The following is a 53,428-nucleotide window of genomic DNA, read 5'->3' as shown; positions in this document are numbered from 1 at the left end:
TAAAGCAGGTTGCCCACAATTTCAGAAGGACTGCATTAAGCAATATAGTTTCCCTTTATATAAAAATATGATTTAATATCATTAAAATGTGCTTTTAATTACTTTCTTGCAGGATAAATATTTTATTTACAGGGTGAAAAACTAAAATTCTAAATACTTATGATCTTTGACGGAATTCTCAAACTATGTGAGCTCCATCTAGTGGTACACCAAAGAATCACTTCACTAAATATTCCAACACAGTGTTACTCTTCGAACTGTGTGTAATGTTACAGTGGCCGAAATTTGAAATATACTTGTTCAATAAAATGTTTTTTAATGAATATTTAGACCTACAACACGACTGTATTTTAATGTTGGTCATTATGGTGGTGCTTGGAGAGTTTTCTGAGGTGCTACTTGGTGGGAAAAGTTGGAGAACCACTGGTTTATAAGGTAATCAAATACTTTCTGAAGGAAACAAAGCAGATCTAAAATGAAATGCTCAACAATCAAAAGGGTAAATAAAAAAGTGACGTGCAGAAAGAAGCGGGAAATAAGAACCAATGGTATGACGGGCAAAAGTTGCACTTACCTTGAAAAACGGTCTACCTCTGCCAAGCGAACAAATGATGCTGTGGATGGCGGATTACCGGTTTTTCTCTCCGTTAATAAAGGTGGCAACTCCCCCAAATAAGGTGATGGATGTGAGAGAAATTTGCATATGAGAAAAAAGCCCCCCCTCCAAATGGGGGTAGTCTCCTGGGGGTATTTGTTGCTCACACCTTGTGGAACAATAGAAGGGAGACTACTCTAGGAAGGACGGACTTTTATCGGCAAATGCACACTTTTTATATCTGTTGCGCATACCCGTATATTTATACTGTATTGTGTGAATATTGACATTTAATTCATGATAAAAAAAAATAATAAAACATTTTTCTAAAATAAAGAGATTCTGGACTTTTTTTTTTTTTTATTCTATTTGAATTGAAGTATTGTGGGCTTGTGGGCAAGCAGATTGGTGGCAGCCCAGACACTTTGGGTCAACAATAGCCCAGACACCTTGGGTCAACAATAGCCTGTCCAGCGATAGGGTGTCAAATACGTGTCAAATACGTGTCAAATACATTTCAAGGGAGAGAATAAAGAGTTGCAGCTGTCGTCTACCGAGAGACAAGACAAGGCCGAGGTCACAGCTGTGACTTCTCTTTATTATCACTCAGCGCTCTTTACGCTGACGGTGTAGATCCATACCCTCAGTCCTTCTAACAATGTTCCATTACGCTGACGGTGTAGATCCATACCCTCAGTCCTTCTAACAATGTTCCATTACGCTGACGGTGTAGATCCATACCCGCAGTCCTTCTAACAATGTTCCATTACGCTGACGGTGTAGATCCATACCCTCAGTCCTTCTAACAATGTTCCATTACGGTGACGATGTAGATCCATACCCTCAGTCCTTCTAACAATGTTCCATTACGCTGACGGTGTAGATCCATACCCTCAGTCCTTCTAACAATGTTCCATTACGCTGACGGTGTAGATCCATACCCGCAGTCCTTCTAACAATGTTCCATTACGGTGACGGTGTAGATCCATACCCTCAGTCCTTCTAACAATGTTCCATTACGCTGACGGTGTAGATCCATACCCTCAGTCCTTCTAACAATGTTCCATTACGCTGACGGTGTAGATCCATACCCGCAGTCCTTCTAACAATGTTCCATTACGCTGACGGTGTAGATCCATACCCGCAGTCCTTCTAACAATGTTCCATTACGCTGACGGTGTAGATCCATACCCTCAGTCCTTCTAACAATGTTCCATTACGGTGACGGTGTAGATCCATACCCTCAGTCCTTCTAACAATGTTCCATTACGGTGACGGTGTAGATCCATACCCTCAGTCCTTCTAACAATGTTCCATTACGCTGACGGTGTAGATCCATACCCTCAGTCCTTCTAACAATGTTCCATTACGCTGACGGTGTAGATCCATACCCGCAGTCCTTCTAACAATGTTCCATTACGGTGACGGTGTAGATCCATACCCTCAGTCCTTCTAACAATGTTCCATTACGCTGACGGTGTAGATCCATACCCTCAGTCCTTCTAACAATGTTCCATTACGCTGACGGTGTAGATCCATACCCGCAGTCCTTCTAACAATGTTCCATTACGCTGACGGTGTAGATCCATACCCGCAGTCCTTCTAACAATGTTCCATTACGCTGACGGTGTAGATCCATACCCGCAGTCCTTCTAACAATGTTGCATTACGGTGACGGTGTAGATCCATACCCGCAGTCCTTCTAACAATGTTCCATTACGCTGACGGTGTAGATCCATACCCGCAGTCCTTCTAACAATGTTCCATTACGGTGACGGTGTAGATCCATACCCTCAGTCCTTCTAACAATGTTCCATTACGCTGACGGTGTAGATCCATACCCTCAGTCCTTCTAACAATGTTCCATTACGCTGACGGTGTAGATCCATACCCGCAGTCCTTCTAACAATGTTCCATTACGCTGACGGTGTAGATCCATACCCGCAGTCCTTCTAACAATGTTCCATTACGCTGACGGTGTAGATCCATACCCTCAGTCCTTCTAACAATGTTCCATTACGGTGACGGTGTAGATCCATACCCTCAGTCCTTCTAACAATGTTCCATTACGGTGACGGTGTAGATCCATACCCTCAGTCCTTCTAACAATGTTCCATTACGCTGACGGTGTAGATCCATACCCTCAGTCCTTCTAACAATGTTCCATTACGCTGACGGTGTAGATCCATACCCGCAGTCCTTCTAACAATGTTCCATTACGGTGACGGTGTAGATCCATACCCTCAGTCCTTCTAACAATGTTCCATTACGCTGACGGTGTAGATCCATACCCTCAGTCCTTCTAACAATGTTCCATTACGCTGACGGTGTAGATCCATACCCGCAGTCCTTCTAACAATGTTCCATTACGCTGACGGTGTAGATCCATACCCGCAGTCCTTCTAACAATGTTCCATTACGCTGACGGTGTAGATCCATACCCGCAGTCCTTCTAACAATGTTGCATTACGGTGACGGTGTAGATCCATACCCGCAGTCCTTCTAACAATGTTCCATTACGCTGACGGTGTAGATCCATACCCTCAGTCCTTCTAACAATGTTCCATTACGCTGACGGTGTATATCCATACCCTCAGTCCTTCTAACAATGTTCCATTACGCTGACGGTGTAGATCCATACCCTCAGTCCTTCTAACAATGTTCCATTACGCTGACGGTGTAGATCCATACCCTCAGTCCTTCTAACAATGTTCCATTACGCCGACGGTGTAGATCCATACCCGCAGTCCTTCTAACAATGTTCCATTACGCTGACGGTGTAGATCCATACCCGCAGTCCTTCTAACAATGTTCCATTACGCTGACGGTGTAGATCCATACCCGCAGTCCTTCTAACAATGTTCCATTACGCTGACGGTGTAGATCCATACCCGCAGTCCTTCTAACAATGTTGCATTACGGTGACGGTGTAGATCCATACCCGCAGTCCTTCTAACAATGTTCCATTACGCTGACGGTGTAGATCCATACCCTCAGTCCTTCTAACAATGTTCCATTACGCTGACGGTGTAGATCCATACCCTCAGTCCTTCTAACAATGTTCCATTACGCTGACGGTGTAGATCCATACCCGCAGTCCTTCTAACAATGTTCCATTACGCTGACGGTGTAGATCCATACCCTCAGTCCTTCTAACAATGTTCCATTACGGTGACGATGTAGATCCATACCCTCAGTCCTTCTAACAATGTTCCATTACGCTGACGGTGTAGATCCATACCCTCAGTCCTTCTAACAATGTTCCATTACGCTGACGGTGTAGATCCATACCCGCAGTCCTTCTAACAATGTTCCATTACGGTGACGGTGTAGATCCATACCCTCAGTCCTTCTAACAATGTTCCATTACGCTGACGGTGTAGATCCATACCCTCAGTCCTTCTAACAATGTTCCATTACGCTGACGGTGTAGATCCATACCCGCAGTCCTTCTAACAATGTTCCATTACGCTGACGGTGTAGATCCATACCCGCAGTCCTTCTAACAATGTTCCATTACGCTGACGGTGTAGATCCATACCCTCAGTCCTTCTAACAATGTTCCATTACGGTGACGGTGTAGATCCATACCCTCAGTCCTTCTAACAATGTTCCATTACGGTGACGGTGTAGATCCATACCCTCAGTCCTTCTAACAATGTTCCATTACGCTGACGGTGTAGATCCATACCCTCAGTCCTTCTAACAATGTTCCATTACGCTGACGGTGTAGATCCATACCCGCAGTCCTTCTAACAATGTTCCATTACGGTGACGGTGTAGATCCATACCCTCAGTCCTTCTAACAATGTTCCATTACGCTGACGGTGTAGATCCATACCCTCAGTCCTTCTAACAATGTTCCATTACGCTGACGGTGTAGATCCATACCCGCAGTCCTTCTAACAATGTTCCATTACGCTGACGGTGTAGATCCATACCCGCAGTCCTTCTAACAATGTTCCATTACGCTGACGGTGTAGATCCATACCCGCAGTCCTTCTAACAATGTTGCATTACGGTGACGGTGTAGATCCATACCCGCAGTCCTTCTAACAATGTTCCATTACGCTGACGGTGTAGATCCATACCCGCAGTCCTTCTAACAATGTTCCATTACGGTGACGGTGTAGATCCATACCCTCAGTCCTTCTAACAATGTTCCATTACGCTGACGGTGTAGATCCATACCCTCAGTCCTTCTAACAATGTTCCATTACGCTGACGGTGTAGATCCATACCCGCAGTCCTTCTAACAATGTTCCATTACGCTGACGGTGTAGATCCATACCCGCAGTCCTTCTAACAATGTTCCATTACGCTGACGGTGTAGATCCATACCCTCAGTCCTTCTAACAATGTTCCATTACGGTGACGGTGTAGATCCATACCCTCAGTCCTTCTAACAATGTTCCATTACGGTGACGGTGTAGATCCATACCCTCAGTCCTTCTAACAATGTTCCATTACGCTGACGGTGTAGATCCATACCCTCAGTCCTTCTAACAATGTTCCATTACGCTGACGGTGTAGATCCATACCCGCAGTCCTTCTAACAATGTTCCATTACGGTGACGGTGTAGATCCATACCCTCAGTCCTTCTAACAATGTTCCATTACGCTGACGGTGTAGATCCATACCCTCAGTCCTTCTAACAATGTTCCATTACGCTGACGGTGTAGATCCATACCCGCAGTCCTTCTAACAATGTTCCATTACGCTGACGGTGTAGATCCATACCCGCAGTCCTTCTAACAATGTTCCATTACGCTGACGGTGTAGATCCATACCCGCAGTCCTTCTAACAATGTTGCATTACGGTGACGGTGTAGATCCATACCCGCAGTCCTTCTAACAATGTTCCATTACGCTGACGGTGTAGATCCATACCCTCAGTCCTTCTAACAATGTTCCATTACGCTGACGGTGTATATCCATACCCTCAGTCCTTCTAACAATGTTCCATTACGCTGACGGTGTAGATCCATACCCTCAGTCCTTCTAACAATGTTCCATTACGCTGACGGTGTAGATCCATACCCTCAGTCCTTCTAACAATGTTCCATTACGCCGACGGTGTAGATCCATACCCGCAGTCCTTCTAACAATGTTCCATTACGCTGACGGTGTAGATCCATACCCGCAGTCCTTCTAACAATGTTCCATTACGCTGACGGTGTAGATCCATACCCGCAGTCCTTCTAACAATGTTCCATTACGCTGACGGTGTAGATCCATACCCGCAGTCCTTCTAACAATGTTGCATTACGGTGACGGTGTAGATCCATACCCGCAGTCCTTCTAACAATGTTCCATTACGCTGACGGTGTAGATCCATACCCTCAGTCCTTCTAACAATGTTCCATTACGCTGACGGTGTATATCCATACCCTCAGTCCTTCTAACAATGTTCCATTACGCTGACGGTGTAGATCCATACCCTCAGTCCTTCTAACAATGTTCCATTACGCTGACGGTGTAGATCCATACCCTCAGTCCTTCTAACAATGTTCCATTACGCTGACGGTGTAGATCCATACCCTCAGTCCTTCTAACAATGTTCCATTACGCTGACGGTGTAGATCCATACCCGCAGTCCTTCTAACAATGTTCCATTACGCTGACGGTGTAGATCCATACCCTCAGTCCTTCTAACAATGTTCCATTACGCTGACGGTGTAGATCCATACCCGCAGTCCTTCTAACAATGTTCCATTACGCTGACGGTGTAGATCCATACCCTCAGTCCTTCTAACAATGTTCCATTACGCTGACGGTGTAGATCCATACCCTCAGTCCTTCTAACAATGTTCCATTACGCTGACGGTGTAGATCCATACCCGCAGTCCTTCTAACAATGTTGCATTACGGTGACGGTGTAGATCCATACCCGCAGTCCTTCTAACAATGTTCCATTACGGTGACGGTGTAGATCCATACCCTCAGTCCTTCTAACAATGTTCCATTACGGTGACGGTGTAGATCCATACCCTCAGTCCTTCTAACAATGTTCCATTACGCTGACGGTGTAGATCCATACCCGCAGTCCTTCTAACAATGTTCCATTACGGTGACGGTGTAGATCCATACCCGCAGTCCTTCTAACAATGTTCCATTACGCTGACGGTGTAGATCCATACCCGCAGTCCTTCTAACAATGTTCCATTACGCTGACGGTGTAGATCCATACCCGCAGTCCTTCTAACAATGTTCCATTACGCTGACGGTGTAGATCCATACCCTCAGTCCTTCTAACAATGTTCCATTACGGTGACGGTGTAGATCCATACCCGCAGTCCTTCTAACAATGTTCCATTACGGTGACGGTGTAGATCCATACCCACAGTCCTTCTAACAATGTTCCATTACGCTGATGGTGTAGATCCATACCCTCAGTCCTTCTAACAATGTTCCATTACGCTGACGGTGTAGATCCATACCCTCAGTCCTTCTAACAATGTTCCATTACGGTGACGGTGTAGATCCATACCCTCAGTCCTTCTAACAATGTTCCATTACGGTGACGGTGTAGATCCATACCCGCAGTCCTTCTAACAATGTTCCATTACGGTGACGGTGTAGATCCATACCCGCAGTCCTTCTAACAATGTTCCATTACGCTGACGGTGTAGATCCATACCCTCAGTCCTTCTAACAATGTTCCATTACGCTGACGGTGTAGATCCATACCCGCAGTCCTTCTAACAATGTTCCATTACGCTGACGGTGTAGATCCATACCCTCAGTCCTTCTAAGAATGTTCCATTACGCTGACGGTGTAGATCCATACCCTCAGTCCTTCTAACAATGTTCCATTACGCTGACGGTGTAGATCCATACCCTCAGTCCTTCTAACAATGTTCCATTACGGTGACGGTGTAGATCCATACCCGCAGTCCTTCTAACAATGTTCCATTACGCTGACGGTGTAGATCCATACCCACAGTCCTTCTAACAATGTTCCATTACGCTGACGGTGTAGATCCATACCTTCAGTCCTTCTAAGAATGTTCCACTTTATTTTCCAACTGGAGCTTATATGAACTTTTTCAACTCAAAGCTCACCTTGCAAAAACACAAATACCTGTAATATATATATATATTTCTTTTTTACAGAAAGTTATTACATTATTGCATATATTCCATGAATGCCTTAGGTTTTTTCTTCATTGTGATTTGATTAGATTTTGTATGCATTCTATATTATTTCTTTGTATTATCCTGAGTGGTGTAATAGACATCCAGTGCCACAAAAATTCAATCATTTACTGTTATTATTGTTTCATATGTCAAATGTATCCAGCAGGCACAAAACATGGATCAAACATTGATGATACATACAGTATATGCTTTTAAAACTGACCTTGAAACAACGTTGTTGTTTGGGAAAAGATCAAATTTCAATGGTCAATCTGACATTGATTAAACGTGGTAGTTTCAACGTTATGTTTGAGTTGCTCAACGTCATTCAACAAGTTGTCAACGTAGTTTCAATGTCTTGTGCCTGCTGGGCTACATGTGTCAATCATTCAAGCCTTTCTAACAAATTGCCTGGCGGGAGTTAGTTGGATTATTATGATTACTTGAATCTGAACTTCAAATGCCTTCTGCAACTTCTTAAAAGCATTAGAATTGAAAATGATGCATGAAAACTCAACAATGATCGTACTTTCCGGGCTCTAGAGGGCAGCATTTTTCACACCACATCCACCAGATTCGAGAAGAAATAAATATGTTTACAAATATTAGCTGCACTGTTAACATATACCGGTATGAAGGAGTTAGTGAATTTGTTGAAGTTTATTTACATACTTTAATTGTTTTTGAACGGTGTCTGTAACACGGCAGTAAAACGGCTGATCAAACAAAACAGAAGTCAGAAGTCTCCAATCAGCTAAACAGACTCAATAACTCCACGCTGACGTTTTGGTGAATTTACGGAGGAATTTGTGAAAGTGAAACAACACAAAAAGAATGTAAGTTAATAATACTAACACAGACACGCGCAAACATGTTAGCATATTAGCTAATGCTAATGACACTAGCTTCATTACATTACGATAGCACGTACAAATATGCATGAAAACACTCCTACAGACATCACACATGTGACGCTTTAGTAAGTAAGAATAGTTTTAGTTATATTGTAAAACTTACAAACGTTGCTTGGAGTGATGAATGAAAAATCCTTTCGAGCAGAAACGCTATGACGGTTATACTTCCGGTTCAAGGCAGGAAGTAACATTTTGTGAATCAGGATTGATTTAAAAGTGTGATTAATCATGATTAATCCCAATAAAAAGTGTGATTAATTATGATTAATTCAAATTCAAAAGGGTGATTCATCTGATTAGAAAATGTGATCATTTGACAGCACTAATAATATATATAGCATTGATTAGTGATTGGAATCCAAGCCACCATTACAAGGGAGAGAATGATGTCTTCATACATACTTGAGTTGAAAGATCCATCCATCCATTTTCTACCGCTTATTCCCTTCGGGGTCACGGGGGGTGCTGGAGCCTATCTCAGCTACAATCGGGCGGAAGGCGGGGTACACCCTGGACAAGTCGCCACCTCATCACAGGGCCAACACAGATAGACAGACAACATTCACACTCACATTCACACACTAGGGACCATTTAGTGTTGCCAATCAACCTATCCCCAGGTGGTGGGAGGGGCCTATCCCCAGGTGCATGTCTTTGGAGGTGGGAGGGGCCTATCCCCAGGTGGTGGGAGGGGCCTATCCCCAGGTGCATGTCTTTGGAGGTGGGAGGGGCCTATCCCCAGGTGCATGTCTTTGGAGGTGGGAGGGGCCTATCCCCAGGTGCATGTCTTTGGAGGTGGGAGGGGCCTATCCCCAGGTGCATGTCTTTGGAGGTGGGAGGGGCCTATCCCCAGGTGCATGTCTTTGGAGGTGGGAGGGGCCTATCCCCAGGTGCATGTCTTTGGAGGTGGGAGGAGCCTATCCCCAGGTGCATGTCTTTGGAGGTGGGAGGGGCCTATCCCCAGGTGCATGTCTTTGGAGGTGGGAGGAAGCCGGAGTAGAAGCCACGCAGTCACGGTGAGAACATGCAAACTCCATACAGAAAGATCCCCAGCCTGGAATTGAACCCAGGACTACTCAGGACCTTCGTATTGTGAGGCACATGCACTAACCCCTGTGCCACCGTGCTGCCCGTAAACACATACAACATTGAAATTCAAATATATACCATTTTGGTCTGTCTTGTTTTGTGCTCTTTTTTCCTGTCAACATTTCATCCCTAAAACGTGTAGAGTGGTCAAATGTGCTCCTCGGCCTCAGCCCACATCCGCTCTGGTGAGCTCACTCTGCCCTCCACCAAAAGGTCTCATTCCCAGCTGTCTGCAGCACTTGTGAGTGAGCACACAAAGGAAGGTGTGCGCCACCTGGCCTCACTTGAGTGTGAAACAGGAGCCCGCCCAACTATTAATAGTATTTGTTCTTTACAATTGTGCAAGGACATTTTCAAGGGGGAGTTGAATTTAGAGTTGATTGTTGGCTTGTCTTGTCTTCTCCTCACTCCGTCTACGGACGTTTGTGGTGACTCCAGAAGTGTCCAGGAGAAGCAAACACGGCAAAGGGAACTCACTTTCTACCAAGAGCTGATATGATACTTGTGGCTGTCACAACTGCTGTGTTTGATTGACCACTTTGGAAAGTCAACTTGCTTTCTGCATGACAAGTATTCCACTACGGATCTAAAGGTCAGTAACCCCAGATCTATACAGGGTTATTCGGACAGAAGACCCGAGACATTCCTTCTTCAATTGTTGAGAGATAAATCCAATGAAGAAACTGAAACATTCTTTTTCAGCTATTTTCTTATCCACAATCAATGATTTCCTATGACAGGATCCTGGAGCGCCCTCTGCTGATTGGCTTTTGCAACATCAACATCACGTTCAGAAGATTGAAAGGTCAGTGACTGCAGAGGTGAGAGTGGAAGTAGTTTAACTTGGACTTTTTGGAGTTTGTTGTGTTATGATGATGTTGCTGCCAGTGAGAGGATAAATACTGTATCCTGGCAACAAGTATTCTTTATGGGTAAATACTGCATTGATCTGCCAGGAAGTAGAAGGTGTAGAAATCAGGGATGAATACTTTATCCTGGCAACAAGTATTCTTTATGGGTAAATACTGCATTGATCTGCCAGGAAGTAGAAGGTGTAGAAATCAGGGATGAATACTTTATCCTGGCAACAAGTATTCTTTATGGGTAAATACTGCATTGATCTGCCAGGAAGTAGAAATCAGAATCAATCAATAAAACCACTGAACACAATCATAACTTTTTTTACGTTTGATAGAAGGTATATCATATTATATTTAAAATTAATTGCTCTTAATTTGTTACTTATAAAGAATGGTATTTGTAATCTTACTTGGTGTTCCTTACCTTAGGGTTGACAATGTATTTTATCTTGGGTTTGAACCCATACGGTACCAATTGCCGGTACCTGGAATCGTTACCAATTGTCAAGGGTACCGATGTTTGCTGCTTGTTTGTGTGTTAATACATTTTCCTTGTTTAATGATGTGTATTTTTGATGTATAATTCATGTTTATATGATAACTGTGATGTCAAATCTTCTTTATTACTTTTGGGTCTCATTTGCAAGCAGTTTTACATCCAAAACATTAGATAGCATTACTAGGCTAACTAGGACCTAGCGTTTTCCAGGATGTTGGACGTGTTATGTCGCGCCCTACAAAGTGTTCATACTGTACTTAGTTTCATTGTAACATTCATCTAAGGCCCCATTTACACCAAATCTGATTTGTTTTGCCTTCAAGTGACACGGATCAGATATTGTTTTCCAGTCTAAACGCTCCAAAGTGTTTCAAATCTGATCTTTTGCCATCAGATCCAGGTAGTCTGGAAACCGATTGGAATCTGACCTTTTCAAATGTGACTTCAGTTTAAGTGCAATGCGACCTGAATGCGACTTTTTCATCACAACGCCAGGTTTTGGTGAGCAAAGTCTATTTTCGAGGGCCAAATTTTCGGTGCATCACTTGTCAATAGTGTGCAAATAATAGTCAGCTTTGTCCCTGACAGTTTGGTTATGTTTTGGTTTTTCCTCTGTGTTTGTCTTTGTTTCCTGTCAGCACTTTTATTTTGCTTGTTTCCTGCTTGTCTCCCCTCCGCTGTGGCTGATTGGCACCTGGCCACATCTGGTGTCAATCAGCCAGCTGCTATGTAAACCTGCCTTGCCATCCAGTCTGTGCTGGAGCAGGAAGTGGGGCCGAAGCCGACAGCGCCCCCGCTGGAGGAGAGGTAGGCAGCAACCTCAGTGGAAGGAGGTCTGCTTGCCCCGCTGACCAGCAAGGCAGGTTTAAATAGCAGCTGGCTGATTGACAGCAGGTGTGGCCAGGTGCCAATCAGCCACAGCTGAGGGAAAACAGCGCTCAGGGAGACAAGCAGGAAACGAGCAAAATAAAAGCGCTGACAGGAAACAAAGACAAACACAGAGGAAAAACCAAAACATAACCAAACTGTCAGGGACAAAGCTGACACTATATGGAATATATCAATATGTACTTTGACTCCCAAGAAATAGCGATTGTGACGTTGTGTATTTGCTTACATGGGAGTTGAAAAATAAAGCTAACCATATCTATGGTGGAGATATTTATTTTATTTTGGAGTAGTAGGAGCAACATCTTTGTTCACTTACGGAATACGGTCAACTTCCTTTGTTTTCACTTTATCCAACTGCACATGCAAGTGACGTCAAGGCCACATTTGGAGGTGGGAGGGGCCTATCCCCAGGTGCATGTCTTTGGAGGTGGGAGGGGCCTATCCCCAGGTGCATGTCTTTGGAGGTGGGAGGGGCCTATCCCCAGGTGCATGTCTTTGGAGGTGGGAGGGGCCTATCCCCAGGTGCATGTCTTTGGAGGTGGGAGGGGCCTATCCCCAGGTGCATGTCTTTGGAGGTGGGAGGGGCCTATCCCCAGGTGCATGTCTTTGGAGGTGGGAGGGGCCTATCCCCAGGTGCATGTCTTTGGAGGTGGGAGGAGCCTATCCCCAGGTGCATGTCTTTGGAGGTGGGAGGAAGCTGAAGTAGAAGCCACGCAGTCACGGGGAGAACATGCAAACTCCACACAGAAAGATCCTGAGCCTAGGATCGAACCCAGGACCTTCTTATTGTGAGGCACACGCACTAACCCCTCTTACACCGTGCTGCCCTACATTGTATATATTATATAATAATATATCAGTATATATTATATAAAAATATAATACAATATAATATATCAGTATATATTATATAATAATATAATACAATATAATATATCAGTATATATTATATAATAATATAATACAATATAATATATATTATATACCGCTAGCCTGTCCATCAGATGGGGACATCTCTACGCTGCTGACCCGTCTCCACTCGGGATGGTTCCTGCTGGCCCCACCATGGACTGGACTTTCGCTGATGTGTTGGACTTTCACAATGTTATGTCAGACCCACTCCACATCCATTGCTTTCGGTCTCCCCTAGAGGGGGGGGGGGGGGTTACCCACATATGCGGTCCTCTCCAAGGTTTCTCATAGTCATTCACATTGACGTCCCACTGGGGTGAGTTTTTCCTTGCCTGTATGTGGGCTCTGTACCGAGGATGTCGTTGTGGCTTGTACAGCCCTTTGAGACACTTGTGATTTAGAGCTATATAAATAAACATTGATTGATTGATTGATTGATAGGTTATATTTGATATTGCTACTATGGTACATTTTTAGTCTACTTGATACCATTTGTTTTCGCCCCCTTTTTGTGCATTATTCTTTCCATCCTTATCCTTTCCATCCTTTGTAACTGAGCTACTGTGTAGAACAATTTCCCTTGTGGATCATTAAAGTTTGTCTAAATACATAACACAAGTCTACTGTATATCCTTCACTTTTCCAATATTGACTTTGAGCACCTGTGCTACTAATTGCAATGGAATCCCCCACAGCTGCACAGCTGGGATCTTCTTCCACAGCTGCACAGCTGGGATCTTCTTCCACAGCTGCACAGCTGGGATCTTCTTCCACAGCTGCACAGGTGGGATCTTCTTCCACAGCTGCACAGCTGCACAGGTGGGATCTTCTTCCACAGCTGCACAGCTGGGATCTTCTTCCACAGCTGCACAGCTGGGATCTTCTTCCACAGCTGCACAGGTGGGATCTTCTTCCACAGCTGCACAGGTGGGATCTTCTTCCACAGCTGCACAGCTGCACAGGTGGGATCTTCTTCCACAGCTGCACAGGTGGGATCTTCTTCCACAGCTGCACAGCTGCACAGGTGGGATCTTCTTCCACAGCTGCACAGGTGGGATCTTCTTCCACAGCTGCACAGCTGCACAGGTGGGATCTTCTTCCACAGCTGCACAGGTGGGATCTTCTTCCACAGCTGCACAGCTGGGATCTTCTTCCACAGCTGCACAGGTGGGATCTTCTTCCACAGCTGCACAGCTGCACAGCTGGGATCTTCTTCCACAGCTGCACAGCTGGGATCTTCTTCCACAGCTGCACAGGTGGGATCTTCTTCCACAGCTGCACAGCTGGGATCTTCTTCCACTCCTCCATGGAGAACAGTAGTGGTAAATGTCAGACAAGCACTCCATCTTTCAGTGGGAGGATTCCCCACAGGTGCTTAATTGGATTGAGGTGTGAAGAATGACTTGGCCACTTTGTCTTCAGCAGGACATTTGTCATGATGGAGGCGGGTTTGGGAATGTTTCATCTTCAAAAAGTGTTTTAGTAATGTCCCATATTGCTCCAGTATTTTAATAATCCTCTAATGTACAGCATAACTCATTTTACAGCCGGTAAAGTCAGGCCTTCAAAATAAAAGCAAAGTAACACAGCTGCACCACATTAGGCCATTTTCTGGGTACTCTACCTGCCTTTTGGTACTGCTGGTAGTTGGATACTATCCGTTTATCTCAGTCTTGTCAGTAGTGGTGTGATAGTTACCTTTGAATTCGTCACACTTTTGAATTTTGATTCATCGCGATTAATACAAAAGCACTGCTAAAGTTATCTCTAGTAAATTTCAAAGACTTAAGGAACTTTAATGTCATACCAGCACACATGAGGTGGCACAAAATGTTGTACCCGAGGTCCAATAATTAGCCCAGTGAGTACAAGAACAATAGTATGGACATAATGTCAAAATGAGTATAGTATTATATAAATAGTGTATGTTGTACATAGCACAAGTTAGATAGAGAGATAGGTGTGTATATATATATATATATACCATGTGTGTATATATACCATGTGTGTATATATACCATGTGTGTATATATACCATGTGTGTATATATACCATGTGTGTATATATACCATGTGTATATATACCATGTGTGTATATATATACCATGTGTGTATATATACCATGTGTGTATATATACCATGTGTGTATATATACCATGTGTGTATATATACCATGTGTGTATATATATACACCGTATTTTCCGCACTAAGGCGCACCGGATTATAAGGCGCACGTATGCATCCATTAGATGGAACGTCAACAAAACAGTCAGACAGGTCAGTCAAACTTTATTAATAGATTACAAAGCAGCGTTCTGACAACTCCCAAAATGAATAAACAGCCGTTTTATTATTTTCCCCCGAGGTAAAGTCAGTGACGTGGTGTTTTGTTTATCTTTTAACAACAGCAAGGTAGAACATGTAGTGCAACATTTATATCACATAGTGGAGGGGAACTTTTCCCTCATTCAATAAACAGGTAAAAAAAAACAGTCTGATACTGTTACGGTAAATCAAATCACAATATAGTAACACTCCAAATAGTGCAGAGCAATAACAATATATCAATAACTCAACGTTGCTCAAACATAAATGTCACACAACACAACACAGGAAATAAACATGTAAAGCTCACTTTATGAACTCATTCCTCATCCACGAATCCCTCCAATTCTTCTTCTTCAGTGTCCCAATGAAGCAGTTGGGCGAATACAGCATCCAACATGCCCGCCTCCGTCTTGTGGAAGTGGAAGTGGACGTGGTCATTAATGGAGTCAGTGTCGCTGCTGCTCTATTCCCGTGTTCTACCGCGTGACCGATCATCTTCACTTTCAACTCTGCGTCGGAAGCATGTTTCTTAATAGCAGACATTTTGGGCTCTTTACATAAACTAATGGAAATGAAACGGCACGCCTCGCACAGTCATATATCCCAGCATGCACCGCACGCTTCTTCTTCTACGGGGGCGGCTGCTTACCATAGAAGAAGAACTTCTTCTTCTACGGGGGCGGCTGCTTACCATAGAAGAAGAACTTCTTCTTCTACGGGGGCGGCTGCTTACCATAGAACTTCTTCTACGGGGGCGGCTGCTTACCATAGAAGAAGAACTTCTACGGGGATAAATGAAGACAGGGGAAAATGAAGATGGCGGCTGCTTACCGTAGTTGCGAGACCTAAACTTTATGAAAATTAAGTTTAGGTTTGTTGTGGCTCAATATTGGTCCATATATAAGGCGCACCGAATTATAAGGCGCACTGTCAGCTTTTGACAAAATTGGAGGTTTTTAGGTGTGCCTTATAGTGCGGAAAATACGGTATATATATATATATATATATATATATATATATATATATATATATATATATATATATATATATATATATATATATATATATATATATATATATATATATATATAAATAAATAAGCTGTGAATTTTAAATTTCCGTGAAATTTTAATTTATACGGAAAATACTTACAATAACTTTTTTCTTTTGCTTTACATATTTTAGGCACGGGTTTTGATGACAATAAAAACACAATGAAAAGAAAAGAGCTGCTTCAGATGCACACTCAGTTTATTCTACTGCACAAAAGAAGCTTAGGGAGACAACATTTCTATGTTAGGTCAGGAAAAAACACAACACATACAGTATAAGTTACTTTATATGCAATCGACTTTCGAGCCCTCAGTCAAAAAGTTTGGACACCCCTGATTTAAAGCATACACAGAAATGTTGCGTGCTCAGATATATTTCATGAATGTCAAGTTATGTTTTGTTTGTTTGTTTGTTTGTTTGTTTGCTCCCCTATCTTGAAAAGGGTTTTGACTTTTTGACCATGTTTACACTTGGACTTCACTCTTTGTTTTTATCCAATGATGAGACAAATCTGTGTTTCTCCTTTTATTTTCGACTTGATTGTCTCTTTTTTTCATTAAATACTTGTAAGGTGAAAAACCTTTGGAAAAGGTGGACAAATATAAACGCAATTAGGGACCAATATAAACAAATGACAATAAACCATTTTTTAAAGTAAAAGTCTTTCCAAAAGTACATATAGTGACCCTTAACAGCTTGGATTTGGCATTTAAACATTTAACAACCACTTGGCAATTAAAATAAATTCAACATATCAAATCAAACATGAAAATAATATAAGTCACCTGACCATCAACAGTTGTCACTCCTGCATTTGGCAAATCAAACATCAAAATAATATAAGTCACCTCACCATCAACAGTTGTCACTCCTGCATTTGGCAAATCAAACATGAAAATAATATAAGTCACCTGACCATCAACAGTTGTCACTCCTGCATTTGGCAAATCAAACATGAAAATAATATAAGTCATCTGACCATCAACAGTTGTCACTCCTGCATTTGGCAAATCAAACATCAAAATAATATAAGTCACCTGACCATCAACAGTTGTCACTCCTGCATTTGGCAAATCAAACATCAAAATAATATAAGTCACCTGACCATCAACAGTTGTCACTCCTGCATTTGGCAAATCAAACATCAAAATAATATAAGTCACCTGACCATCAACAGTTGTCACTCCTGCATTTGGCAAATCAAACATCCAAATAATATAAGTCACCTGACCATCAACAGTTGTCACTCCTGCATTTGGCAAATCAAACATCAAAATAATATAAGTCACCTGACCATCAACAGTTGTCACTCCTGCATTTGGCAAATCAAACATGAAAATAATATAAGTCACCTGACCATCAACAGTTGTCACTCCTGCATTTGGCAAATCAAACATCAAAATAATATAAGTCACCTGACCATCAACAGTTGTCACTCCTGCATTTGGCAAATTGTCCTCCAGCAGTGTTTGTTGACCTGAAGTGTGAGCTGGACTGCAGACTTCAAAGGAGTGGATTTGATTGCTTCAGGTGAGAGACTTCCTGATTACTGATGTCTTTAGCTGTTGGGAAATGTTGTCTGTAATTCCAGTTCTGCCCTCTGGGGGGAAATGGGAGCCAAACTGACAATTGGACATGAGGCCCTTCTGTTTGGGTGAAGGCTTTGGACTTATGTGGAGTTTGCCAAAACAATGAAAGAAACTTTCTTTTCAATGGCTGCATCTTTCTTGCCGGCACTTGGAAGTGCAGCAATGCTGGCAAAGTACTGAATAACTATCTTGGTGTAGATAGTCTTTCCAGCACCACATTCTCCGCTGAGTACAACAGAGGTTGAGACAATCGTTAACACTCAAGAAGTCCTTTTTTTTTCTTCGTGTTTTACGTGATAAGAATTGACTGCTTTTCTCGATCTGCAAGTAAAAAAAAGTTGCTATAAATAAAACTTTTGAATTACAAGTATTGAAATAGGAGAGTGAGAATGTTTGTTAGGCGTTGAAGATGTGAGGAGGAGCTTCACTCCTCTTCTTTCCTCTGTAGGTAACAACCACCTCCTGGTTGTAGACTGGCAGCCACTTGTAGAGGTTGATGGTGACACAGAACAGGCCAGAGTACGTCTGCCAAAGACAAAATGTTTGAGACATCACCATGAATTCTCAGAGCATTCAATCGATCGCAAGCGGACTGTTCAGTCTGTCTAAGAAGATGTTTGGCCTCTCATCCAAGTAGGCTTCATCAGTTCATGCTCATAGAATTAGATTGGTCAGACCTAGTCTTAGACGTAGATTGGTCAGATCTAATCTGATGTACTCTCAGATTTACTGTAGATTGGTCAGATTAATCGATCGCAATTGGACTGTTCGATTTGTCTGAGAAGACGTTTTTCCCTTTTATCCAAGTAAGCTTCATCAGTTCATGCTCATAGACTTAGATTGGTCAAATCTAGTCTTGTGGTTGGTGCCAATACCTCAGTAGGCTTCATCAGTTCATGCTCATAGACTTAGATTGGTCAAATCTAGTCTTGTGGTTGGTGCCAATACCTCAGTAGGCTTCATCAGTTCATGCTCATAGACTTAGATTGGTCAGATTTGGTCAGAGTAGATCTGACCATCTAAGTCAAAGAAACATCTTCTAAGACAACCCGAACAGTACAATTGTGATCGATTGACTACCCTGAGACTTCAAAGACCCGGATGAAGGAGAACATCCACAGCCATCATCATGAGTTAAATCAGGTAGATCATCCATGCTGCATAACGCTCTTTGAGGTTGAACAGCACCGCGGGCTCATGGAGGAAGGTGAACATGTCTTCAATTTGATCCAACTTTGGCGGGTTCTGAGGGTGCACGTCACACTCCTTCACCGTCACCGTCTGTGGAACCAAAATGACAGATGAAATAGAGTAAATCCACTGAAGAAAACCAAGACCTGTGCAACTGTTAAAAAGTACCTTTCCAAATTCAGTTTCAGCCGTGACCTTGTCACCATCTCTACTGGTTATAGACGTAACATTCTTTCTTCATGTGGAATATACCAGTTTGAGCCTCCAAGCGCTCCTTATCTGACTTCCTCAAAAAAGGAGCAGCCGGCCCAAACTCTTTCATGGCAGCGTCACCCGTTTTTTAGTCTGTTTAGGATTCATAAATCCAAAGATATTAGAGTTTGCATACAAAACATTTAGCTTCCATATGGATGTGACGGAGTAAAAGGCAAAGGGTCAGTATCTTGTTATGTTAGTGAGTTGTGCTAATGGTCTTATTCTAAACCAGGTTTGTCCAAAACTACAGCCTGTGGGCCAAGTGCTGGCCACTGGCCTATTCAGTTTAATAAGAAATATGGCCTGCTGGGTGCCCACAACCTCATTTTAAATATCTGACAAAACAAATTTACCGCCAGCTTGCAGACAACCAGATTAATTGAGATTGATGACCATGGACCGCACTTTGAAGTGTGCACAGCACAGTAATTCTAGCCAACCTTTCCCACTCATGCTGCAAATAAACTAACACAAAAAGTCAACACACATTGTCACACATAACACAACCTGCTCACTGAGCTTTGTGGGTATTATAAAAAATAAAATGTTCACGCGCAACACATAATTCAAAATTAAACCCATTTAAATCCACTGCAATGCATGATGGGAAAAATGACAAACACTCTCCACACATGTTTAGCGCATTTTAGCTGCTGTATATATGTATGTGTGCGCATATATATATATATATATATATATATATATATATATATATATATATATATATATATATATATATATATATATATATATATATATATATACTAGCGTTCAAAAGTTTGGGTCACATGTAAATGTCCTTATTTTTGAAGGAAAAGCACTGTACTTTTCAATGAAGATAACTTTAAACTAGTCTTAACTTTACAGAAATACACTCTATACATTGCTAATGTGCTAAATGACTATTCTAGCTGCAAATGTCTGCTTTTTGGTGCAATATCTACATAGGTGTATAGAGGCCCATTTCCAGCAACTATCACTCCAGTGTTCTAATGGTACAATGTGTTTGCTCATTGGCTCAGAAGGCTAATTGATGATTAGAAAACCCTTGTGCAATCATGTTCACACATCTGAAAACACTTTAGCTCGTTACAGAAGCTACAAAACTGACCTTCCTTTGAGCAGATTGACTTTCTGGAGCATCACATTTGTGGGCTCAATTAAACGCTCAAAATGGCCAGAAAAAGAGAACTTTCATCTGAAACTCCACAGTCTATTCTTCTTCTTAGAAATGAAGGCTCAAACACTAAATTGTTTGGGTGACCCCAAACTTTTGAACGGTAGTGTATATATTTATCTTACTTCCGCTTTCGGACTGTATGCTTCAAACACAGACACGCCCCCTCCCCACACACACACACACACACACACCCACACACACACACACACACACACACACACACACACACACACACACACACACACACACACACACACACACACACACACACATACACACACACAGAGCGCACCTCTTCCTTGTTGCCTCTTCCGCAGCTCTCCAATAAAACACACTCAGATCCTCTCAGTTTCTAGCTGATACTACATAAAAAATAAGGTAAAATAACGCAGTAACGCATCATGTAGTAACGGTAACTGAGTTACTGAATATAAAAAATAATGCGTTAGACTACTAGTTACAGTAACGCGTTACTCCCAACACTGGTTATGAGTCATGAGTTAGTACATCCAGAGTCACAGATTAGTTCCAGATTTGAATGTTATCCCACTAACTTTAAACTCAAACCAAAACAATGTCTGCAATGGTTGTCCATGTATACATTTTTGGATGGATTGCACAGTTACAGTATCCTGCTTTGAAACAGTCACCATCAAAAAGGGAAATGGCCGCAGGGAATATTTGCAGAGCTCCTTTGAGACTGTTGTTGAGTGAGGGCTGAGGTCATGAGTGAGGGCTGAGGTCATGAGTGAGGGCTGAGGTCATGAGTGAGGGCTGAGGTCATGAGTGAGGGCTGAGGTCATGAGTGAGGGCTGAGGTCATGAGTGAGGGCTGAGGTCATGAGTGAGGGCTGAGGTCATGAGTGAGGGCTGAGGTCATGAGTGAGGGCTGAGGTCATGAGTGAGGGCTGAGGTCATGAGTGAGGGCTGAGGTCATGAGTGAGGGCTGAGGTCATGAGTGAGGGCTGAGGTCACGGCTCGCACAACTGTTGGTCCACTCGTGGTGTCGTCATGGCATTGTTTCCTTTCTTTTGGCCTTGATGACAAAGATAATCCTGTGACATTCTTGTCTGGATTGTTTCTTTGTTTTCAGCCCTCATGATGGATGAGGGACAGCAGGTGCGTTGCATTAAAACAAGAAAATGAATATACCTCATCAATTATGACCACCAGTGACTTATTTCCTCAATTTAATGCGTGTGATTGCTACCTCTGATTTTATTTTCTTAAATCTGTTGAAGTATTATGAAGCATCAACTATTTTAAAAAACATTACATTAAATCTGTGTCTATTAGGAATGGGTAACGAATCCAGTACTTTTTTTCCACCGACCGAACCCTGCTGGTCTAACCGGCCACCAATTCACGTACAATTATGCCCGCTTGCCGACTCAGCTACAATTAAGTTAAGTAAGGCTCCACTTTTCCAAAGTGCGCTAGCTTGATGCTAATAAACATTGGCTTTGCTATCGACATGCTACTTAATAGCACAACAATTTTACATGGGGATTTCAACACTAAGATGCTCGTTACAATACAATATAGTACATACAGTTTTAACACTTTTTAGAACGCAACAAAAGACCAAAAAGTAAAGACTGAACTCTGCACTACTGCCGCCTAATGTCTCGGATTTGAAACTGTAAATGAGACTCAGAAATATCGTAATAAAACAAGATACAACAACTGCAGAGGAGTTACCATAATCAGCTCATTTTTAAATGTTGCAATAAAAAACTTCAACAAACAAGTAAAAATGTTTTACATACACAAAAATAACCGAAAATTAGTACCGTTGAACACTGGGAATTGGTACCATATTGGTTCAAATGTGAATGGTACCCATCCCTATTGTCTATTCATTTCAGGTCGACGTATTCTCAGAGCATTAATCAATCGCAGTTAGACTGTTCAGTTTGTCTGAGAAGACGTTTCCACTCTCATCCAAGTAGTCTCCATGGAGGAACTGATGAACTTTACTTAGATGTGTAAAACAAACAAACTTCTAAAACAAACTCAACTGCGATTAATTACTGCCCTGACAATTAGATTAGATGGATCAACTAACCAGTCTGTGGACCAACTAACCAGTCTGTGGACCAACTAACCAGTGTATGGATCAACTAACCAGTCTGTAGACAAACTAACCAGTCTATGAACCAACTAACCAGTGTATGGACAAACTAACCAGTATATGGATCAACTAACCAGTCTATAGACCAACTAACAAGTCTGTGGATTAACTAACCAGTCTATGGGCGTCTCTTTGGTAAATGGAACCCTCCTTCTCCTCTGTAAACTAGTGTTATCAAACATGCAACCATAGTGGCCCAGGACTGAAGTTAGATTTGACATTGCTGAACTCCTTTTTACTCCCAGCTGTCTTATCTGTCTTCGTCTATGAGATCACACATTCCTGGCATGGATTCCCACCACAGTTGTTGTTATATTGTCCTTTCTCCAGCTCGTATTAATCTACTTGTTGAATTCATGTTCATATCTGCTTACTTTCTGCTGCTGAAGCCTCGTCCGCCACTCTTCCAGCGATAATAAACCTGAAGAAGTGCAGTTTCTTTGTGAAATGGAGGATCATTGACTTAGAGGAGATGGTGTATGAAGAGGGACAACTCTGAGGCAGCTCATTCTTCCTGTCGGCAGACTGAGCATTGAAAATAGGAGTCCACATCAGCTTGCTAACTAAACGTAGGCTGAATACTCTCTTGTTCAGGTCAGAATTACGATTCATTCAAAAATCTATTTTGATTGGCCCGAAGGCCTGATTTGGCCTTCGGGCCGCTAGTTCCCTGATGTCGATACTAAAATTAAATGCTGTAATTCAATCTTTACAATTGGTCTGTCCAATCAAAAAAGACCACACAGACATTTAATATTGAAAGACAACGCTTGACAGTTTTGTGTTGTAAGTGACTAAGCGTTTTGGGATTATAATTATTAATATTCATTAGCATTAACATTTTAGGATTTCTCATTTCTGTACATTAGATATTTTTACTCGTTTTTCTTACCTTTTTACTGACCAACAAAACTTGAGCTGTGGGCCGCAATTGGCCCCCGCGCCATACTTTGGACTCCTCTGGAATATAGCGCCAAATGTTTTTGGAAAAATGGGGTTTTAATTGGAGATCCTTGGATTATGGTTGATTATGAATTGAAAAAGCATATTTCACATGCTTTTGAATCCAAACTCTGGCTGGTGTCGTTCGTCACATTCAGGTGGAGCATGTATTTGTTGAAAACAAAAGAAAAATACACGTACATATTATTGCACTTCTGCTTTATTCTACAGGCACTCTGAAGACGGTTGGGAGAAACTCCAGACCATCCCAAAGTTCTTGCGTGGCTGTCTGTGAGTTTCACTCTTCATCCAACCCTTTCTGTAACGGAAAGTATCAGGACAGAAGACAAAGTGAGATGATTTAGTGACAGTTTATCTCTAAATTACTTTTGATTTTGTTACTTCCAAGATTAGTCTTGTCTTCAACAGTCTCCTTACAAAAACGTGGACAGTCCATAATTGTTGTGGTAGGTTTATTTTGACAATGAACCAGATAAAAACTAGGGTTAGGGTTTTTATGTATTTAATCTATATATGTATTATTATTATTTATTAATATTATTGTATTTATTTATAATATTATTTATTTATTATTTAAATATTGAATTGCTGTTCCATGAACAAGAATCATGGTGCGAAAGAGACCACTTTTGGCACAATAAACGTCCATAGTGAGTAGGGGACCAAATATCTATAGCTGCTCTATCGATCATCTCTGGGCATTCAATCGATCGCAACCGGACTGTTTGGTTGGTCTTAGAAGACGTTTGAGCTCTCATCCGAGGAGGCTTCATGGCTTCATGCTCATAGGTTTAGATTGGTCAGATCTACTCTGATCAATCTAAGTCTAAGAGTAGATCTGACCAATCTAAGTCTATGAGCATGAACTGATGAGCGCTCTTCTAAGACAAATTGATTGAATGCCCTGAGATGACACTCACCTGATGAATGACAACATTCACAGACAAAAGTCAAAAGGTGTTGAAGTATTGGTGTGTTCTTCAAAACTGTGCAACTATGTGACGCATGTGTTGTTCTGTCAATGTGTTACGTTATTCCTGGACACATGTTGGAGCGCTCTTTACCTTGGAGCCAACGTCGCGGCTTTTGGCGCGCATCTTGTTGACCTGAGATTCAGCAATGTCAGCTCTCTCTTCAGCCTCATCCAGCTCATGCTGGAGCTTACGGGTCTTGCTCAGGTGGGTGTTGGCTTGTTCCTCCTACAAGAGTCAACACAACCATACGTCAAAATGTTGCATTCAGTTCAGTGTGCATCCGCGGCGGCTGCTAGTCTTTCAAGTAGGGAGCGCTCATTGTTCAGCTACTCTCTTAACACGAGTACAGTCTCCAATGACACATGAACTTTATAAAGATGCTAGATTGTACAAAGAAAACGTCACTCAGAGGATTGTGCATTTTTTCATATCAACTCAAAGAACGGAATGAAACTTGCAAATTGCTCTGGCTCATTTTTGTGTCAAAGAGAGATTTAGCCTCAGACAGATCATTTAATCATCATGCGAAAGCTAAGCCTCCAGGTCAGCCGAGGCCACGCCCACTTTCCATACACTTCCAGAGACACTGAGCATCAAAGCTGAGCTTTTCATCCAATGACTGTCTAGCATAGCCGCAGTGGAGAAGAAACAGTAGCAGTTTTCAAAGAGTGGGACGTTGCACTTCAAAGGAAGCGCAGCTGCATGACAACAATACACACAAACTATATTTACACTTGCTAATTAACATAAACATCCTATACTTGCCCATAGTCTTGTATGACATAAGGGTTGATTCCTGGCCAGTGATGCATCAGGAATGGCATCTGGCGCAAAATCAAAGCCAAAACTACTCATACAATTGACTCGTTGTGGCGACCTCTTATGGAGAAAATACAGAAGTACACACACTAGTGGGGAACGTGAGCTGGGCTTACACCGTCATGAGACAGGTTAGTCTCTGACGAGGTGTTGTTGCAGTAGTAATCAATATATATATATATATATATATATATATATATATATATATATATATATATATATATATATATATATATATATATACACACACAGCTGTAATATTAAAGACAGGCATCAACAGGTATCTTATTCTCAACCTAGTACAATGATGGCCTCAAAAACATGAAATACTCAACAGCAGGGTGTGTCCAAAGTGTCTAAGTCTAGGGGGTGCCAATTGTGGACCTTGGCTTGTGTTTATAGATTTGTGGCACATTGTCAACAAAATCAAAGAGCAATAACTTAAAATGAGAACAATCTGAGATACAATGGACTGGGAAAAAGCTGAAATGTTGATCATATTAAGCACAATTATTAGTCTTTAAATGTACATAGCAATGCTCCATGGCTCATTATGCAAATTAGACAACAACGTCTTCTGCTGAGAACATTTGTGGCCCGTGGACAGATGTAATGGAGTACTACTCCTGTCCTAGACTTACAGCCTCTTCAGCAGATCTCTTGTATGCTTTGACTTTCAGCTGCAGCTTGTCAACCAGATCCTGGAGACGCACCACGTTCTTGCGGTCCTCCTCAGTCTGGAATTTCAAATAGTAGGTAAGACAAAAAAATCTCCTTTCTTGTAAAGAATATCATACAAACCAATGACTTAAGATCAGAACACGCATTACATTGATATTTGTCCAGTGTGTGGACACACCTGATATGTGAGCTCCTTGATGCGCCGCTCGTATTTACGCATTCCTTTAATTGCTTCACTGCTCTTCTTCTGCTCAGACTCCACCTCATTTTCAAGCTCTCTCACCTGAAAGTAAAGCGAGACTTGTAGTACGTGTTACGATAAACTCTTGAGACAGACCGACTGTGAAACTGGACAGAATGGTCCAATGATCGTCAGAGTCATAGTTAAGTTGGTTTCAAACATGCTTTACCAAGTCCCAGTAATTACAACTCATATGTTGCATTTTTTTTAAAAGGAAGGAAAAAATAGACAAAGAACATTTAACTAGAAAAGCACTAAGAGAGCAGAGACCCCCTTTAAAAAAAATCCTAAATCCAGACAGTGATCCGAATCACCCCCAAAATCTAATCAGCTGTTCCTTATTACGTTTTGGACTTTTCCTGAAAGTTGAATCAAAATAGCTTTATACATTTTTGAGCTAAGTTGTAAACTGACAAAAAGATAGACAAAAAAAATCTGGCAAGTACATAATAATAAGTCATAACTTATGTATGGAGGAATGCATGCTAACAGAACACCATTCTGCTTCCCATGTTTCTGAAAGCGTCTCATTGGGAGTCATTTTACACAAATGTACTCCACATATTCATACGTTTAGGTAGGGATGGCCAATAGGGACCAAAACTGATAGGGCGGTATTTTTAGTCCGAATGGTGGTATACGATATATACTGGTATTTAAAAAGTAAATAAAAAAACGTACAAAGTAATTAAGGTTGCCCAAGTGTTTTGCGACTAGATAACTAGTGTTGAGAGATTATTTGTGTTTTAAGTAGTAACGTAAGCCGTTACTATGTCAAAGTAATTTTGGTTCATTTTGTTCATTAACGTTAGGCTTTTAGCCTCGCGCTTGTGCGCGGGAATTGATGGAGCTTCAACTCGCTCACTGCGGTGAAAGCCACTGACGGTTCAGTTTAAAACTACTTTTCAGTCAGCCGCTACATTACAGTACCTTAGTCCGCACAGGCTATGGGGAGAGGCCCTTTTAAACCGAGGAGTAGCTAAACATTTGACACGCAGGAGCTATCGTTAGCTGCTGTGCTAAGTCGCTAACAGATGTTGACGTAAACAGATGAGATTCGTGACAAAGTCGCTACAAGGAGAGATATAGGTTCTCAAGCCAATTAGTGTATGTGTAAATAAAGCTGTAGTCACTCACCAATCACCAAATAAAACATTGCATCACTCAGGAGTCGAGAAGTAGGCACCGGCCCATACTTAAATAAAAAAAAGTTTGATGCGCTGCGTCATAATGCATCAGAGAAGCCTCCGTAAACACGCAATGGGCGGAGTTGAGCCAAAGACGATGTTATGTGCTTCGCCCATCAGGCGCAGAAAAGAGCAAACGGCCATAACATAAAGGCACAACAAAAGATACCGGAATGGGGGTATTGTTTCAAATATATACGGCTTTCTAGAATTTACCGATATTAACTGTAATATCTGTATACTGCCCGACTCTAGTTTTAAGGTTTTTAGTGTTGTGTGGAAGCCGAGCAGCTTTTCTCTTGTTCTATGGTATCAGGTAGCAGGTTGTATTTGAAAAGGTAGCGTGTCTCTGTTGCAGTATTTCCAATTCTAACATAAGAGGGTTAGTGTTAACCTAATTGCCTTCCTTCGCTGTGGAGAGTGCTTGGGGTGTGCTTTTATAGTTATTACCCATGTCCCCATACAATAATGTAGATATGGATCGGTAACACCAGTCTATTACTATTTGCGTTTGAGTCTTTTTTTTCTGCTGTTAAATAACAAATGTTAATACCACAGAAGACCATCCACCCATTTGTCGCTCTTGCTAGCAAATATTTTACTGGGTTCAAGAATTAACAAGCTCCAATGTATATCATTTGTGAGCGGGTGTTTTGTCCCCCGTATTTCACTCTCCTTCCACAATTCAAAAACATGCATGTTAGGTCAATTGGACTCTAGATTGGTGAATGGGTTTTGCGCTTCCTTTTTATATCAAAGTGTCTTAAAAATGTCACTCTGTTCAACCTTAATTGGTTGCGTACTTAGTGGTAACTTGGGTTCAGTATCTTGCAAAAGCTTTCACGTGGAAGCCGGTGATGGAACCTACAACCACTGTGTTCTTCTGCCCCTATATTGAACGTTTTACAATGTTGGGGATGTAGTTTTGATAATATTAAAAACTCTTACCCTGGCCTCGAGCTTCTGCACCTGCTTCTTGCCTCCCTTCATGGCAATTTGCTCGGCTTCATCCAGACGGTGCTGCAGGTCTTTGATGGTTTGCTCCATGTTCTTCTTCATACGCTCCAGGTGAGAACTGGTGTCCTGTTCCTTCTTCAGCTCCTCTGCCATCATGGCAGCATCAGTGATGGCCTTCTTGGCCTTCTCTTCAGCATTCCTGCACTCCTGGACTGCTTCTTCCACTTCAGTCTGAAGCTGAGAGGCATCATTCTCAAGCTTCTTCTTTTGGTTTATCAGACCGGTGTTCTAGATGTTTTTGAGACAAGAGAAAACTATTAAAGATGTGTTGGGGAAGAAAGTCACCTGATGTGTACGGAGCAGTGTCACCTGTGAGTGCAGTAGCTGCACCCTCTCGCTAACATCCAGCAACTCTTGCTCAGCAAGTTTGCGACTTCTCTCAGTTTGCTCAAGAGCAGCCCTCAGTTCTTCCAGCTCGGCCTGAATGAGGTTGTTACGTCTCTCCACAATGGCGATGTTCTCTTTGAGATCATCGTTGGCTCGAAGAGACTCATCCAGCTGAATTTGGCAATCCTTCACAGGATGACATCAACCGTAATATTGTTGTAATGCTTTAAAATGGTAAGAAAGTGTGATCTAACTTGCTTACCTTCAGGTGCGCATGAACAGATTTCAGTTGTTTCTGAGCTTCCGCTGCCTGTCTGTTGGCCTGACTTAGTTGAATCTCCATCTCATTGAGGTCTCCCTCCATCTTCTTCTTTAAACGAAGGGCCTCGTTCCTGCTTCGACACTCAGCTTCAAGGGAGCTCTGCAGGGTGTCAATAGTCCTCTGCAGGTTCCTCTTGCACTGCTCCATCTCCTCATCCTTCTCTGCTAGTTTCCGTTCAATTTCAGATTTAATCTGGTTGAACTCAAGCTGGGCTCTGAGAATCTTTCCCTCCTCGTGCTCCAAGGTAGCCTGGTAGGCACAAGGATATACTGTGATGGGTTGCACTTGACATTCTGCTGAAAGCAAAAAAAAAGCCCCTCACCTCAGCTTCCTCAAGAGCAGCCTGGATCTCACTCTTCTCCTGATCCAGTTGTTTTCTTAATTTCTCCAGCTCATGAATATTTTTTCCACTCTCGCCAAGTTGCTCAGTGAGGTCAGAAATTTCCTCTGCAGAACAAGATTCGCAAGTTAGCACAATTATCCCGGGAGAGTCAGCAACAGATCATACCTTGCAAGTTTTTGTTCTCTCTTTTCATGGTTTCCAAATGATCCAGACATTCTTCATAGGAGTTCTTCAACTTAAAGAGTTCGGTGCTCAGAGCTCTAGCTTCCTTCTGGGAGCCCTCCAACTCACATTGAGACTCCTCATATTTTTGTTTCCACTCAGACAAGACCTAGCGTTGATTAAAAGGCACAACAAGTGCACATGTGACGGATGATTAGAAACTAAGATTTGGTGATAATATCTTGCATCATTCAAAAGTATTTATATATTTCATCCACTTAATTTTCTCCGACTTTGTGTCTCGTCCGCATTTTGAATGAGGTATCCATGCCAATATGTTTTCCCTCTCAAGTGCTTGGCAGCCAACTATTAAGATACTTTTGATGTTCACACCTTGTCAAAGTTTCTTTGCTTCTTGTCCAGGGCAGCAGCAGCAGCATTTGACCTCTCCACATCCACCATGAGGTCTTCAATCTCATTCTGCAGTCTGTGTTTGGTCTTCTCCAGAGAGGAACATTTAGCATTCACTGCTTCCACGGCCTCCTCGGCATCCTGCAGACGCTGAGCCAGCTTCTTCCTTTAGAAAGCAACCATTCAAACCATCACTGTTCTTGTAATTAAGCTTTTGCAAAAACTTCAAATGTATTTAACTTTCCGCTGAGCCATCCAACAAACAAATTTTTTGTTGGTCTTACATTTTAGCTGCAACATAATACAAACAAAAAGCTTATTTGCCAAACTAGTGAATTGTCTCGGTTAGTCAAGGTGAATTGTCAAACTCTTACTTAGCCTCCTCCAGTTCTTCTGTCCTCTGGATGGCATCAGTTTCATACTTAGTTCTCCACTGAGCCACCTCAGAGTTGGCCTTGGACATGCCACGCTGCAGTTCAGCCTTGGCCTCCTGCTCCTCCTCATACTGCTCTCTGAGGAGGTCACAGTCGTGGCGAGAAGATTGCACAGCATGGGCCAGAGCACTCTTGGCCTGTCAAGAAAATGTATATGCTTTTCATATAATTGCAAGTACTGTTGTCACAATACGGTGTATTACTTTGGTCTCTTCCTCCAGTTGTCGTTTAAGGTCCTCAATTTGTTGAGTATAAGACATTTTTCCTCTAGTGAGTTGAGAAACTAGGGACTCTTTCTCCTCGAGTTGTCTTGAAAACTCACCTGGCAATTTGGCAGAATGTGACATGTGGTATTAATGTCACAACACAGAGTCAAATTGTTTTGTTTTTATTGAAGCCGCACGATACATACCATTTTCAGTTTGGAGCTTTGCTTTCTGCATGTTGAAGTCATTGATGCAGCGTTGAGCTTCTTCAAACTTGCTCTTGTATTCATTCATCTGGTCTTCCATAGTTCTGCATGTCTTCTCAAGATTTGTCTGCAGTGGGAAAGTATCTTTATACATCCACATGGTCTGTGTGCATTTGAGGATCCACATCAAGCAAAATAAATGAGTTCAACTAACCTTTGTTTTCACAACATGTTCCATGTTGGAAACAACGTCATCCAGTTCCAGCCGGAGTTCGCTCTTCTCCTTTTCCAGTTTCTGCTTGACTCTCTGCAGGTTGTCGATCTGCTCCCCCAGGTCAGCGACGCTGTCGGCTTGTTTCTTTCTCAGTGTGGCGGCGGTGGATTCATGCTGCAGAGTGGCCTCTTCAAGGTCTCTGCGCAGTTTCTGAAACTCGGCCTCCCTCTTCTTGTTCATCTCAATCTGGACAGATGTTGCTCCACCAGCCTCCTCCAGCCTCTCACTGATCTCCTCCAGCTCCCTGGCCAGGTCTGCTCTCTGCTTCTCCACCTTGGCCCGAGCAGCTCGCTCCGCCTCAAGCTCTTCCTCCAGCTCCTCAATGCGGGACTAGTCAGAAACGACGACTTAGCCACTGTTGAGTGTATTGCAGATTTGTTACCATGTGTTACCTGAAGCTCTTTCAATTTCTTTTGAAGCTGAATAGCAATTGCCTGCTCATCCTCTATCCTGCTATTTAGCTGATTTAGCTCAAAGTCTTTCCTGCGGTAGAAAAAGTAGGCGTTACAAAAATGTCATACTTAGTTTGTTCCTGGAAGGGAATCAGGATTATCATGTTTACTTTTTCAGATGCTCTTCAAGTTGTTGCTTGTCATTCTCCACATCCATTAGGCTCTCCTGGGTCATCTTTAAGTCTCCCTCTAGCTTTCTCTTAGCTCTCTCAAGATCCATACGAATCTTTTTCTCTTGCTCAAGAGACCCTTCAAGCTAAAATCGATTAAAAGGTTGAAATAAAACTTCAATTTGCAAGGTGTCTGGAGTAGTGACTTTTTACTGAAACATACATCATCCACTTGCTGCTCAAGTTTAGACTTGGCTTTGGTCAGAGTGTTGACTTTGTCTTCTTCACTCTGGAGGTCATCCAGTGTTTGTTGATGAGCTTCTTGTAAGGCTTTCTTCTCCTTTGTCAGCTTGGCAATGATTTCATCCAAAGCTGCCATTTCTTCCACCAGGTTCTTCACCTGGACATCATTGTGATAAAAGGTAAAGTGTAGCATGTTTCCTATTCAATGACTTTCTTTTAGGGTACCACAGTTATCAACAGTAGACATACCTTGTTCTCAGTGGCATGTTTCTCTTTCTCCACTTTAGCAAGTGTTAACTCCAAGTCATCTATATCCTTCTTTAGCTCCGAACACTCATCCTCTAGCTTCCTCTTCTTTGCAGTCAATTCAGCATTAATCTCCTCCTCGTCTTCCAGTCTTTCAGATAACTCCTTGGCCTTTGCTTCCATCTGGATCTTGTGTTTGATCAACCCCTCACATCTTTCCTCAGCATCAGCAAGATTGTCTTGCTCCTAATTTGCACAGGTTTAATATATGATAAAAATGAAGGACACATTAATTCCGAGATCATTACACTTACAGCCTGAACTTGTAGCTGCAGGTCATTCTTTTCCTGGAGAATAGAAACCATTTTCTCCTCTAGTTCCTTCCTGCGTGACTCTGACTTTGCAAAGGCGTCTTTCAACTTCACAAACTCTTCCTTCATGTTGGCCATCTCTTTTTCTGCTTCAGCAGACCTCAGAAGAGGTTTGATCTTGAAGTACAGCTTCATCCAAGGCCAATTCTTGACCCCCATGAAGGCACGAATGTTCCACTGGATTGCCAGCAATGCATCCCTGTCAAAGATCAACCATTGTTAAGCCAACTAGGTAAGAACACACAGAAATGCATGTTTGGCCTAATATATGTCATGTTGGCCTAATTGCTTGCTTGTACCTCCTTTCAACAATCTTCTGGAATTCCACCCTTGCCAGTAAGCCTCTTGATCTCGACTGGATTCCAGTGATAATGAGTGACAAACGGTCATCCCTCATCTCCTCAAGTGTCCCGAGGAGACCAGCCTTGAAGAACACCTTTAGAAAGATTGAAGATCCATGTTACAACTTTTGTAGTTCTACAAAAGAAATGACACATCTCAGGGAGTTCATACTAATAGTTATCAACAATCTTAATTGACTTCCTCGAAATGCATACATTTTGAGTCTGTATGATGATTGAGGCTCATCATCTTTATGACAGTGTAATTAAATATGTAGTATTTTTGCACCAACCCTAAAATAATAGGTACCTTATCAGTTGTGTTGTGTTTATATTTTTAGCTTCACTGCTAAGGGGGGAAGATCAAATACTCTTCTTTCAGTGGGTCTTTTAATTAGTTACCTTAGTGTGTCCAAACTTGTATTGATTGTGGTCAATATCCAAAGACCCAAGGAGTTTCTCAGCCCCCTTCTTACTGTCAATAAACTGACCCTCTGGTATAGCGGCAGGATTCAGGATGCGATATCTGGAAACGGTTGAAATATTTCTCTTGAATCCAAATATAGCAACTTCTGTGAGAAGAACAGCTACTGCAAAGTGATACCTTTGTTTAAAGTCTCCATAGAGGATCCTGTTGGGGAAGCCCTTCCTGCAGATTCTGATGCCTTCCAGCACACCGTTACAGCGCAGCTGGTGCATCACCAGAGGGTTCTCCATGGCTCCAGGGGTCTTGGTCTCATTGGGGATGATGCAGCGTACAAAGTGGGGGTGAGTGGACCTCAGGTTGGTCATCAGCTTGTTTAGATTCTCCTGTAAAGGTGGTGAGGAAACGTGTTCAACAAGGTTTATGGCTGATTCCATAGGAAATGCATTGTAATCATTTAATTCCATATTGCAGGGTAATTTAAAGACCCGATCAAGTTTATGTACTGACCCTGTGCAATGCTGACACAGTCTGGAAGGATGAACCCTTTTTCTTGGTTCCTCCTTTTGCTTTCCCACCTTCACCAGCTAAACACATGTGGTGTTGAGTATACAAAAGAAAACGAAACAAAAACAGCAGAAATGGCTTCCCTCACTGGGAGCATGAAGGTAATGCTTACCTGTTTCAGCTCCAGCATAGTTTGCAAAGAGTACAGACAGCAGCTTGAGGTTGGACTTCTGGTAGAGTCCAACAACAGTCTCATTGAGAGGATCTTTGTTCTTCACCAGCCAGTTGTTGATGTTGTAGTCCACAGTTCCAGCGTAGTGCATCAGAGCAAAATGGGCCTCAGGTTTCCCTTTCACGATTCTTGGCTTCTGGAAGTTGCTGGACTTCCCCAGGTGGTTGTCATAAAGCTTAGCTTTAAAGGTGGTATCACTGGCTTTGGGGAACATGCACTCCTCTTCAAGGATGGACATGATACCCATGGGCTGAGGACACCAACGTTTGAGTCATTCAAATTCTATGATAAATCAATGTTAGCTTCTCATTAGCAAGTCTTACCTTTTCAATCAGGTCAATACACGCCTGCAAGTCCATACCAAAATCAATGAAAGTCCATTCAATGCCCTCTTTCTTGTACTCTTCCTGCTCCAGCACAAACATGTGATGGTTGAAGAACTGTTGCAGTTTTTCATTGGTGAAGTTGATGCACAGCTGCTCGAAGGTGTTGAACTGCAATGAAAAGCAGAGATTGCCTCAATTTTTGCATTCAACAAAAGGTTTGGCCCATGAATTATAGCTAGAGCTCACTTCAAAAATCTCAAATCCAGCAATATCCAGAACACCAATGAAGTACTGGCGAGGCTGCCTCGTGTCCAGAGATTGATTAATACGGATTACCATCCACAGAAACATCTTCTCATACACTGCCTTAGACGAAGCACCAACTGCATAGGAGACCTGAAAAACAACAACATTTTCTCAATTCCCTTTCTGGCTTCATATGTGCTTGTACAGTTTTTGGCTCTGGCGATTTTGTTGTATTTATAATGGGCAGCAAATTCTGCAGTCCTCAATGGTATGTCCACAATGACTTTGTTTCACTGCACCTTATGTAGACACACACAGGTGGTAGCTCGTCAGGTTAGTGCGCAACAAGGATCGCTAAGTGTTGCAAAGTTACCCGTATCGCAAAGTGGAAAGCACACAACTAACCAGTTGAGGTATAATTTACCTGCTGGACATTTTGTCCCTTGGTGACCCACTCATTTCCCACTTTAACCCGAGGATGGCAGAGACCTTTGATGAGGTCCGCAGAGTTCAGGCCCATCAGGTAAGCAACTTTGTCTGCAACTGAAAAAAAAGATTGTATTAGATTGGCTTTGTTTCTTTTTTGGACATGAAGTTGTTCTGACCTTCAGTGCCATCCGCCTCGGCTTGTTCCTCACGCTGCTTGTTCTTGAACTTCATGTTACCGTAGTGCATGATGGCACCTGTCAGCTTGTAAATGCCATTCTTCTCCTCTTGGGTGAAGCCCAGCACATCAAAGGCGTCCTAAGTTTGACATAGACAACATTTGCGGTCTGTCACCAACATCCGGATGATGATATACCTTAAGTAACAACATCCGGATGATGATATACTTGAAGTAACAACATCCGGATGATGATATACTTGAAGTAACAACATCCGGATGATGATATACTTGAAGTAACAACATCCGGATGATGATATACTTGAAGTAACAACATCCGGATGATGATATACCTTAAGTAACAACATCCGGATGATGATATACTTGAAGTAACAACATCCGGATGATGATATACTTGAAGTAACAACATCCGGATGATGATATACTTGAAGTAACAACATCCGGATGATGATATACTTGAAGTAACAACATCCGGATGATGATATACTTGAAGTAACAACATCCGGATGATGATATACTTGAAGTAACAACATCCGGATGATGATCACCTTGAAGTAACAACATCCGGATGATGATATACCTTAAGTAACAACATCCGGATGATGATATACTTGAAGTAACAACATCCGGATGATGATATACTTGAAGTAACAACATCCGGATGATGATATACTTGAAGTAACAACATCCGGATGATGATATACCTTAAGTAACAACATCCGGATGATGATATACTTGAAGTAACAACATCCGGATGATGATATACTTGAAGTAACAACATCCGGATGATGATATACTTGAAGTAACAACATCCGGATGATGATATACTTGAAGTAACAACATCCGTTTGATGATATACTTGAAGTAACAACATCCGGATGATGATATACCTTAAGTAACAACATCCGGATGATGATATACTTGAAGTAACAACATCCGGATGATGATATACTTGAAGTAACAACATCCGGATGATGATATACTTGAAGTAACAACATCCGGATGATGATATACTTGAAGTAACAACATCCGGATGATGATATACTTGAAGTAACAACATCCGGATGATGATATACTTGAAGTAACAACATCCGGATGATGATATACTTGAAGTAACAACATCCGGATGATGATATACCTTAAGTAACAACATCCGGATGATGATATACTTGAAGTAACAACATCCGGATGATGATATACTTGAAGTAACAACATCCGGATGATGATATACCTGAAGTAACAACATCCGGATGATGATATACTTGAAGTAACAACATCCGGATGATGATATACTTGAAGTAACAACATCCGGATGATGATATACTTGAAGTAACAACATCCGGATGATGATATACTTGAAGTAACAACATCCGGATGATGATATACTTGAAGTAACAACATCCGGATGATGATATACTTGAAGTAACAACATCCGGATGATGATATACTTGAAGTAACAACATCCGGATGATGATATACTTGAAGTAACAACATCCGGATGATGATATACTTGAAGTAACAACATCCGGATGATGATATACTTGAAGTAACAACATCCGGATGATGATATACCTTAAGTAACAACATCCGGATGATGATATACTTGAAGTAACAACATCCGGATGATGATATACCTGAAGTAACAACATCCGGATGATGATATACTTGAAGTAACAACATCCGGATGATGATATACTTGAAGTAACAACATCCGGATGATGATATACCTTAAGTAACAACATCCGGATGATGATATACTTGAAGTAACAACATCCGGATGATGATATACTTGAAGTAACAACATCCGGATGATGATATACTTGAAGTAACATGTGGAATCAATAGGCTTGTATTCACCCTTTGGGCCATGTTTAACGTATGGTAAGACATCTCTAACATCCTTGTTGACGGGACTAACTGAGCACATTCTCTCATATTACAACATTTGAGTTGAATGGGTAATTTGCAACATTTACGCGACTGCCTCAAGGAAGCTAACTTTCCCAACATTTGTGTATTATACTGTGATGGCTTTTAGCACAGACTTACGTAAACCTTAGTTTCTTAACCATAGGGCCGTTGTTGGGCCATGAGCGACCTCTAGTGGGCTATCAAAAAATATCTATTTCTCAGCCGTGGTCCGTATGGGCCGTAGCGGTAGTCGCTCGTAATACACTTTTGTCAGTTATGACATTATCAAACAAACAGAAGAAGTCTGGCACTAAAGTCATGGAGAAGTTTCTTAAGGCGCAAAAAGTATGACTAAAGTGGTAAAGCTGTATTCTCATTTGCTCTTCAATTGTACTATTTAAGAAAGATACATTTTTGGTATTCATTATTATTTTAGAGGGACAGGCGGTAATATTAGGACAAATTGATATTTAGGATGTATTTATTTTAGCATTGTGTAAATGTACATTGTGTAATTTGTATTTTCATCAGTTTTTATGAGTCCTTTCTTCTGCACTATATTTGATTAGTATTATTTTTGTAATCAGCCTGACCTAAGCCTTGATAATAATCTTTGTGACTAACACATGCTTTCATATCTTTTGACAAGGTTGTAAACTGTAAGTAGGTTGAATAAAATGATTGAATACGATTAAAATCATGAGTAAGCTGACTAATTCAGTGTTAATATTTGCAGGGCCTCTGTACTGGAAAAGTTGGTCAACAACCCCTGACGTAAACTACCCCCCACGTAACACTAAGCTATCGCTATCACTAGCTGACGACATGTTAGCTTTGTGTGTCGTCAGCTAGAAATAGCGATAGCTACTTGAGAAGGACAAAATATTAGAAACATGATGCGATGCTTTCTACCCACTGCCAACTACCACCACAAAAAAAATCCATACTGTTAAACAAATAGTGCTCCTTGGTTTAAAAAATGCTTTTTTTAATACCAGTCCTACAGTAAATGAGATTCACAGATCAGGGGTCTCCAAAATTTTTGACTTGGGGGCCGCATTGGGCTAAATAAATTTGGTTGAGGGCCAAAAGCCGACTGCATGTAAAGTAACAATATATATACTGTATGTGAGTGTACATATTGTAATAATGTAATGGATTTATAAATAATAATGATTATAAGTGGCTATTAAAAGTATGTGAAAGTTTGGCTCCTACATTGTTTACTTCCGTGACGACCTCCCTAAAGTTTTGTAATCAATCAGAAATATCAAGCATCTAAAATGGGCCAAACATGGATAAGTGTGGAGAGAATGTTTTGCATGTTTCCCATCATGCATTGTAATGCATTTTATGGACATTTTTTATGATGTCCATAAAGTTGTGTTGACATTTTGTGTTGGTTGGATTTTTGTTTTTGCACCATGATTAGGGAAGGTTGTTTGCATTAGGTCATACATTCTGCGCATTCTTCTAATCAGAACAGAATTAACGGTCATTGACTTGAATTACTCACGGTGTCCACTAGTTGACGACATTATAGCAGTATCAAAATTGTCAGACTATTAAAACGAATGCAATCTCCAAGTGGGTAAGATTCCTGACGTCTCGTTTGGACACCCCTGTAATAGCTAGTTCAAGTGTACCTAATGTTGTGGCAGGTCAATGTACAGTATTCAGCATGTTTAACAGTTGGAGGATGACCGTTGTGGTTGTATTTCTAGTTTACTTGTGAGGGTTTTGTTCAACCCCATCAGTCCTGCCACGCAACGAGCCATCTTGTCCACGACGTCAAAGTTTCAGTCGGACTTTTAAAGCACACCAAAACTCACATCCAACAATTCCTACTCACGTCAGTGGCCATGAGCTCATCGGCGTCATTAATGGAGGCCACCGTGGTTTCTCCTTGGGAGATGAACGCGTAGTCGTAGGGGTTGTTGCTGATGAGCAGCATCTCTAAAAAGCAGAGTGACTTGTTGTTGTTTGTGGTATACACCATAAGCGGTGTTCGATTTACCTAGAAGCTCAGGTTTCTTCTGTGACAGAATCTGATAGAAAATGTGATAGTCTCTCTCGGCCTTGAGCTGAAAGGTGACACGGGACTTCTCCAGCAAATCTTTAATACAAAACCAGTTGGTGGTCAAATCCAAGAATAACAGCTCACATCCATAGAATGTTACCCACATGTCTCGATATCGGCCGATGCCAGTTTCCCACTGGCAGCAAAGTGGATTCGGATGAATTTTCCCTGCCGATTTCCAACACATTTAAGTCATTATCAATTGTAACAGACAAATTCCCTCCAAAGTCAAACTTACAAATCTGGAAGAGTTGTCATTTCTGATGGTCTTGGCATTACCAAAGGCCTCCAGAGCAGGGTTAGCCTGGATGATTTGGTCCTCCAGAGTCCCCTGAAAGTACAACAGTGTTAGCTAAGTCTTTGATCAATCGGACCAATGCCTGGTTTCAAATTCGGGCTATGAACCTTTTTCTCAGTGCCTGTGTCTTTCTTTCCGCCGCTTGCTGCAATGCTGGCAAAATACTGGATGACTCTCTTGGTGTTAACAGTCTTCCCAGCACCAGATTCTCCACTACGGACACAAGACCAGGTGCTCACATTCAATAAGAAGTCAGGTCCAGGTCCTTGTGTTCTCAGGGCATTTGATCAAGCACAACTAAACTGTCTTGAAGGACGTTTCGCATAACGAGGGGAAATTACATTTTAACGACTGTCGTTGGCATTGAGAGAAGGGTCGCTCTCTTGCATCTCCACAGTTGTTGTTTTCACTGCAATAGGGCGGAAGCGTCCTTGACCAGGCACACCCTCCTTTGTGTTGGAGAATAACTACCGTAAATTCCAGACTATAAGCTGCTACTTTATTTTTCTTTTGGACACCCGGTAATAGATAGTTGGAGTGTACTAAAGTTGAACATGGCTTGTAAAACGCTGCTGCTAGTTTGTGGCTTTTCCTTCGCTGGCCGCCATAATGCAAATAGTTTTCATCAAAATGCCGCTAAGACAATAAAATGCTGTGTTTATTGTTTGTGCCTTGGCGCCATCTTTTGGACGAGTTCCCTCACCGCATGTGCTGTGGTGTGAATGCCTACAAGTGTTTCCTGCTGTTTAAAGCCTTAAACCGGAAGCACAAGTGCTGTTTAAAGCCTTAAACCGGAAGCACAAGTGCTGTTTAAAGCCTTAAACCGGAAGCACAAGTGCCGCTCTGTCCTCTAATCGTCCATAGCGTTTCTACTCGTATGGATTCTTCATTCATCACTCCAAGTACTCACTGTGGTCCCTTCCAAGGTTTCTCATTGTCATCCTATTGGGTTGAGATTTTCTTGCCCTGATGTGGGATCTGAGCCAAGGATGTCGTTGTGGCTTGTGCAGCCCTTTGAGACACTCGTGATTTATGGCTATATAAGTCAACTTTGATTGATTGATGATTGATATAACTAAAACAATTGTTACGTACTGAACGGTCCCATGTGTGATGTCTGGAAGAGTGTTTTTATGCATATTTGTTCGTGCTAGGACATTAGCTACTATGTGACTGTGTTAGTAAAAACACCCTACATAAAATTACATTCTTTTTGAATTGTTTCAGTTTCACAAATTCCTCAGTAAATTCACCAAAACATCACAGTGGAGTTATTGAAGTCTGTTTAGCTGATTGGAGAGCTAGCTTGCGCAGCTAGTGGGACCATGACCATGACTTCTGTTTTGTTTGAGCATCCGTTTTACTGCCGTGTTACAGACACTGTCTGGAAACAATTAAAGTTAAAAAGTTAAAGTAGCAATGATTGTCACACACACACTAGGTGAGGTGAGATCATCCTCTGCATTTGACCCATCACCCTTGATCACCCCCTGGGAGGTGAAGGGAGCAGTGAGCAGCAGCGGTGGCTGCGCCCAGGAATTATTTTGGTGATTTAACCCCCAATTGCAACCCTTGATGCTGAGTGCCAAGCAGGGAGGTAATGGCTCCCATTGTTACAGTCTTTGGTATGACTCGGCCGGGCTTTGAACTCACGACCTACACAAGGCCACCGAGTAGGTTATGTAAAGGTATGTAAATAAACATTTAGGAAATACTTTTGTGTAAATGACTGATTTCACAACGTACTAATCTGCGGCTTAGAGTCCGGTGCGGCTAATATATGGGGGGGGGGGGTTCTTCTAAAATTGAATATAAACCAGAGTCCGCAAAACACGGTAGTTGGGGTTTTGGCACCAGCTGACAAAGCGAACAGTCCAGTTACGATGGATTGCCGTGAGGAAGCTTGTTGATTTATGGAAAGCATGAAGTAAACAAGTCATTCCAGTGTCACGTAAAACATTCCACTAGCAACAAGAAGCAAAGATGGACTCACGTGATGAGGATGGACTGATTCTCTCTGTCTGAGGAGGAAAGGCAAGGAGCACTTTAGATGACCTTAACTTTGCTATTTCCTGATGAAGTTTGGCATTACCAGTTAGCATGTACTGGTAGGCGTTGTCAGAGATGGAGAAGATGTGAGGAGGAGCTTCACTCCTCTTCTTTCCTCTGTAGGCAACAACCACCTCCTGGTTGTAGACTGGCAGACCCTTGTAGGGGTTGATGGTGACACAGAACAGCCCAGAGTACGTCTGCCAAAGACAAAAAAGGAGGATTGGCAGTTAGAATGGGCACGTTTCCATAAAAAGGAGGCCGCTATGATTAGGGAAGGTTGTTTGCATTGGGTCATATAAGTACTCCCGACTCACGTAGATCATCCATGCTGCATAACGCTCTTTGAGGTTGAACAGCACCGCGGGCTCATGGAGGAAGGTGAACATGGCCATGTCTTCAATTTTATCAAACTTTGGCGGGTTCTGAGGGTGCACGTCACACTCCTTCACCGTCACCGTCTGTGAACCAAACATTGAGCCGTCTTTGAGTACCACAAGTTATACGTCACCTGAAAATATGTGCAAGTTCAAATATCCGCTTAGCTAACTTGGACAAACACAAATCGAAACATATGAAAGTTGAATTATTATAACCATGAATTTTGGACTATAATCCGCTACTTTTTTCCTAGGATTTGAACCCTGCGGCTTATAAACGGTGCGGCTAATTTATAGATTTTTCTTCGCTAACACCCAGAATGTTTTGTGTTTAATAGCTTCAATAAACATTAGCAGAAACACTGAAATGGTGTTATTATTTGTGCTATGGCGCCATCTTTTGGAGGAGTTTGCTCACTGCAGGTGTTGCGGGTTGAAAATGTACTTCTTGTTTAAATGCCTTGAAGCGGAAGTAAAAGCGTCCATAGTGTTTCATTCATCACTCCAAGGAACTGGTGCGGCCCCTGAGCTACAAGGACTTTGACACCCCTCCTCTACATCAACAATGTGATTGTTTGATCGGCTTGACAGGACAGATTTTATTCATTTTAATTTGTTTCAGTCGATTTAGAATCGTTACAAATAAGATTGGCGATTCATTCGAAAATTTAAAAAAATTGACACCCCTAATATTCAATATTTTTGGCCACCTTACACACAGTTTGAACAGTAACAATGTGTTTAAATATTAAGTGATTCTTTGGAGTTTGAGAATCACTGGCATAAGCCATTAATAAAATTCTGCCTGTTTTTGTTTACTAAAGGGTAGGGATGACGTTCGAAACCGGTTCTCCCGGTTGTTCGATAAGAAAAGAACCGATTCCATGGACTCAAATCCCTTTTTGAGAACCGGTTCCCGTTATCGAGGCCACTATAGTAAAGAAAAAGAGTTGGTTCTTTATTCGAATCCCTGGGAACAAATCCCTTCCCACAGGAAATGCCCTGTGGGACCTGCAATGTTATGCCCATTTGATTGAAGACTCTTACTGACACCTTGTGGTGATATGAAAATACTACGCGTCATTAGTTTGGGCACTTCCGGGTTGGCGACGTCTGTTCAGTTCATGAGACAATTGAGAAGTAGACAAGTTGTGTTAGCTCTTACAAGCCTTGGAATATATAAGTCTGTAAGTAAACTGTTTAACTTGTTTATGTAACTCAATATTAAGGTGGAAAGTGGTTACATTTGATACTAAGATGTTTATTGAAAAACGATTTTTGTGCACTGTTTCAATGGATGTTGTTATCACCAGGAAAGATGAGGTCACCTACCTAGGTTCCATTCTAGAGGCTAACCTTTCCTGTGATAAAATGGCAACCAAGGTCATCAAAAAGGTCAACCAACCAACGAGATTTCTCTACAGAATTTCCTCTCTGGTCAACAAAAGCACCTTGAGGATTCTGGCGGGAACTCTCGTTCAACCCTTTTTCCATTACGCATGCACCTCCTGGTACCCGAGCACCTCCAAAACCCTCAAATCTAAACTCCAAACATCTCAGAACAAGCTAGTCAGGTTACTTCTAGACCTCCACCCCAGATCCCACCTCACTCCTACCCACTTCTCTAAAGTGGGCTGGCTCAAGGTGGAGGACAGAGTTAAACAACTTGCACTGAGCCTAGTCTATAAAATCTGCTACACCTCCCTGATACCGAAGTACATGTCAAACTACTTCCTTAACGTAAATGACCGCCATAACCACAACACCAGGGGGAGCTCCACTAACCACGTTAAACCCAAATTCCCAACTAACAAAGGTCTTAACTCATTCTCTTTCTATGCCACATCAATGTGGAATGCACTCCCAACAGGTATAAAAGAAAGGGCATCTCTATCCTCCTTCAAAACCGCAATAAAAGTTCACCTCCAGGCAGCTACAACCCTAAACTAACACCCTCCCCGGATTGATAATAATCAAATGTAAACAATCAAATGCAGATACTTTTTCTTTTTCTTATGCCTTCTGATCTCTCCCTCTCTCTCTCTCTCTCTCTCTCTCTCTCTCTCTCTCTCTCTCTCTCTCTCTCTTTCTCTCTATGTCCACTACTTGATGTCCATATCCCCCCCCTCCATTCCCCCCCTCCACACCCCTGATTGTAAATAATGTAAATAATTCATTGTGATTATCTTGTGTGATGACTGTATTATGATGATAGTATATATGATAGTATATATCTGTATCATGAATCAATTTAAGTGGACCCCGACTTAAACAAGATGAAAAACTTATTGGGGTGTTACCATTTAGTGGTCAATTGTACGGAATATGTACTTCACTGTGCAACCTACTAATAAAAGTCTCAATCAATCAATGTTTTGAGGACTTAAAATGGCTGCCAGTCGTGTATTTCCACCATCGAAATAGTTTGAACACTCAGAAGTATTTGTTTGATGATAGTACTGTATATTTGTGTGAAGCTAATATTTATATATTGTGTATTGAATTTCAGTATGTTAATTGAATCACATAGCTTATACATTTGTCATTGTGTGTATTTCAGTTAAAAAAAAGAAGAAAACAACAGTCCAGTGCAAGACAAAAGTAAAGATAGGAAAAGACAAAGCAAGATCAACAACCATAAAGAGCCTAAATGGATTCATCTGCTTTGGAACTTTATTAGACATCTTGGATTGTTTGTTAGCTGTCTGCCTGTGTGTGTAGTTAGTATGTTCCAATAGCAGCAGAAGTGCACTTTTTGGAGAGCTGTATTATTTTCAGTTTTGTGCCCAAGGGACTGATTTTATTTAACACTATATTATTATTTATACACTTATAGTGATCACAGAGACAGCTTGTTTTTGTGTTACTGTATATATTTGTTTTCCTGAAAAATCCCACTTAATATACTTTGGGTAACAACAGTCAATTTTTTTTATTTTTTTTTAGGGGGGTAACAGTCAATTTTTATTTATTTTATTTTATTTTTTTCTTATAAAATAAAAGTGAGCTTTTGTTAAACCAAATATTGTGTTTTTTTTCCACATACAACAACCTATCTGGATTCGATAAGAGAATCGATAAGGAATCGGTTTGATAAGAGGATTCGATAATGGGCTCGAACTGGATAATTTCTTATCAAACATCATCCCTACTAAAGGGGTTCCGAGCCTGAGGAGTACCAAACCACTGACCTTGCCCTTCTGAGTCTGGGCGGTGATCTTGTCCCCCTCACGGCTGGTGATGGACGCCTTCACGTACTCCTCTACGGTGTCGGGAACGAAGCATTCCTTCTTCATGTCGAAGATACGCGTCTGAGCTTCCAGACGCTCCCGGTCTGATTTCCTCAGGTACGGGGCCGCCGCCCCGAACTCCCTCATGGCCGCGTCGCCCATTTTCTAAGCTGGCCTGGACGAATGGACACGTGTTGAGCGTACACCCGACAACCTCACAATTCTCACGTGGCACTGGAATACCTTGCTGGTCCGTACGGAGGAGACTGAGGTGTTCCGGTCCTGCCGAGGGGTGCTTTACCTTGAGAGAGAACGCTGGTCTATTGTCAGTTGCAGCAACACCTGCCTTTATAAAGGAAGCCCTCGGCCTTTTAGGGGACGACTGAGGAATGCTATTGTGTCTGAGCTGGGGGGCCAAGCTGAGGGAGGGGTCAGGGAGCAATATAGAAATCAGGGTCTTATCAGTGATGGGGTCTCCTGGCCATATTAGGAAGTGGTTGCAGAGTGGTGATTAATCATAGGTATCCTCAAGCAGCCGGGGAACACGACTCAGTCCCCAAATAGACGCAGGGAGGAATTCTTTTGTCATCACGCCATCATGGAAGCGCTGCTGGGGAGCGAGCCATGCAAGCATCCTCACACTTTTATCTAGCATCCACCACCAAAATCACCATTCATCAAAATATCACCTGTCAAAATGCTTATTATAGTCTGATACTGTGTGCAAATATACCTCAACTGTCTATTTTCAAATGATAACATATCTATCTAAAAAAACATGGAAGGAAAAAAAGAGCAACAAAAAGCTGAACATTTTAATTAATAATAATGTACTTTGTCATTTAAAAATATATATATGTTTTTAGCTTTTTTGAAAATAAAATATATATCTGAATATTTTTGTATCAATATTTTTGTTAATATTAGGTTATGCAGTTACACAAACGTATTATTTTTATTTTTTTATTGTGTTCTTACATGGAAAAAAACAGTAGAACATTTCAGCTTTTTGCCCCTTTTTCTTACATTTTTTCAAACTAATACTTAATGATAATATACTAGTCATCTATAGAATAAAGCTGACAATATCTGGTTTTATATCAATATGGCCCCCGCATACTTTGACTTTTTATTATGCGGCCCTTGGTGGAAAAAGTTTGCACACCCTAGATCTAAAATATCAAGAGCATCAGTATTTTGATTTGAGGATTGATACAAGAGCATGAAGATCTGATATTGGTATCTATAAATATATATAATATCTGTTTTCAGCTTTTTGGGAAATTAAACAAATGGCCCCCCTCGTTAGGTTCCGACAGCCCTGATCTAAAACATTAGAAGCTCTGCAAAGGAAATATACTTAAAATATAAACAATGTTTTGTTAGTTAATTAAAATATAAAATAAGACTAACTTATGAATGAATGTTAAACATTACAACAACTATAATTAAAAACTGTTAAGTATGACTGAATATTCATATTTTCTTACAGGCAGAATTTTGGACTGAGTAGGTTATGCAGTTACACAATCATATTATTCAATGTTTTATTCTATTCTTACATGGGGAAAAAACATAGTAGAAATGTGCATTTTAAAAAAACAGCAAAATAATTGATATGTAATGAGAAAAAACTGAAACGTTCTAATAATTAATAATAATATAGAATATCTGTTTTTGGCTTCTTCTTTTTTTAATTAAAAACATATGAAAATGGCCCCCGCATACTCTCCTTTTCAGTATGTGGCCCTTGGTGGAAAAAGATCTAAAATATTAGAAGCTCTCAAAATAAAAATAAAATATACTTAAAATATAAACAGTTTAGTAAGTTAATTGAAAAATAAAATAATCCGAATTTATGAATCAATTTAAAAGATTCCAATGACCATAATAATCAATATTTTCATACAGGCAGAATTTTTGACACACTAGATTATGCAGTTACACAATCTTAATATCACTATTATTATTATTATTATTATTATTATTATTATTATTATTATTATTATTATTATTGGGCTCTTACATGGGAAAAAACAATAGAAAAAATGTAAGAAAAAAGAGCAAAAAGCTGAAAATTTCTAACTAGTAATTATTAATAATATATTATTCACCGATAATACAAAGCTGACACAATATCTGTTTTTAGCTTCTTTTTTTTTTTTTAAATTGTCAATATGGGCCCCCGCATACTTTGACTTTTTATTATGCATATGGAAAAGTTTGGACACTCTTGGAACTTAAAATATTAGAATCTCTCCAAATAGAAATAAAATACCCTTGAAAAATAAAGAAAGTTTAGCTAAATAAAAAGTGTAATAATACTAACCTAACTTTATAATAAAGACTGTTGAATATTTCCAAGCAGAAACTAAGCTGCTAGCAGGGGGTCTCGGTTACTTGGGGGGGCTTAAGTGGCATCGCTGACATTTTGTGTTGACTTCAACAGCGGGAGATAGAGCGGCTAAATAAAGAGCGCAGCAGGCGACAAGTGTGAGGCGACACAGACGGGAGACATGCCTGAGATTCACTAAAAGGTAATAACCATGACAAACAACGTGGGGCCGTGCCAGGACCAGAAGGTCGCCCTCGCACATTAACCCTAACTGCGCTGTTGACACGCCATTGTGTCTCTGAGGACAAAGATAACTGTGTGAAATGCCTTCCAGGATCAACATGTCCGCCTCACAACCACTCCCTCTTTCACCGACTAGCGAGCACGCCACACCCACGCCATTTCACTTGCCATACATTAGCCGCAGCGGACTAGAAGCCGCAGATACATACTGTACCTCGTCAAATGACTTATTTACACAGAAATATTATGGAAATATTTATTTACATACCTTCATTGTTTCCACGGCGGTCTCGGGTGCACTGAATGTCCCTCTCGGGTGCGCTGAATGTCCCTCTCGGGTGCGCTGAATGTCCCTCTCGGGTGCGCTGAATGTCCCTCTCGGGTGCGCTGAATGTCCCTCTCGGGTGCGCTGAATGTCCCTCTCGGGTGCGCTGAATGTCCCTCTCGGGTGCGCTGAATGTCCCTCTCGGGTGCGCTGAATGTCCCTCTCGGGTGCGCTGAATGTCCCTCTCGGGTGCGCTGAATGTCCCTCTCGGGTGCGCTGAATGTCCCTCTCGGGTGCACTGAATGTCCCTCTCGGGTGCGCTGAATGTCCCTCTCGGGTGCGCTGAATGTCCCTCTCGGGTGCGCTGAATGTCCCTCTCGGGTGCGCTGAATGTCCCTCTCGGGTGCGCTGAATGTCCCTCTCTGGTGCGCTGAATGTCCCTCTCTGGTGCGCTGAATGTCCCTCTCTGGTGCGCTGAATGTCCCTCTCAGGTGCGCTGAATGTCCCTCTCGGGTGCGCTGAATGTCCCTCTCAAGTGTGCTGAATGTCCCTCTCGGGTGCGCTGAATGTCCCTCTCGGGTACGCTGAATGTCCCTCTCTGGTGCGCTGAATGTCCCTCTCTGGTGCGCTGAATGTCCCTCTCGGGTGCGCTGAATGTCCCTCTCGGGTGCGCTGAATGTCCCTCTCGGGTGCGCTGAATGTCCCTCTCTGGTGCGCTGAATGTCCCTCTCGGGTGCGCTGAATGTCCCTCTCTGGTGCGCTGAATGTCCCTCTCTGGTGCGCTGAATGTCCCTCTCGGGTGCGCTGAATGTCCCTCTCGGGTGCGCTGAATGTCCCTCTCGGGTGCGCTGAATGTCCCTCTCGGGTGCGCTGAATGTCCCTCTCGGGTGCGCTGAATGTCCCTCTCGGGTGCGCTGAATGTCCCTCTCGGGTGCGCTGAATGTCCCTCTCGGGTGCGCTGAATGTCCCTCTCGGGTGCGCTGAATGTCCCTCTCGGGTGCGCTGAATGTCCCTCTCGGGTGCGCTGAATGTCCCTCTCGGGTGCACTGAATGTCCCTCTCGGGTGCGCTGAATGTCCCTCTCGGGTGCGCTGAATGTCCCTCTCGGGTGCGCTGAATGTCCCTCTCGGGTGCGCTGAATGTCCCTCTCGGGTGCGCTGAATGTCCCTCTCTGGTGCGCTGAATGTCCCTCTCTGGTGCGCTGAATGTCCCTCTCTGGTGCGCTGAATGTCCCTCTCAGGTGCGCTGAATGTCCCTCTCGGGTGCGCTGAATGTCCCTCTCAAGTGTGCTGAATGTCCCTCTCGGGTGCGCTGAATGTCCCTCTCGGGTACGCTGAATGTCCCTCTCTGGTGCGCTGAATGTCCCTCTCTGGTGCGCTGAATGTCCCTCTCGGGTGCGCTGAATGTCCCTCTCGGGTGCGCTGAATGTCCCTCTCGGGTGCGCTGAATGTCCCTCTCTGGTGCGCTGAATGTCCCTCTCGGGTGCGCTGAATGTCCCTCTCTGGTGCGCTGAATGTCCCTCTCGGGTGCGCTGAATGTCCCTCTCGGGTGCGCTGAATGTCCCTCTCGGGTGCGCTGAATGTCCCTCTCTGGTGCGCTGAATGTCCCTCTCGGGTGTGCTGAATGTCCCTCTCGGGTGCGCTGAATGTCCCTCTCGGGTACGCTGAATGTCCCTCTCTGGTGCGCTGAATGTCCCTCTCTGGTGCGCTGAATGTCCCTCTCAGGTGCGCTGAATGTCCCTCTCGGGTGCGCTGAATGTCCCTCTCAAGTGTGCTGAATGTCCCTCTCGGGTGCGCTGAATGTCCCTCTCGGGTACGCTGAATGTCCCTCTCTGGTGCGCTGAATGTCCCTCTCGGGTGCGCTGAATGTCCCTCTCTGGTGCGCTGAATGTCCCTCTCGGGTGCGCTGAATGTCCCTCTCGGGTGCGCTGAATGTCCCTCTCAGGTGCGCTGAATGTCCCTCTCGGGTGCGCTGAATGTCCCTCTCGGGTGTGCTGAATGTCCCTCTCGGGTGCGCTGAATGTCCCTCTCGGGTGCGCTGAATGTCCCTCTCGGGTGCGCTGAATGTCCCTCTCAGGTGCGCTGAATGTCCCTCTCGGGTGCGCTGAATGTCCCTCTCTGGTGCGCTGAATGTCCCTCTCGGGTGCGCTGAATGTCCCTCTCAGGTGCGCTGAATGTCCCTCTCGGGTGCGCTGAATGTCCCTCTCGGGTGCGCTGAATGTCCCTCTCAGGTGCGCTGAATGTCCCTCTCTGGTGCGCTGAATGTCCCTCTCGGGTGCGCTGAATGTCCCTCTCTGGTGCGCTGAATGTCCCTCTCTGGTGCGCTGAATGTCCCTCTCGGGTGCGCTGAATGTCCCTCTCGGGTACGCTGAATGTCCCATGCTATTTCCGGCTGTCGCCAATAAGGAGATGTGTTATTGATGAGGCAGGAGTTGAAGAAGAAGTCCATCAAAAAGTTCACTTGAGTAGTAGCAAGATTAGCCGCTAACCCTTGTTAGCAGCGTAACTCTTAACCCGGAAGCAGAACTTGACTTGGTGAATTTGTTCACCTTATGGACATGATTAGCAGACAATACAACAGCACTGTACTACATTATACACAAATACATGATTAGCAGACAATACAACAGCACTGTACTACATTATACACAAATACATGATTAGGCACCTCCTCTCACCATCAAAACTAGGGCATAAACTGGCACCTCCTCTCACCATCGAAACTAGGGCATAAGCTGGCACCCCCTTTCACCATCGAAACTAGGGCATAAGCTGGCACCCCCTTTCACCATCGAAACTAGGGCATAAGCTGGCACCCCCTTTCACCATCGAAACTAGGGCATAAGCTGGCACCCCCTTTCACCATCGAAACTAGGGCATAAGCTGGCACCCCCTTTCACCATCGAAACTAGGGCATAAGCTGGCACCCCCTCTCACCATGGAAACTAGGGCATAAGATGGCACCTCCTCTCACCATGGAAACTAGGGCATAAAATGGCACCTCCTCTCACCATCAAAACTAAGGCATAAAATGGCACCTCCTCTCACCATCGAAACTAGGGCATAAGCTGGCACCCCCTTTCACCATCGAAACTAGGGCATAAACTGGCACCCCCTCTCACCATGGAAACTAGGGCATAAGATGGCACCATGGAAACTAGGGCATAAGATGGCACCATGGAAACTAGGGCATAAGCTTGCACCCCCTCTCACCATCAAAACTAGGGCATAAGATGGCACCTCCTCTCACCATGGAAACTAGGGCATAAGATGGCACCATGGAAACTAGGGCATAAGATGACACCATGGAAACTAGGGCATAAGATGGCACCATGGAAACTAGGGCATAAGATGGCACCATGGAAACTAGGGCATAAGCTTGCACCCCCTCTCACCATCAAAACTAGGGCATAAGATGGCACCTCCTCTCACCATGGAAACTAGGGCATAAGATGGCACCATGGAAACTAGGGCATAAGATGACACCATGGAAACTAGGGCATAAGATGGCACCATGGAAACTAGGGCATAAGATGGCACCATGTAAACTAGGGCATAAGCTTGCACCCCCTCTCACCATCAAAACTAGGGCATAAGATGGCACCTCTTCTCACCATGGAAACTAGGGCATAAGATGGCACCATGGCAACTAGGGCATAAGATGGCACCATGGAAACTAGGGCATAAGCTTGCACCCCCTCTCACCATCAAAACTAGGGCATAAGATGGCACCTCCTCTCACCATGGCAACTAGTGCATAATATGGCACCATGGAAACTAGGGCATAAGATGGCACCATGGCAACTAGGGCATAAGATGGCACCATGGAAACTAGGGCATAAGATGGCACCTCCTCTCACCATGGCAACTAGGGCATAAGATGGCACCATGGAAACTAGGGCATAAGATGGCACCATGGAAACTAGGGCATAAGATGGCACCATGGAAACTAGGGCATAAGATGGCACCATGGAAACTAGGGCATAAGATGGCACCATGGAAACTAGGGCATAAGATGGCACCATGGAAACTAGGGCATAAGCTTGCACCCCCTCTCACCATCAAAACTAGGGCATAAGATGGCACCTCCTCTCACCATGGCAACTAGGGCGAGAGATGGCACCATGGAAACTAGGGCATAAGATGGCATCCCCTCTCACCATGGCAACTAGGGCATAAGATGGCACCTCCTCTCACCATGGCAACTAGGGCATAAGATGGCACCATGGCAACTAGGGCATAAGATGGCACCATGGCAACTAGGGCATAAGATGGCACCATGGCAACTAGGGCATAAGATGGCACCATGGCAACTAGGGCATAAGATGGCACCATGGAAACTAGGGCATAAGATGGCACCATGGAAACTAGGGCATAAGATGGCACCATGGCAACTAGGGCATAAGATGGCACGATGGAAACTAGGGCATAAGATGGCACCATGGAAACTAGGGCATAAGATGGCACCATGGAAACTAGGGCATAAGATGGCACCCCCTCTCACCATCAAAACTAGGGCATAAGATGGCACCTCCTCTCACCATGGCAACTAGGGCATAAGATGGCACCATGGCAACTAGGGCATAAGATGGCACCATGGAAACTAGGGCATAAGATGGCACCATGGCAACTAGGGCATAAGATGGCACCATGGCAACTAGGGCATAAGATGGCACCATGGCAACTAGGGCATAAGATGGCACCATGGCAACTAGGGCATAAGATGGCACCATGGCAACTAGGGCATAAGATGGCACCATGGCAACTAGGGAGTATGCTATGTGTGTGAATGAGCAAAGATGCCAACACAGGGTGGATTCTTGGTATTTGGCCTTGGATAGTACAGACTACAGAGTGTGATCAAACATATCTGAACACTCCAGTGGAAAATATTCCTCAACCCACTAGCTGTGGAACATTTTCACATAGTAGACTGGGGCAAGATCTAAGGAATCCAATGGGACAGTGAAAGTTCTTAGACAAAGACAGCCCTTGTAGTGCCAAGTCTGCGGCACACTGTTAGTTAGTTAGTTAGCCACAACCTAAAACTAACTCTAATTGGTCAAGCGCTTGACCCAAACGCTAAACCAACAACTTGTGATCATGTTGTCGTTGTGACCTCCACACGGACGTTCTTGATGTATTCAGTTTTACAGCTGATGAGGACCATGAGGACTTGCTTGATCAAGACAAGCTTGTCCAGAGACTTGGCCTCTTTTTAGGGAAATCTCATATTTTTAAAGGGTCTCTTTTTTTGTATCTTGTTCCTTCCTTTTTGGCAGAAGGCATGAAAGTGTGCCACATTATCTTTGGTAAGATA

At 42.7% G+C, this 53,428-nt stretch overlaps 1 protein-coding gene and 1 long non-coding RNA gene across 8 annotated transcripts; one reads left to right on the top strand and one right to left on the bottom strand.

Annotated features, from left to right (window-relative positions):
* The first annotated feature begins 10,003 nt into the window (after positions 1-10,003).
* On the top strand, positions 10,004-45,006 carry LOC133665147 (uncharacterized). Of its 7 annotated transcripts, none has more exons than XR_009828697.1 (6): positions 10,004-10,331; positions 10,480-10,560; positions 23,019-23,198; positions 23,803-23,922; positions 26,066-26,141; positions 44,598-45,006. It is a non-coding gene; the product is annotated as an uncharacterized LOC133665147 (long non-coding RNA). The 7 variants fall into 7 exon arrangements; XR_009828698.1 differs by having other exon boundaries at positions 23,019-23,223; XR_009828699.1 differs by having other exon boundaries at positions 10,442-10,544.
* LOC133665143 (myosin-7) lies at positions 19,013-45,583 on the bottom strand. The gene is made up of 40 exons (XM_062070365.1): positions 45,511-45,583; positions 45,229-45,442; positions 41,975-42,118; positions 41,701-41,857; positions 41,602-41,629; positions 39,716-39,821; positions 39,549-39,641; positions 39,415-39,478; positions 39,248-39,346; positions 39,083-39,186; positions 35,300-35,438; positions 35,119-35,237; positions 34,695-34,844; positions 34,446-34,616; positions 34,063-34,372; positions 33,894-33,970; positions 33,564-33,769; positions 33,362-33,485; positions 32,918-33,054; positions 32,562-32,817; positions 32,251-32,493; positions 31,982-32,158; positions 31,759-31,904; positions 31,589-31,679; positions 31,137-31,526; positions 30,923-31,049; positions 30,714-30,832; positions 30,451-30,647; positions 30,059-30,242; positions 29,669-29,834; positions 29,483-29,607; positions 29,101-29,409; positions 28,821-29,024; positions 28,443-28,739; positions 26,245-26,349; positions 26,027-26,122; positions 24,657-24,791; positions 23,773-23,890; positions 19,230-19,406; positions 19,013-19,151 (listed from the first exon to the last, which is right to left on the bottom strand). The coding sequence occupies exons 2-38, from the start codon at positions 45,427-45,429 to the stop codon at positions 23,870-23,872; spliced, it is 5,817 nt and encodes a 1,938-aa protein (XP_061926349.1). The 5' UTR covers positions 45,430-45,442; positions 45,511-45,583; the 3' UTR covers positions 19,013-19,151; positions 19,230-19,406; positions 23,773-23,869.
* Positions 45,584-53,428: the final 7,845 nt, after the last annotated feature.

Source organism: Entelurus aequoreus, linkage group LG14 (assembly GCF_033978785.1).
Source record: "Entelurus aequoreus isolate RoL-2023_Sb linkage group LG14, RoL_Eaeq_v1.1, whole genome shotgun sequence".
In the NCBI taxonomy this organism is placed as follows: domain Eukaryota; kingdom Metazoa; phylum Chordata; class Actinopteri; order Syngnathiformes; family Syngnathidae; genus Entelurus; species Entelurus aequoreus.
Note: the sequence above shows the minus strand (reverse complement) of the source record. Positions and strands in the feature narration are given on the sequence as shown.

Coding starts and splice junctions, on each gene's coding strand:
- LOC133665143 (XM_062070365.1), bottom strand. CDS start 45,429: ATGGGCGACGCGGCCATGAGGGAGTTCGGGGCGGCGGCCCCGTACCTG. Junction 29,025..29,100: donor CTGTTCATGCGCACCTGAAG/GTAAGCAAGTTA, acceptor CATCCTGTGAAG/GATTGCCAAATTCAGCTGGA. Junction 24,792..26,026: donor AGAGATCTGCTGAAGAGGCT/GTAAGTCTAGGA, acceptor TGACTCTTGTAG/GAGGAACAAGCCAACACCCA.